Below are 72,089 nucleotides of genomic sequence, written 5' to 3'. Positions count from 1 at the left end.
TCCAAGGTTTTGATCGTTACAAGAGATCTGCACCAAAGGTTTGAATCGCCGCAAGAGGTAACGATTCTATCACTGATCATGCCCATTCGTAAGGATCACTAAATGGAGAAATTTTTAAATTCCGCTACGCCTTGGATGGCAATTCTCCTTCACCAACCCCCTTACCCAGATCTCTTATTCTCTTTTACTAGTTTTTGTTAAAACTTTTAGGTTTTTGTTCGCTTTCTAACCATTCCTTTGGATAAATAGAAGTGCGGTGGCGACTCGACTTGTATGATTTACCTTGGATTTAGTCAATATCTCTAATGGTAACGAATATCCCGCTACAGAAAAATGGCGACTCTGCTGGGGAAATTTGCCTAGTGGGTTTTGCCTACTTTTCGTATTTGTTGTATTATATTGTATTGTTTTGTGACATATTTTTGTGCAATTTGGGATTACTGTATTGTATGTAATGATTGAATTGCTTGAATATTAATTCCTTGTGTGCTTGGTGATCTTTGTGAGATGAGTTCTATACCCGGACTCGAGTGCACTTAGGATAGGAGAATGGCATAGTCTTGTTGACTTGTGTGGAGTTATTCCTTAGCAAGTTGACTTGTAAGTCCATTCACTTGGTGGAGGTTATGTTGGGATCAATAATGTCACACAAGTAGTTGTGGTTAGACATTACTCTTTCCAATATAGACCTTAGAAGCCAAGGACCTTAGTTTACCAAGCCCATCTTGGCCTATTTTTTAGGATGTAGTGCAAAAGTCATTCAAATGTAAGATTTGATACGATTGTTACGTGATACTACACTCATAAGAGTCTCTCTTGAGAATATTTTTAGAATGCGAGTAGTCGTTTATCCGATAATATCCGAAAGATGGGATGATGACTATGGGAACCTCTTGTAGAACATGTTTGGCAGGTTAAACCCTAGTACACTCCCTTTAGGTGGTTCTTAACTGAGACTCCATGCTCGTGACTCGCAACAAACCCTTGATTCGTGGTTGATCCGTTCATGTATCCTTAATATCAATGGAACTTGGGTATTGATAAGGTGTAAACCATAATCCACCAAAATGGATGATTGATATTAAGGATGATATGATCCATCCCATGACCTTTGTTTGGTGTGCTTTGCTTTATCCTTGAGTGTGTTTGTTGCATTCATGCATTCATGCATCCATTTGCATCCATATCATCAATAAATAAGAAAATTTTCAAGGAACTTAAGAGGTCTATTTGCAAATTTTCAGACATGGAAAGACAAAGAAGGAATACAAAGAAGTACAGTTTCAGACAACCAGATTTGAAAGAGTTGAGGAATCTGACATCCTATGTACTAAATCCCTTGGGTTTCATGGCTCGTTTTGGAAAGCTTCTTCCTCTTCTGACTACTCATGTGGATGAAGGATTGATGAGTGTTTTGGTGCAGTTTTATGACCCCTTGTACCGTTGCTTCACATTTCCGGACTTTCAGCTTTTGCCCACGCTTGAGGAGTATGCCTACCTTGTGGGTATACCTATTCTAGACCAGTTGATGTTCAGTGGCTTGGAGAGTATTCCTACTTCTTAAGAGATAGCTGACATGTTACACATAGACGAATCTCTGGTTGGTGCTCATATGACTACCAAAGGTGGAATTCAAGGTCTCCCTTCTGAGTTCCTCATTGCTCAAGCTACTGTGCATGGGAAGGCCATGAGTGAGGACGTCTTTTAGGCCATATTTGTACTTCTCATCTATGGGTTAGTGTTGTTCCCCAACATCGACAAGTTTGTGGATGTGAACGCTATTAGGATTTTCTCTACTCTTAATCCTGTTCCGACTCTGTTGGGTGACACTTATTTTTCTTTGCATATGAGGAATGCAACGGGTGGTGGTGCCATTGTGTGTTGTTTGCCTCTGTTGTATAAGTGGTTTATTTCTCACTTACCACAGACGGTCGCCTTCAAGGAGAACAAAAGATGTCTACGGTGGTCCACGAGACTTATGTCTCTCACTAATGATGATATTGTTGGTGTAAGCCCTAGAGGCCAATATTTTTGGTACTTGTATCGAATTATTTATTAATAATAAAAGGCATTTTCTTTATTATGGTTGATTAATAAAGTCCCTAGAATAGATAGTCCGTTTAATGTATTAAGTGTGACTTAATCATGAGAACACATTAAACATAAGGGCACTGTTCTTAAAGTATCCGTAGTCGAGCTTTAATGTGAAGTGGGATAACATTAAAGCATTAAGACTATTATGTTTGTAGACTGATGATCACATCTCATGGATCATGGATAAAGAGTTATCAAGTCTTAAACATAGGTATCAATATTAGGAGTAATATTTATACCGGATTGACCCGCTATGAGAATACTATATAGAAAGTTATGCAAAGTGTCATAAGTTATTCTCATGGTGATAATAGTGTATACCACTCTTCGACCTGAAACCACTATGGATCCTAGATGTAGAGTCGAGTGCTTTATTGCTGATCCAACGTTGTCCGTAACTGGATAACCATAAAGACAGTTGATGGGTACTCCACGAAGCATGCTGAGGGACATGAGTGTCCTAGATGGAATTTGCCAATCCTGCGTAACAGGATAAATGTCTATGGGCCCAATATTGAACTGGACAAGGGTGACACGGTCTATACCTTGTGTTCAATATAGACATAAGGGCAAAGGGGTAATTATACACATAATTATTATCACAGGAGGTTTTGTCAGATCACATGACATTTTCGTGACTTGGGTAGCAGTGATGTGTTGCTAGATACCGCTCACTGTTTATTATGTTAAATGTGTGATTTAATATAATTGCCAACGTCGCGAAAACCTATAGGGTCACACACAAAGGACAGATTGATGAGAGATAGAATAATTAAGGAACATCGTAAGGTACGGTGCACTTAAGTGGAAACGAAATATGGTAAGGTACCAAATACTTAAGTGATTTTGGCATATTATGAGATATGGGCAAAATACACTTAAGTGGGCTTTTTGGCTTGAAGCCCACACAAGTGGTTCTATAAATAGAACCCCTTGGGTAGAAGCATTGTAACTCCACTCAGACAGAAATTCAAGTAGAGACTTGGAATTTTGTTTCCCTCTTTCTCTCACTCAAAGCCTTCATTCATAACAGCTAGCACTGCGATTGAAGGAATCCGTTCGTGTGGACTGAGTAGAGACGTTGTCATCGTTCAACGTTCGTGATCGCCCCGTGGATCTGTATCAAAGGTTTTGATCATTATCAGAGATCTGCACCAAAGGTTTGAATCGCCACAAGAGGTAACGATTCTATCACTGATCATGCCCATTCGTAAGGATCACTAAATGGAGAAATTTTTAAATTCCGCTGCGCCTTGGATGGCAATTCTCCAACAGTGGTATCAGAGCCACTTACGAAACCATGAATCTGATATCTGTTTTTTATGTAATAATATGATTAAAACAGAATGAATCAAAGGTTAAATTGAGATCGATCAAGTTACATATATGTGATATATGTAACCCTGATGCAAAATACATTATATATGATATAATGTTCTTGTTTCGTTCATTCAAAAACCTCGATGATTATTTTCCTTTGAGCGATCAATGATCGTTTGCTTCTTGATCCGACATTAGTATGGTGAAGCAATGACGTGTTGATCAATCATACTGAATTAACAATCGAGACGTGTTTGACGGTCTGAAATTGGTGCATTAGGGTTAGTGACGGCACAAGGGTTGTGTTGTCAGAGAGTTATGCGATTGGGGTTTGAACGCACAAGAGTTGTGCTTCCTAAACACTTTTTGGAACAGTGTTAACCGGTTAACGCGTATGGTTAACCGGTTAACGCAATGCGAAATTAAAATTTTTAAGTTTTCAAACAGTGTTAACCGGTTAACGCATTTGGTTAACCGGTTAACGCAAGGCGGAAAACAGTTTTCTAAGACATTTTCAAACAGTGTTAACCGGTTAACGCATTTGGTTAACCGGTTAACGCAAGGCAGAAAACAATTTTTCAGATTTCAAAACAGTGTTAACCGGTTAACGCATATGGTTAACCGGTTAACGCAAGGAAATTTTCGTCCATTCGGCTAACTCAGTGCTTTCAAAGTGTCAAGTGTTGATACGAAAAGCGACATCGATTTTAAATGAATTATTCATTAAAATGTGATGATCGGTCGTCGAAATTTAATTTGATTTTAATTAATTAAAGGAATTAATTATAATAATAATAAAGTGTTTATTATTGTCTTGTGGTGATCGGTTATGGCCTTAGTTTTCCTTTGTTTTGTTTTGGGTTTTTAAAATACGACCTGCGTGTCGTGCCTCTCTCTTAATCTCCCAAATGTAACTTCTTTTCTCATCTCACTCCCTCGTATGTAAAACGAGTTTCTTTCATGTAATGTAATGATATGAAGAAAGCAAAGAAGTCAGTGCCAAAGGAGGACAACCTTGAAGATCTTGCTTGGAGAAGCTTAGATCGTTGTAGGTTAGCTTAGGTTCTCTCATTGGCTTGGGAGAACAATTGCGCTAGGGGCCATAACTGTTTCATTTTGTTTGTATGTATGTTGATGCATGTGAATGTATGTTGATGCATGTGAGAGACGGTTTATATGATAAACAAGCCGGTGAGATCAGAAAATTGCAATTCCCTCAAAACTAAATATTAAGTTTTAAGCTTTCCAAGTTTTAACACTCATCAAGACTAGTATCGAATAATGTAGGTTTCTCCTACGCGAGGTGCATGTTCTATATTAGTAAGGTGCGATGGGATAATTGTAATATCCAACTGTTAAAACAATGGGTCAAACTTAACTAAACAAATTATAATAAGATTATATATATGTTTAGAAGCAAGAGTTGGGAATGATCCATATGATGGATTAGAATAAGGAGTTATTCACCCAACTGAAATTTTCGAGAGTTGTATGAGATACAATTGGAAGGAGTTCCTACCTAAATAACCTAGTTTTGTGTAATCCGCCTACGCGGACTTAGAACGAAGTGAAATATGGATCTCGACCCACTAGAAAATCTTCCAACGGGATTTTCCGAATCAAATGATGAGGGTCATTTGTTTTGAATAAAATAGTGGGAGCATGTTTAATTAAAGGACTAATTAAATATGTCAATGATACTTATATTTTCATTAATCCTTGTGTAGATTACCATGACAACAAACACCTCTAACAACATATTGCGATCAAACCCTGAGAAAGAAAAATTGTCTGGGACAAATTTTCTAGATTGGTACCGAGACATGAGGACTGTCCTCAAACATGATAAATGGAAAGGCAAGGAAGTTGCCAAACCCAAACCCACTAGTGCTGCCTTGAAGCCTAGTGGAAGCATAGAAAAGAAAGGCACCTGCTTCCATTGCGGTAAGACCGCACACTGGAAGAGGAACTGCCCAAAGTACCTGGAAGATAGGAAGAAAGGAGTAGAGACTCCAACTTCAAGTATTTTTGTTATTGAAATTAATTTATCTACTTCTGCATCATGGGTATTAGATACTGGATGCGGTTCTCACATTTGTACAAATGTGCATGGACTGAAAAGGAGTAGAGTTTTGGCAAAAGGTGAAGTCGACCTACGAGTTGGCAATGGAGCAAAGGTTGCTGCCTTAGCCGTAGGAACTTATGAATTGACTTTACCTAGTGGTTTAATAATTCAGTTAGAGAACTGTTATTATGTACCAGCAATTAGCAGGAATATTATTTCCGTTTCTTGTTTGGACAAGTTCGGTTTTTCATTCATAATAAAGAACAATTGTTGTTCAATTTATTTGAATGATATATTCTATGCTACTGCTCAAATGAACAATGGATTATATGTCCTTGATCTTGAAGTGCCAATTTATAACATTAATACTAAAAGGATGAAACCTAATAAGTTAAATCCAACTTACCTTTGGCATTGTCGATTAGGCCACATAAATGAGAAACGCATTTCCAAACTCCATAAAGATGGATTGTTGGACTCTTTTGATTATGAATCATATGAGACATGCAGATCTTGTTTAATTGGAAAGATGACAAAATCTCCATTCACAGGAAAAGGTGAAAGAGCTAATGATCTTTTGGCCCTCATACATACTGATGTATGTGGACCACTGAACATACCAGCCAGAGGAGGTTTACAGTACTTCATCACATTCACTGATGATTTCAGTAGATATGGTTATGTGTATTTAATGAAACACAAATCAGAGTCCTTTGAAAAGTTCAAGGAATTCAAGAATGAAGTACAAAACCAACTGGGTAAGAATATTAAAACTCTTCGATCAGATCGAGGTGGTGAGTATTTAAGCCTAGAGTTTGATGATCATCTGAAAGAGTGTGGGATCCTATCCCAACTCACTCCTCCTGGAACACCCCAATGGAATGGTGTGTTTGAGAGAAGAAATCGAACCCTGTTGGACATGGTCCGATCCATGATGAGTCAAGCCGATCTTCCAAACTCCTTTTGGGGACATGCGTTGTTGACCGCAGCTTACACACTTAACCGTGTTCCATCCAAAAAGGTTGATAAGACACCATATGAGATATGGAGTGGTGAGAAACCACATATGTCTTACATGAAGATTTGGGGTTGCGAAGTTTATGTGAAACGACAAATTTCAACTAAGCTTGAGCCCAAATCTGACAAATGCTTATTTGTGGGATATCCTAAAGAAACAAGAGGATATTACTTCTACAATCCTTCTGAGGGCAAAGTGTTTGTCGCTCGAACTGGAGTTTTCCTAGAAAAGGATTTTATTTCTAAAGGAACCAGTGGGAGGAAAGTAGAGCTTGAAGAAATTCAAGAATCACAAAGCATCGATACACCTATGGAGGAATTAGAGCAGGAAACACAAATGGTTGTGGAAGAGCAACCTGCTCAAGTAGAACAAGACCAGCGTAGGTCAGGCAGGATACGTCACCTACCTGAGAGATATGGATATCTCATAACAGATCAAGGTGATGTATTACTCATGGATCAAGATGAGCCTGTGACCTACCAAGAGGCCATAACTGGTCCCGAGTCTGAGAAGTGGCTAGAGGCCATGAAATCCGAAATAGATTCCATGTACACGAACCAAGTTTGGAACTTGGTAGAGCCTCCTGTAGGAGTTAATCCTATAGGATGCAAGTGGGTCTTTAAAAAGAAGACTGACATGGATGGTAAGGTACATACCTATAAGGCAAGACTGGTTGCAAAAGGATATAAACAAATTCATGGTGTTGACTATGATGAAACCTTTTCACCAGTTGCAATGCTTAAATCTGTTCGGATTTTACTTGCTATCGCTGCATATCATGATTATGAAATATGGCAGATGGATGTCAAAACTGCTTTCCTTAATGGGAATCTTCTTGAGGATGTGTACATGACACAGCCTGAAGGATTTGACATACCAGAAGAAGCCCATAAGATATGTAAGCTACAAAGATCAATCTATGGATTGAAGCAAGCTTCCAGAAGCTGGAATCTTCGTTTTGATGAAATGGTAAAACAATATGGATTCATCAAGAACGAAGATGAGCCTTGTGTCTACAAGAAGGTTAGTGGGAGCATGATCGTGTTCCTGGTGTTATATGTAGATGACATATTACTCATTGGAAACGATGTCCCTACCCTGCAACAAGTAAAGACTTGGTTGGGGAAATGCTTTTCTATGAAGGACCTAGGTGAAGCAGCCTATATATTAGGAATCAGAATCTATAGAGATAGATCACAAAAACTGCTTGGCCTAAGTCAGAGTACATACATAGACAAAGTGCTGAGACGCTTTAATATGCATGATTCCAAGAAAGGATTCATACCTATGCAACATGGCCTGTGTCTATCAAAAACACAATCCCCTTCAACTAAAGAAGAAAGGGAACGCATGAATAAGATTCCATATGCATCTGCAATAGGATCTATCATGTATGCCATGTTATGTACTCGACCAGATGTCTCGTATGCTTTAAGTGCAACGAGTAGGTACCAATCTGATCCTGGTGATGCCCATTGGGTAGCTGTTAAGAATATCCTTAAGTACTTGAGAAGGACTAAGGAATCATTCTTGATATATGGAGGTCAGGAAGAGTTGGCTGTAATTGGTTACACTGATGCTAGCTTCCAGACAGATAAGGATGACTTTAGATCGCAATCTGGTTATGTGTTTTGCTTGAACGGTGGCACTGTGAGCTAGAAAAGTTCGAAGCAAGATACAGTTGCTGACTCTACAACCGAGGCCGAGTATATTGCTGCCTCAAGTGCAGCAAAGGAAGCTGTTTGGATCAGGAAGTTCATTAGTGAACTTGGCATAGTCCCTAGCATTGTGGATCCCATTGGTCTCTACTGTGATAACAATGGTGCTATCGCACAAGCTAAGGAGCCTAGATCTCACCAACGATCCAAACACATACTTAGGCGTTATCATCTCATTCGAGAGATAATAGATAGAGGAGATGTGAAAATATGTAAAGTACCTACACTAGACAATATAGCTGACCCACTAACAAAGCCTCTTGCGCAGCAGAAGCATGATGGCCATACTAGATCAATGGGCATACGGGGTATGTCTGATTGGCTCTAGTGCTAGTGGGAGATTGTTGGTGTAAGCCCTAGAGGCCAATATTTTTGGTACTTGTATCGAATTATTTATTAATAATAAAAGGCATTTTCTTTATTATGGTTGATTAATAAAGTCCCTAGAATAGATAGTCCGTTTAATGTATTAAGTGTGACTTAATCATGAGAACACATTAAACATAAGGGCACTGTTCTTAAAGTATCCGTAGTCGAGCTTTAATGTGAAGTGGGATAACATTAAAGCATTAATGTGAAGTGGGATAACATTAAAGCATTCCGGACTTTCAGCTTTTGCCCACGCTTGAGGAGTATGCCTACCTTGTGGGTATACCTATTCTAGACCAGTTGATGTTCAGTGGCTTGGAGAGTATTCCTACTTCTTAAGAGATAGCTGACATGTTACACATAGACGAATCTCTGGTTGGTGCTCATATGACTACCAAAGGTGGAATTCAAGGTCTCCCTTCTGAGTTCCTCATTGCTCAAGCTACTGTGCATGGGAAGGCCATGAGTGAGGACGTCTTTTAGGCCATATTTGTACTTCTCATCTATGGGTTAGTGTTGTTCCCCAACATCGACAAGTTTGTGGATGTGAACGCTATTAGGATTTTCTCTACTCTTAATCCTGTTCCGACTCTGTTGGGTGACACTTATTTTTCTTTGCATATGAGGAATGCAACGGGTGGTGGTGCCATTGTGTGTTGTTTGCCTCTGTTGTATAAGTGGTTTATTTCTCACTTACCACAGACGGTCGCCTTCAAGGAGAACAAAAGATGTCTACGGTGGTCCACGAGACTTATGTCTCTCACTAATGATGATATTGTTGGTGTAAGCCCTAGAGGCCAATATTTTTGGTACTTGTATCGAATTATTTATTAATAATAAAAGGCATTTTCTTTATTATGGTTGATTAATAAAGTCCCTAGAATAGATAGTCCGTTTAATGTATTAAGTGTGACTTAATCATGAGAACACATTAAACATAAGGGCACTGTTCTTAAAGTATCCGTAGTCGAGCTTTAATGTGAAGTGGGATAACATTAAAGCATTAAGACTATTATGTTTGTAGACTGATGATCACATCTCATGGATCATGGATAAAGAGTTATCAAGTCTTAAACATAGGTATCAATATTAGGAGTAATATTTATACCGGATTGACCCGCTATGAGAATACTATATAGAAAGTTATGCAAAGTGTCATAAGTTATTCTCATGGTGATAATAGTGTATACCACTCTTCGACCTGAAACCACTATGGATCCTAGATGTAGAGTCGAGTGCTTTATTGCTGATCCAACGTTGTCCGTAACTGGATAACCATAAAGACAGTTGATGGGTACTCCACGAAGCATGCTGAGGGACATGAGTGTCCTAGATGGAATTTGCCAATCCTGCGTAACAGGATAAATGTCTATGGGCCCAATATTGAACTGGACAAGGGTGACACGGTCTATACCTTGTGTTCAATATAGACATAAGGGCAAAGGGGTAATTATACACATAATTATTATCACAGGAGGTTTTGTCAGATCACATGACATTTTCGTGACTTGGGTAGCAGTGATGTGTTGCTAGATACCGCTCACTGTTTATTATGTTAAATGTGTGATTTAATATAATTGCCAACGTCGCGAAAACCTATAGGGTCACACACAAAGGACAGATTGATGAGAGATAGAATAATTAAGGAACATCGTAAGGTACGGTGCACTTAAGTGGAAACGAAATATGGTAAGGTACCAAATACTTAAGTGATTTTGGCATATTATGAGATATGGGCAAAATACACTTAAGTGGGCTTTTTGGCTTGAAGCCCACACAAGTGGTTCTATAAATAGAACCCCTTGGGTAGAAGCATTGTAACTCCACTCAGACAGAAATTCAAGTAGAGACTTGGAATTTTGTTTCCCTCTTTCTCTCACTCAAAGCCTTCATTCATAACAGCTAGCACTGCGATTGAAGGAATCCGTTCGTGTGGACTGAGTAGAGACGTTGTCATCGTTCAACGTTCGTGATCGCCCCGTGGATCTGTATCAAAGGTTTTGATCATTATCAGAGATCTGCACCAAAGGTTTGAATCGCCACAAGAGGTAACGATTCTATCACTGATCATGCCCATTCGTAAGGATCACTAAATGGAGAAATTTTTAAATTCCGCTGCGCCTTGGATGGCAATTCTCCAACAGCTCTTGGTACAATCGTGTGTATGATGGTGTGCAGATTATCGACTCTTGTGGCGAATTCTCCAATGTACCTCTTCTTGGTACATGTGGTGGGATTAACTACAACCTTGTTTTGGCACGTCGTCAGCTTGGGTTCCCCCTAAAGGATAACCCTAATAACATTCTGTTAGAGGGTGTGTTCTTTCAGGAGCAGAATGGTCCGCACTTGGCGCAAGATTCATAGGAAAGGAAGGAAAGAGTTGGGTCCTAAGAACTATGTTGCTATGGAGCCTTACACTGCTTGGGTTAGGAAGAGAGCGTCTGAGTATCTCATGCCTTACGAATATGCAAGACCTACACCTTTGGTTATGGCTGGGCCTTCAACCCTCCCTGACCAAGGAGAAGAGGAGTTGAGAGAAGAAGACCGATCACGTGCTTGGATCCGTGAACGAGAAGAGTTGCTTCAGCAGATTAAGGAGAAGGATGCTTTGATAGAGTTCCTCGAACATCAGGTTATTGATGATCCTGATGATGCATGGACTTCTCTATTTCCTCAGTCTTCCAAGTTTTGGAAAAGAAAGTACGATCGACTCGCCAAGGAGAAGGCAGATATGGAGGCAGCCTACGAGAGGAAGGTGAAGAGGCTTCGTGCATCTTATCTTCCTGTGTCCAGAGCTTTGGATGATTGCTTCTAGGGATCCATAAGATGTTTATTTCCCTTCTCTCTTGTATTATATATGGTTACCAAAAATGTACCTCTTTAGTGAAAAAATGTTTCCAGATGTTATTTAATGAGATATTTCCATATGTGATAAATGTTTAATACTTCCAAATTTTGCAAATAGAACCCTAAAGTTCCTTTGAAATAAAAGAAAAATCATATGCACGAGCATTGCATGCATCATGTGCATAAGCAGGTTTTGTTCCCGGCTTCTTGTCATGTGGTCTAACTATGTATTCTTCATTTATTTTGAAGACAAACTGACTCACCGGTACTACACCAGAGCCAACATTTCAAGACTGATGGATCATTTGGAACAAGAGAACCGCGAACTGAAAGAGGAAGTGGCCAGATTAAGTGCCTTGATGGAGTCATTCATGGCTGCCCAAAGCCAGTCTTCTCCGACACCTTTAACTCCTCCCTAGAGGGCAGTCATCTCTGAGATTGTCTCTTCGACTGTGCCCGCAGCCAGTGCACACTTCGCTCCAACAGCCATGCCAGCCAAATTCCCGTGGGGGATGCCTCCCAATTTCATGCCTGAGGGTCCCGCTCCCACCTTTGCTTCTATGCCGGCATCTAACCCTTGTTGTTCCTCCTCCTATCATGCATGCTCTGCCCAGAGTAGACGATACCATCTATCATTCTGAGCCGTCTGAGGGGCCAGATGTCTATGAGAAGATGGATGCTATGAACGATCAATTTCTCGAGCTTTGTAAGGAATTGAAAACTCTCAGAGGAAAGGATCTTTTAGGCAAGTCTGCTGCCGAACTCTGCTTGGTTCCTAATGTGAAGATCCCTGTAAAATTCAAGGTCCCTGATTTTGAAAAATACAAGGGAAATACCTTCCCTCTCAGCCACCTGGTCATGTATGCCAGGAAAATGTCGACTCAGACCGACAATGACCAACTGCTCATCCACTACTTTCAGGACAGTCTGTCCGGTGCCACCCTGCGTTGGTACATGGGTTTAGACAGTGCGAACATCCGATCCTTCAACGATCTCGGCGAGGCCTTCGTCAAGCAATACAAGTACAATATGGATATGGCTCCCGATAGGGATCAATTGAGGGCCATGTCCCAGAAGGACAAGGAAACATTCAAAGAATACGCCCAGAGGTGGCGAGAGGTAGCAGCACAGATCGTGCCCCCTCTAGAAGAGAAATAGATGACCAAGATCTTTTTGAAGACCTTGAGTTCTTTTTATTATGAGCGGATGATTGCTAGCGCTCCTTCTGACTTCACCGAGATGGTGAATATGGGGATGCGTCTAGAAGAAGGGGTTAGAGAAGGACGTTTGACAAGAGAAGAAGGCTCTTCTGCCAAACATTATGGGCGTTTGTGAAAAAGAAAGATGGAGAGGCACATGTTGTGACCTCCCATGTGAAACCAAGAAGACCCTCTATGAGGAGGAAGACCGTGCGTCCCGCAGGTAACCAGCACCAGGTGGCTCATATAGCACCTATCTTCAGAGATAATCAGCAGTACCAGCAACATAACAACAATCAGCAACCACATCCGCAATATCAACAACAACAGCATCGTCCGCAACAGCAGGCCTACCAGCCTCGGAACAGTAATCAACCCAGCACGAGTTACGGGAGGAAAAGGGTCACCTTCGATTCTATTCCAATGACGTATGCAGAGTTATATCCCTCTTTGATAGAGAGGAAGCTGATTACTCCGCGAGACCCACCGGCTATACCTACTAGTTGCTGCCATCTTGGAAGAGCACGAAGAGGCTTCTGGCAACTTCGTCATCCCTGGGGGAATCTGCAATAATTGGGTCGTTGTGGATATTCCTACAGTTATCCATAAGTCAAAGTAATGTTCATTGTGTTTAAAAACCCTTCTCTCATGTCAAAAGGAGAAGTGATGACATTGTTGGCACATAAATACAATGATATTTTCATTCAATAAATTCATGTTAAATGTTTGTTTTTCCAAATTATTTTCCCTTTTCGCTTTTTGCATGAAAATGGTGATCACATAAAACCCTAAAAATAAAAGTAAAATCAATCTTTTCATCTGCATAATGATTTGCTTGGTTTGAATTCTAAGATCTCTTTTATATCCAAAATCATTATGCAGGATAATCAAACCCATTGAACATAATGATCCAACACCATCTCCCAACTTTGAATTCCCTGTATTTGAAGCGGAAGAAGATGATGTTGAAGAGATTCCTGACGAGATTACCCGTCTACTTGAGCACGAAGAAAAGATCATTCAGCCGCATCTCGAGAATTTGAAAACAGTCAACTTGGGGTCTGAAGATTGTGTGCGAGAAGTGAAGATTGGGGCACTCTTGAAAGAGTTTGTTAAGAAGGGGTTGATTGAATTGCTACAAGAATACGTTGATGTCTTTGCCTGGTCTAGATACAGATATTGTGCAACATTTCCTACCTTTGAAACCTAAGTGCGTGCCTGTGAAGCAGAAGCTCAGAAGAACTCATCCTGATATGGCAGTGAAGATCAAAGAGGAAGTTCAGAAGCAAATTGATGTGGGGTTTCTGGTGACTTCTACATATCCTCAGTGGGTGGCCAATATTGTGCCCGTGCCTAAGAAAGATGGAAAAGTCCGGATGTGTGTGGATTATAGAGACTTGAATAAAGCTAGTCCGAAGGATGATTTCCCTCTACCACACATTGATATGTTGGTAGATAATACAGCTAAATTCAATGTCTTCTCATTTATGGACGGATTTTCCGGATATAATTAGATTAAGATGGCACCCGAGGATATAGAAAAGACAACATTCATCACACCTTGGGGAACATTCTATTATCGAGTGATGCCTTTCGGTTTGAAGAACGCCGGAGCCACGTATCAACGAGCTATGACTACTTTGTTTCATGATATGATGCATAAAGAGATTGAGGTATATGTCGATGATATGATCGCTAAGTCAAGAACGGAAGTTGAACATGTAGAACATTTGTTGAAGCTTTTTCAGTGTTTGAGGAAGTATAAGCTCCGTTTGAATCCCAACAAGTGTACATTTGGAGTCTGTTCCGGCAAGTTATTAGGCTTTATTGTTAGTGAAAGAGGTATTGAGGTTGATCCTGCAAAGGTCAAAGCAATACAAGAGATGCATGCGCCAAAAACTGAGAAGCAAGTCCGAGGTTTTCTTGGTCGCTTGAATTATATTTCCAGATTCATATCCCACATGTGCGCTGATATTCAAGCTCCTCCAGAAAGATCAGTCCCATGATTAGACCGAGGATTGCCAGAAAGCTTTCGACAGTATTAAAGAGTATCTGTCTGAGCCTCCGATCTTGTCTCCGCCCGTGGAAGGAAGACCATTGATTATGTATCTGACTGTTCTTGAAGATTCAATGGGTTGTGTCCTTGGTCAACAAGACGAATCCGGAAAGAAAGAATATGCTATTTACTACTTAAGCAAGAAGTTCACCGACTGTGAGTCTCGATACTCAATGCTTGAGAAGACATGTTGTGCTTTGGCTTGGGCTGCTAAGCGCTTACGCCGGTATATGTTGAACCATACGACTTGGTTGATATCCAGAATGGATCCAATCAAGTATATCTTCGAGAAGCCTGCTTTAACTGGGAGGATTGCTCGTTGGCAGATGTTGTTATCCGAGTATGATATTGAGTATCGAGCTCAGAAAGCTATTAAAGGTAGTATCTTGGCTGACCACTTGGCACATCAGCCGAATGAGGATTATCAGTCAATTCAGTATGACTTCCCGGATGAGGAGATTTTGTATTTGAAGACGAAAGATTGTGATGAGCCTACACTCGATGAAGGGCCAGAGCCTGGTTCCAGATAGAGTATGGTGTTTGATGGCGCTGTAAATCAATATGGAAATGGTATTAGGGCAATGATTATTACTCCTCAGGACACACACATTCCTTTTACAGCAAGGCTAACTTTCAAATGCACGAATAATATGGCTGAATATGAAACCTGCATTATGGGATTGGAGGAGTGCATTGATCTAAGGATCAAGCATCTTGATGTTTACGGTGATTCGGCCCTCGTTGTTAATCAGATTAAAGGTGAATGGGAAACGAATCAGCCTGGCCTCTATCCATATAGGGATTATGCGAGGAGGATTTCAACATTCTTTACTGAGGTTGACTTCCATCATATTCCTCGAGATGAGAATCGGATGGCAGATGCTCTTGCTACACTCGCTTCGATGATTATGGTAAAACTTTGGAATGAAGTCCCCAATATCACTGTGATGCGCTTGGACAGACCAGCTCATGTATTTGCAATAGAAGAGGTGAAAGATGATAAGCCATGGTATTATGACATCAGATGTTTCCTTCAGAGCCAGATTTACCCGCCTGGGGCATCTGTGAAAGATAGGAAGACTCTGAGGAGATTATCAGGAAGTTTTTACCTCAATGGTGATGTACTCTACAAAAGGAACTTTGACATGGTTCTGCTCAGATGCGTGGATAGACACGAAGCAGACCTGTCAATGACTAAGGTCCATGAGGGTTCATTTGGTACTCATTCCAATGGACACGCCATGGCTAGAAAGATGTTGAGAGCAGGCTACTATTGGCTGACAATGGAGTCTGACTGCTGCAAATATGTGAAGAAATGCCATAAGTGTCAGATTTATGCGGATAAGATTCATATCCCCCTGACACTTTTGAATGTGATTTCATCACCATGGCCTTTCTCCATGTGGGGAATTGACATGATTGGCATGATAGAGCCAAAGGCGTCCAATGGACACAAATTCATTCTCATAGCAATTGATTACTTCACCAAATGGGTTGAAGCGGTATCATATGCAAATGTGACCAGGCAGGTGTGTAATACCCCAAAATTTACCCTTCATTTTTCCTTAAAAAAAAAAAAAATAATAATAATAATAATAATAAAAAAAAACGAAAAATAAAAATAAAAATAAAAACAAAAAAAAAAACAAAAAACAAAAAAAAATTAATTAATTAATTAATTAATTAAATAAATAAATAAAATAAATAAATAAAATATAACAAATTATTTTGGACTTGGGTCTCCCTCATTTAAGCCCACTACCCACGAAAATCAGTCTATAAATACTGAAGTTTCAGTAGAGGAGTGACACTTGGAGTTACACTGGGAGATTCACTTGAGAAAAAGGGAGAGAAGCAAAATACTCTGAGGTTTCCTTGGAACAAAACCCCGAGGAAAAAGATAGTGAGAGAAGAACTAACAGAGTTCAGAGCAGCCTCCAAACCCTGAAGGGAAATCAACTTGTAAACCTCACGGGTGCAACTCAATTTCAATCAAGCTCTCCAATCAGGTTTGCCCTATATCCATCATCTTTATGCCTTTTATTTGAATGCTCTAAATGTATGAGGTATTATGGGTGAATTTGATACCTTTTTTTGTGAGCCTTTTGTGAATTTTGATGGAATTATTCATGTGGTTACATTTTGATTTAGGGGCAACTCTGGGTTACCCTATTTTGTTTATTCTAACCTGTCTTGTGTTTCCATGGCATTGTTTTCTCTTGATTTCATCCTGCTACTCTAACCCTTTGTCGAGTTTTGTGAGGGCTCACATGGCTTTCGCAGAGACACTCGCGTGGTTTCCCACTTTATTTGTGGGATACCCCCTGGAGTTTTATTCTGATTATTCGTGTTGACTGATTTCCTTTGGCGGTCCAGCTGGAGACATTTCAGGGTTTCTTGCCCCTTTAATTGCTATAGCTTCGGATCTTTATCCGTGTGGTAATTTTTTCCCTTTCTCATACTTTATCGCTTTCTTAGCTGGAAGACCTCGATAGGAGGCAATGTTTGAGCCCCTTGGTGGTATTTTACTTTGAGATACATGTTTTGTGTTTTGTATTCGTATCCCCACATGTAGCGCGGTTCCTTCGTCAAGGACTGCCTTTTTTCCCTCGAGCATCCCAAACCCAAAAACCCATAACACACGTTTACTCCTTCTACTACAGGCGAGTAAGTCTCCAAAGGTCGAGCATCCGATAGATTGCATAGTGACGTCGTTCATCCAAAACCCATTCCATGACCCCGTAGTTAGCCGAACTACGGCTTGCTCTGATTCTCATTCCAGATGAGATACGTAGGCATAAGACGCGATGTCTTAGCGAGCACACATCCCCCAACCCATAGGTCAGCCGAGCTACGAAGACTCTGATTCTCATATTCAGATGAGATACGTATGCAGTGAATGCGACATCCACGCGAGTCATTTCTCTTAACCTTTTAGTAAATAGTACATTAGGCAAACCCACACCCTTTAGACAAAAAGCCACAAAAGTGGATCCCGTAGAGTACTACGGATGCGTAGGGGTGCTAATACCTTCCCTTCGCATAACCGACTCCCGAACCCAAGATTTGGTTGCGAGACCGTCTTGTCCTTTCCTTTTTTCAGGTTTACTTCGAGCGTTTCCTTTCCCTCCTTTGGGATGAATAACGCACGGTGGCGACTCTCCTGTCATTCTCTTTCGCCGGTTGTTTTTTCGCACACTGTATTTTTCAGGTTGCGACAGCTGGCGACTCTGCTGGGGAATCTAAGAAGTTGACCTCTTGCTGGTCCATCTTCCCTAAGCGAGTCCCTCCTAGCTTTTGTAGTTTGTTTGTTTATTGGGTGTTCATGCTTTTGTACAGTTATTTATTTACCTGCTTTACCTTATTGCATTGTGTACATATCATTGTTGTATCTGTTGGCTGGCTATGGCTGCTTGGTGATCTTTGTGAGATGAGTTCTATACCCGAACTCGAGTGCACTTAAGATAGGAGAATGGCATAGTCCTGTCAACTTGTGTGGAGTATTCCTTAGCGAGTTGACTTGCAAGCCCATTCACTTGGTGGAGGTCATGTTGAGATCAATAATGTCACATAAGTAAGTTGTGGTTAGACATTACTTGTTCCAATATAGACCTAAGAAGCCAAGGACCTTAGTTTACCAAACCCATCTTAGCCTATTCGTAGGACGTAGTGCGAAAGTCGTTCAAGTGTAAGATTTGATACGATTGTTACGCGATACTACACTCATAAGAGTCTCTCTTGAGAATATTGTTGGAATACGAGTAGTCGTTCCTCTGATAATATCCGAAAGATGGGATTATGACTATGGGAACCTTTTGTAGAACATGTTTGGCAGGTTTAAACCTTAGTACACTCCTTTTGGGTGGTTCTTAACCTAAACTCCATGCTCGTGACTTGCGACAAACCCTTGATTCATGGTTGATCCGATCAGGTATCCTTAATATCAATGAAACTCGGGTATTGATAAGGTGTAAACCATAATCCGCCAAAATGGGTGGTTGGTATTAAGGATAACATGATCCATCCCATGACCTTTGTTTGATGTACTCTTGATTTCTCTCCAGATAGTGCAACCTGACAGATGTTCAAGCAGATACAGCAATCCTGATTGACATGCCACTGCATTACATTCACATCGTTGCATCACATCATTTGCATTCATATCATTTAACACATGTTTATCCATTTTTGTGGGGTTTATATCTTCTACTTGATTCTAGTCGGAATTTTCTTGGTTCTCATCAACGGCTTAGTCTTTTTTTTACACTGTTTATCAAATGTGAGACTGGAATCAAGGGGGTAGAATACTTTTGGAATTGATAAACATGTCATTGCATTTGTATAGTCATCCGCGTGTCTTGCATAATAGGTACCGCCACATTGTTCTCAGTTTGTTTGGTGCCCCACTAGCAGGATAGCTGACTCAGGCATTCACCGATACGGTACCCGGAGGAACCAACAGAGAGTAATGGAGAGCCTACAGGCAGAGCTCGCCGAGATGAAGATTCGCATGAATCAATTCATGGATTTGGTTCAAGGGGTGGCTCAAGGACAGCAGGAGCTTAGATTGTTGGTACAGAGGGATCCCCCTATTACTCAACCGGAGACGTTGGCTGATCCTCCAGCTGGAGAGGCTAATGGACCCAATGGACCGGGGCCTATCCCAATCCTACATGTCACCTCCGGTCTACAACCCATTCAGGATGGTCAGGATGATCAGTTCCCCTTGCTTCAGGAAGACTTTGGCATGGACCCCATGTTTAGGAGATTGGAAGAAAGGTTGAAGGCCGTGGAAGGACAGAATCCTCTGGGAGTAGATGTTGCTGACTTGGGGCTGGTCCCATGTGTGAGGGTGCCACCGAAATTCAAGGTCCCGATATTTGACAAATACAATGGCAGCTCTTGCCCCAAAACTCACGTGCAAGCCTATTTCCGTAAAATGGTTGCATACTCTGATGACGAGAAGCTACTTATGTACTTCTTCCAGGATAGCCTAGCTGGGGCATCCTTGGAATGGTATATGAGGCTGGACAGAGCCCACATCCGTTGCTGGAGGGATTTGGCAGAGGCTTTCGTGAAGCAGTATCAGTATAATGCAGACATGGCTCCGGACAGAACTCAACTTCAGAATCTGTCTCTTAAAAGCAATGAGTGCTTCAGGGAATACGCTCAACGCTGGAGGGATACAGCTTCCCGTGTTCAGCCTCCTATGTTGGAAAAGGAAATGGCCAACATGTTCATGAATACGCTGCCTGAACCTTACTTGGAGCGTCTGGTAGGTTGCAATGCTTCCAACTTTGCTGATGTGGTCTCTACTGGAGAAAGGGTGGAGAATTACCTAAAGACATACAAGATCCAGAGTGGAGGTGGATCCTCATCAGGGGTGAAGAAGCCGTTCATTCAGGGACAGAAGAGGAGAGAAGGGGATGCAAATGCCATATCTTCTTATCAGAACAGGGATAACCGGAGGAATAATTTTCAGAATTATCATCAGCAACCGTATGTTGCGGCTGTGACCATTCCAGCTGCAGCACCACTACAACAACAACAATCACAACGTCAACCAGCTCAGTATCAACAGCAGCAACAACCGGGTAACAGACCCGCTTATCAACAGAGGCAAAGGATGATGGACCGGCGTTTCGACACCCTTCCAATGTCGTACGCTCAGTTGCTTTCTAGTCTTCAACAACTACAACTTGTGCAATTACGCACTCTGGCTCCTCCTGTTGGTAGACTTCCGGTGGGTTACGACGCCAACGCTAGGTGTAGCTTCCACTCTGGGGCACCTGGCCACAATATTGAGAACTGCAAAGCTTTTAAGCACGTAGTTCAAGACCTCATAGATTCAAAGGCCATCGACCTTGCACCAGCTCCGAATGTCGTCAACAATCCCATGCCCCAGCATGGTGGTGCGAACGTTAATTTGGTAGAGGGAGAAGCCAAGTCCATTAAGGATGTGTTGAAGTTGAAGACTCCATTGTTGGATATCAAAGGATGCTTGCTGAAGGCCGATGTCTTCCCCGGTTGTGGGAAGGGTTGTTTGGATTGTGCCACTCAGAGTGGAGGTTGTTTGAAACTACAGCAGGGTATTCAGGCCTTGCTCGACAAAGGTATCCTCCAGGTTGAGGGTATGTCTGTCCAAGAGTCTGTGGAAGGGGTTGAGGGAGAAGTGTTTGAAGACGCTACTGATGAATTCGCAGATGTTGTTCCTACTGATTCTGTAATCCGTGATGATGTAGTTATTTTTTCCAATGTGGATGATTCTGATGTAATTGAACTTGATTCCGATGTTTCGGATGCTTGCATTTCAATGAATGAAATTTCTGAGTATCACTGTGATATTGCTACTATCACTATTTTTTACCCAACTAATCAGATCCGTGTGCCAGAAGCGCAACCCGTGCCACCAGTGCGACGATCTACTATAACCATCACAACCCCTGGTCCTTTACCCTTCACCAGTGAAAGGGCCATTCCGTGGCATTATGGGGGGAGCGTGTATACGCACGATCGTAAGGTGGAACGACCACTGAAAGTAGAAGAGGGTCAGAAGCCTGAACTTGAAGGTCCCGCAGTGGATAATGTCGGTGGAATCGGGCGATTCACCAGGAGTGGTAGACTGTTCTCACCACCGGTTACCCAAGTTGATAATGCTGATGCTGTGGCGAAAGCCAAGGGCAAGCAAGCCGTGAATGGGGGTACCTCTGCACCCCAGGGAGGTTCTGAGCCCACTTTTGCAAAGGATGTGGACGAGCTTCTGAGAATCATAAAGAAAAGCGATTACAAGGTAGTAGATCAGTTGATTCAGACTCCGTTCAAGATATCCATTCTCTCACTCCTATTGTGTTCGGAGGCACACAGGGAGGCACTTCTGAAGGTTCTTAATGCTGCTTATGTACCTCAAGAGATCTCGGTAAACCAACTAGAAGGGATCGTTGCCAATGTGCATACAAGCAACGGGTTAGGTTTTACTGATTCTGACTTAACATCAGCCGGACGCAATCATAACAAGGCTCTGCACATCTCGATGGAATGCAGAGACACCGTGCTATCGCATGTTCTGGTGGATACAGGCTCCTCTCTCAATGTGCTACCCAAGAGAGCTCTGTCGAAGTTAGAAGTAGAGGGTTTGGTCTTGAAACCTTCAGATCTTATTGTGAGAGCCTTCGATGGTTCTAAGAGATCGGTGTTTGGAGAGGTAGAATTGCCAATTCTGATTGGATCACAAACCTTCAACACTGTCTTCTACGTGATGGATATCAGTCCTTCCTATAGTTGCCTGCTGGGTCGTCCTTGGATCCATAATGCTGGGGCAGTCTCTTCAACTCTACACCAGAAGATTAAGTTTCCGGTCAACGGACGAATTATCACCGTCTGTGGTGAGGAAGACATCCTGGTCAGTAACCTGTCTACGTTCAAGTATGTAGAAGTAGAAGGTGAAATTCATGAGACTCTGTGTCAGGCTTTTGAATCAGTTCAAATCAAGGATGCAGCTCCGGTGGAAGAGGTTAAAGCGGGTGCCTCTATCTCATCCTTTAAGCAGGCACGGGCCGTGGTGGATTCAGGTGTTGCTCCCGGTTGGGGGCGTCTGTTGGAATTACCAGTGAAGGAAGATAAGTTCGGGATTGGGTATCAGCCAGCTTTGACTTCTACAACACTTCAGGGGCCGATCACTTTCTCCAGTGCTGGCATCATTCAGTATGGTCAAGTCTCTGCAGTCGACGAAGAAGATGGGGATAGGGATTGTGACATTGACAACTGGGTGCGTCCGAGGATCCCGGGTGAAGTTCTCAACAATTGGTCTTCTGAGGAGATTATCCAAGTCACTCTTCTTGAAGAGTAATTTTCTTTGTTTATTCATGCATATCCAAGTCTTACGTTCCGCCCAGGGCGTAATGACTCATTGTAGGGCCCATCTATGTGACACTTGCATTTTTTATCATAAATAAAGGACGTATTTTTGCATTCAAATATTTCGTTCCCTGTCTTTCTATTTTTGCAGTTTTTCAAAATAAAAAAATGGCAATGTTTTGTTTAGTTTTCACTTCTTATTCACACTCATAAGCACATACCATCACTCATGCAGATGCACATCACCGGATCCTATTGATAACGTTTCTGCTACGGCTCGCTTCGACTTTGAAAATCCAATCTTTCAAGCTGAAGAAGAGGGTGATGAAGACTGTGAACTCCCTGAAGAGCTTACCAGGTTATTAAAACAAGAGGAAAGGGTTATTCAACCGCATCAAGAGTCTATTGAAGTGATTAATCTCGGCATCAAAGACGCCAAGAGAGAAATCAAAATAGGGGCTGCTTTGGAAGATAATGTGAAGAAAGGGTTGATTGAATTCCTGCAAGAATACGTTGACATCTTCGCCTGGTCTTATCAGGACATGCCTGGGCTAGACACAGACATCGTGGTACACCGCTTGCCTCTCAAAGAAGGTTGTCCTCCGGTCAAGCAGAAGCTCAGAAGAACAAGACCAGAGATGGCTGTCAAGATAAAGGAAGAAGTGCAAAAGCAGTTGGATGCAGGGTTTCTAGCAGTCACCAATTATCCGCCATGGGTTGCAAACATCGTCCCAGTACCTAAGAAGGATGGAAAGGTACGGATGTGTGTCGACTACCGGGATCTGAACAGAGCTAGCCCTAAAGATGATTTCCCATTACCTCACATCGACGTTTTGGTGGATAATACAACTCAGTTCTCGGTATTCTCCTTCATGGATGGCTTTTCTGGCTATAACCAAATCAAGATGGAACCAGAAGACATGGAAAAGACAACTTTCATAACCCCATGGGGCACCTTCTGCTACAAGGTGATGCCGTTTGGTCTGAAAAATGCCGGAGCAACATATCAGCGAGCAATGGTGACTCTGTTCCATGATATGATTCATCATGAAATCGAGGTTTATGTGGACGATATGATTGCCAAATCTCAGACAGAAGAAGAACATTTGTTGAATTTGCAGAAACTGTTTGAGCGTTTGAGGAAATTCAAACTGAGACTTAACCCGAACAAGTGCACTTTCGGGGTGAGATCGGGAAAATTGCTGGGTTTTATCGTTAGCGGGAAAGGGATTGAGGTGGATCCCGACAAAGTAAAAGCGATACAGGAAATGCCAGAGCCAAGAACAGAGAAGCAAGTCCGTAGTTTCTTAGGGAGGTTGAACTACATTGCAAGGTTCATCTCTCACCTAACAACCACGTGTGAGCCAATTTTCAAATTGCTGAGGAAAGATCAGGCTATCAGGTGGAATGAAGATTGTCAAAGGGCTTTCGAGAAGATAAAAGAGTATCTACAGAAACCTCCAATCCTTATACCTCCAGTTCCTGGGAGACCTCTGATAATGTACCTATCAGTGACTGAGAACTCGATGGGGTGTGTATTGGGACAGCATGACGAGTCTGGTCGAAAAGAGCATGCCATATACTACCTTAGCAAAAAGTTTACCGACTGTGAAATCAAATATTCGCAGCTTGAGAAAACTTGCTGTGCTTTGGCCTGGGCTGCTCGCCGACTGAGGCAGTATATGTTGAACCATACTACCTTGTTGATTTCTAAGATGGATCCAGTGAAGTACATCTTTGAGAAGCCGGCTCTCACCGGACGTGTTGCCCGTTGGCAGATGATTTTAACAGAGTATGATATCCAGTATACATCCCAGAAAGCCATCAAAGGTAGTATTCTGTCAGACTACCTTGCCGAGCAACCGATTGATGATTATGAGTCGATGAAGTTTGAATTCCCTGATGAAGACATCATGTTCCTCAAGATAAAAGACTGTGAAGAGCCAGTTGTTGAGGAGGGACCTGATCCAAACGAAAAGTGGACTTTGTTGTTTGATGGGGCTGTCAATGCTAGAGGAAGTGGAATTGGCGCTGTTATTACTACTCCGAAAGGTGCCCACATACCTTTCACCGCTCGTTTGACTTTTGAGTGCACAAATAATGAAGCTGAGTACGAGGCCTGTATCTTGGGTATTGAGCAAGCCATCGATCTAAGAATCAAAACTCTGGACATCTTCGGAGATTCAGCTCTGGTGATCAATCAAGTAAATGGTGATTGGAATACTCTCCAGCCCACTCTGGTCCCCTACAGAGATTACACGAGAAGACTTTTGACTTTCTTCACAACGGTAAAATTGTATCATATACCTCGTGATGAGAACCAGATGGCAGACGCACTTGCTACTCTATCCTCCATGATCAAGGTAATTCGTTGGAACCATGCTCCCAGGATCGATGTGATGCGCCTTGACAGGGCCGCGTATGTGTTTGTTGCTGAACTGGTAGTCGATGACAAGCCCTAGTATCACGATATCAAGTGCTTTCTGAAGAATCAAGAGTACCCTGCAGGGGCATCCAACAATGACAGAAAGACTTTGAGAAGATTGGCAGGCAGTTTCTTCTTGAACAAAGACGATGTGCTGTATAAGAGGAACTTCGACATGGTTTTGCTCAGATGCGTGGACAGACACGAGGCAGACATGTTAATGCAGGAAGTTCATGAAGGTTCCTTCGGTACTCATGCCGGTGGACATGCAATGGCTAAGAAATTGTTGAGAGCGGGTTATTATTGGATGACCATGGAATCAGATTGTTTCAAGTATGCTCGGAAGTGTCATAAATGCCAGATTTATGCTGATAAGGTGCATGTACCGCCGAATCCTCTGAATGTGATGTCTTCGCCGTGGCCGTTTGCCATGTGGGGCATTGACATGATTGGAAAGATTGAGCCGACTGCTTCCAATGGGCATCGCTTCATCCTTGTTGCCATCGACTATTTCACCAAGTGGGTCGAGGCAGCATCGTTCGCGAATGTCACCAGACATGTGGTTGCCCGTTTCATCAAGAAAGAAATCATTTGTCGCTATGGGATTCCCGAAAGAATCATTACTGATAATGGTTCTAATCTCAACAACAAAATGATGAAGGAGTTGTGTCAGAACTTCAACATTCAGCATCACAATTCTTCCCCTTACCGCCCTAAGATGAACGGCGCTGTTGAGGCGGCAAATAAGAACATAAAGAAGATTGTGCAGAAGATGGTCGTCACGTACAGAGATTGGCATGAGATGCTACCTTTCGCCTTGCATGGGTACCGCACTTCAGTACGTACATCGACCGGGGCAACCCCTTACTCCCTTGTGTATGGTATGGAAGCAGTCCTACCTGTTGAAGTGGAGATTCCTTCCCTAAGAGTCTTGTTGGATGTCAAGCTAGACGAAGCTGAATGGATTCAGACAAGGTTCAATGAGTTGAGTCTTATCGAAGAGAAGCGAATGGTAGCCATTTGTCGTGGGCAGTTGTATCAGAGTCGGATGAAGAGAGTCTTTGATCAGAAAGTGCGTCCTCGTTGTTTCCAAGTTAGAGATCTAGTTTTGAAAAGGATCCTTCCTCCTCAGACAGATCACAGGGGCAAGTGGACTCCTAACTATGATGGACCGTATATTGTCACCAAGGTTTTTGATGGTGGGGCCTTAATGCTTGCAACTATGGATGGTGAAAACTTCACTTCCCCTGTGAACGCAGACGCAGTTAAAAAATACTTCGCATAAAATAGACCCGCTGGACAGTAAAAAAGAGTAGTCCAGGCAAAAATGGGCGTCCCGGCGAACCAAGAAAATGAAAAGGTTCGGGCAAAAATTAGGGACAAAAATAAAAAAAGATTGTACACCCGGTAAGTTGAAAACCTGAAAAGGCAACTTAGGCAAAAATGGGTATCCCGGTGGATCGAAAACCCGAAAAGGGCGATCCAGGCAAAAGTTAGGGATTAAGCGAATGACTGTGTTCTGAGTAGTTCTGAATCTCATCTCCTGCCAATGACTGGAAATTTTTGAAGGATAGGAAACAGTTCAATCACTCTTTCAGAAAGCTGATCATCTGGAGGATCTTGAAGACGGGCAAGTCATAGCAGAATTGGAGCCCAATAGAAATCCATTTCACATTGCCATTAGATTAATTTCTGTTTTTATCTATTGTGCGATTACCTCTTTCCAGGGATTGCTTCTTAATGTAAATGCCTATTCAGAGGCCATTCAATCAATAAAATCATGTTATTCAGTATATCTCTGTTTTCATTTTCATTTTACTGTTTTGTTTGCAAAAATGACGTCCGAATTTTTGATAAACATTGCATCATGACACATAAGGGCTTTACAGGTACATGCTTAATAAACATTTAAAATTGCTGTAAATTTTAAGTGCTTTGGATCGTCTATTCAGAACAGATACCCTCGGGGCATTCCATTAAAATCCCCTGCGGACGATCGTGAATATCTTCCCCAGTGAAGTCGCCAACAGACGAATCTGGTGTCTTATCCCTGCAAAGCTGATCAGAGCGTTGGATTCTTCAATCCCCAGCAGTTTCTCACCACCGAACTTCCCCAAGCGGTTGTTTCAGGACATACACTCCCCAGTAGAGTTGACAGTACCAGACTACATATCCCCAACGGGGTTGACAGTGCCAGACTGTATCTTCCCAGCAGAAGTGGCTGCTCCTTAGAGTTCGATACCAGATCGATAATCCCAATGCAAGATCCATGGTTTCTTTCCTTAAAGCAGAACCTCGGTACCGTATCAGTGTTTGCTCCCCCTGCTGAGTCATCTCTCGCAAATCGTGGTTGCCAGAACCATTGTAGCTTTCTTCAGCAGCAGGCTTCCAATGCCATTCTTTCCCCGATCAGAGTCTCGGTATGGCCAGAACACCGCATGGCTAGTCATCTCCCCACAGAGTTCATTGTGGTGTGTATCTCCAGCAGCCTGGCCAGAGCCCAGAGGATGGTAATCATTTCCCCAGCAGATCCCCTTGCCTCGGCTTGGCATTCTACCCAGCATTTCGCATCCCTGCATGTAGAATCATATTGCATTGCATCCTTCCAAATCGCGTAGCATTTCCATTTTCATGGAGCATTACGCCATTGAAAAATTCAAACATACGCATGTAAGCATAAAACATTCTCGGTATCCCAAGTGATAAGCTAGAAGTTGTTTCCAGTACTCAGACTGAAGATTGTTCATGACTTACCTTTGTTATCCCTAGCAAGTGTCATTGGCCCATGCGCCGCCTCTATTATCATTCCCTATTTCTGCCAATGCTGACAGGCCAGTTTTCCGGTATCCAGACCGAAGTGGCATTCAGGCCAGTTTTCCGGTATCCAGACCGAAGTGGCATTCAGGTCAATTTTCCGGTATCCAGACCGAAGTGGCATTTAGGCCAGTGTTCTGATGTTCAGATCGAAGAAGTTTCCGACGTTCAGGTCGATGCAGCTTGTGGCATTCAGGCCAATTTTCCGATATTCAGATCGAAGTGGCATTCAGGCCAAGTCTTTCCGATGTTCAGATCGAAGAAGTTTTCGACGTTCAGGTCGATGCAGCTTGTGGCATTCAGGCCAATTTTCCGATATTCAGATCGAAGTGCCATTCAGGCCAAATCTTTCCGATGTTCAGATCGAAGAAGTTTCCGACGCTCAGGTCGATGCGACTTGTGGCATTCAGGCCCATTTTTCGATGTTCAGATTGAAATCCTTTCCAGTATTCAGACTTATGATCGGCATTCAGGCCATGGTTATTTCTGTGTTACCATTTATTTTGGTATCCAGTTTAACATTCTTTTTCGATATTCAGACTGACTCTCACCGTACCAGACGGATTCTTCTTTCAAGACCACCTCTTTGCCGATTCTGACAGACATTGTTACTTCACTTCACTTCAGTGCAAATTTTTGGGCTTTTATTGTATTCAATCCCTTGATACCTCGAAAGCACGAAAGCAACTGCCATCTTCTTTCCGGGTCTCCAGTTGATTGAATAGGGGCAGCTGTAATACCCCAAAATTTACCCTTCATTTTTCATTAAAAAAAAAAAAGAAAAAGAGAAAACAAAAAAATTTTAATTAATTAATTAAATAAATAAATAAAATAAATAAATAAAATATAACAAATTATTTTGGACTTGGGTCTCCCTCATTTGAGCCCACTACCCACGAAAATCAGTCTATAAATACTGAAGTTTCAGTAGAGGAGTGACACTTGGAGTTACACTGGGAGATTCACTTGAGAAAAAGGGAGAGAAGCAAAATACTCTGAGGTTTCCTTGGAACAAAACCCCGAGGAAAAAGATAGTGAGAGAAGAACTAACAGAGTTCAGAGCAGCCTCCAAACCCTAAAGGGAAATCAACTTGTAAACCTCACGGGTGCAACTCAATTTCAATCAAGCTCTCCAATCAGGTTTGCCCTATATCCATCATCTTTATGCCTTTTATTTGAATGCTCTTAATGTATGAGGTATTATGGGTGAATTTGATACCTTTTTTTGTGAGCCTTTTGTGAATTTTGATGGAATTATTCATGTGGTTACATTTTGATTTAGGGGCAACTCTGGGTTACCCTATTTTGTTTATTCTAACATGTCTTGTGTTTCCATGGCATTGTTTTCTCTTGATTTCATCCTGCTGCTCTAACCCTTTGTCGAGTTTTGTGAGGGCTCACATGGCTTTCGCAGAGACACTCGCGTGGTTTCCCACTTTATTTGTGGGATACCCCCTGGAGTTTTATTCTGATTATTCGTGTTGACTGATTTCCTTTGGCGGTCCAGCTGGAGACATTTCAGGGTTTCTTGCCCCTTTAACTGCTATAGCTTCGGATCTTTATCCGTGTGGTAATTTTTTCCCTTTCTCATACTTTATCGCTTTCTTAGCTGGAAGACCTCGATAGGAGGCAATGTTTGAGCCCCTTGGTGGTATTTTACTTTGAGATACATGTTTTGTGTTTTGTATTCGTATCCCCACATGTAGCGCGGTTCCTTCGTCAAGGACTGCCTTTTTTCCCTCGAGCATCCCAAACCCAAAAACCCATAACACACGTTTACTCCTTCTACTACAGGCGAGTAAGTCTCCAAAGGTCGAGCATCCGGTAGATTTCGTAGTGACGTCGTTCATCCAAAACCCATTCCATGACCCCGTAGTTAGCCGAACTACGACTTGCTCTGATTCTCATTCCAGATGAGATACGTAGGCATAAGACGCGATGTCTTAGCGAGCACACATCCCCCAACCCATAGGTCAGCCGAGCTACGAAGACTCTGATTCTCATATTCAGATGAGATACGTATGCAGTGGATGCGACATCCACGCGAGTCATTTCTCTTAACCTTTTAGTAAATAGTACATTAGGCAAACCCACACCCTTTAGACAAAAAGCCACAAAAGTGGATCCCGTAGAGTACTACGGATGCGTAGGGGTGCTAATACCTTCCCTTCGCATAACCGACTCCCGAACCCAAGATTTGGTTGCGAGACCGTCTTGTCCTTTCCTTTTTTCAGGTTTACTTCGAGCGTTTCCTTTCCCTCCTTTGGGATGAATAACGCACGGTGGCGACTCTCCTGTCATTCTCTTTCGCCGGTTGTTTTTTCGCACACTGTATTTTTCAGGTTGCAACAAGGTGGTCGTGAAGTTTATCAAGAATCAAATCATATGCCGATATGGTGTGCCAGATAAGATCATTACTGGTAATGGATCTAACTTGAACAACAAAATGATGAAAGAACTATGTAGTGAGTTCAAGATTGTGCATCACAACTCTTCTCCCTATAGACCCAAGATGAACGGGGCTGTTGAAGTTGCTAATAAGAATATCAAGAAGATTGTCCAAAAGATGGTTGTCACGTACAAAGATTAGCATGAGATGCTGCCATTTGCTTTACATGGATATCGTACATCTGTCCGCACTTCAATAGGGGCAACCCCTTTCTCTCTTGTTTATGGCATGGAGGTTGTACTCCTAGTAGAGGTGGAGATCCCATCAATGAGAGTCTTGATGGAAGCCAAGTTGATTGATGCTGAATGGGTTCAGAGTCGTTATGACCACCTGAATTTGATAGAAGAAAAGAGATTGACTGCCATGTGCCATGGTCAATTATACCAGCAAAGGATGAAGAAAACTTTTGATAAGAAGGTCAAGCCTCGTATGTTCCGAGAAGGTGACCTTATGCTCAAGAAAGTCTTGTCTTTCGCGCCCGATTCCAGGGGCAAGTGGACTCAAAACTACGAAGGTCCATATGTCGTTAAGAAAGCCTTTTCAGGCGGTGCTTTGATACTTACAACTATGGATGGGAGGATTTCACTCGTCCTGTGAATTCAGATGCAGTCAAGAAATACTTCGCCTAAAAATAAAAACAGAATAGCTCGCTAAGTTGAAAACCCGAAAGGGCAGCTTAGGCAAAAATGAGCGTCTCGGTGGACTGAAAACCCGAAAGGGCGGTCCAAGCAAAAGTTAGAGACATAAAAATGAATATATGTATCCCGCTAGATTGAGTACCTCATCCTGGGGCAATCTAGGCAAAAATTAGGGATTTGGCAAGTAACTGCATCCTGACAAGACTTTGTTCTACAACTGTCATCCGTCAGAGATTCTTGCTCATTCGTCATCAGCCGAAGCTTCAAATACATCGGATTCAGAATTGGTGGAGAAATGGTCATTATGTTCAATGTAGCCCTTTTCCAATATATATCACCAATTTCAAATTTGTAAAGATCTATGGAGTCTTGCCATTTGCAGACTACCATTCCATCAAATAAATTTGAGCCTTTATCCAACTATTTGCACTCTTATTTGTTTCTATTCAACAAATGTTTTGCATGTTTTAATTGAAAAAATATCATTGTTTTAAATAATCATTTCTTTCATAATTTGTTTTTAAACAAAGCGAACATTCACAATGACGAAAGGATACTTAGGAGATCTCTAGTGCTCTCCCAAGGATGGTATGATCCCTAACAGGGTAAGACATTTGTTCATATTCCTGGCAGGCTTGTATCTTCCTCCAGAGCCTTTTGTGGTTTTTCTACTGGGTGGAATGTTTGGTAAGATATTCACCACTCTTCTCTTCAGCAGAGTAGCGACCTTTCCTCCTCAGCAGATGTGATCTCTTTGGTAGTACGGTATTTGGCGGTGACCTGGGAAGCTTCCTGTTTGGTGGTTGATCCCCAAAATCCTTTCACCTCCTCGGATAGATTCCCTAGTGGAGTTGCTTATGTGGCGGATTTTATCTGTGCAATAACTCCTGTCCCCAGCTGGAATGACTGATGATCATCCCCCTGCAGAGATCTTTGCTTCTTGGTATCTCTTGCCCTCATCAGATTGGATACTCTCCAGTGAACCTGATTTTCTCTCTTGAGATGTAGTACCGGATGTTCGTGTACTTTTTCTTTGGAGTTGTTTGTGTTAGAAACGTCTGTTTGTCAGCATTTATCATACATAAAACATGCATGCGTGCATATAGTTTTCAAACATTCAGATATTCATGATTGCATTCTTTGCCATATATCTTTGTTTGTTATCCCCTGCTAGTGGGTAATGCATTTCCCAAGCAGATGTCGGTGTCTGATCTCCCCATGTAGAGTCAGCTCCTTAAGTAGAAAGTGTTTATCTTTCTTTCCATATTCCCCACCGAGTTATATCCTCGTGGATGATGGTTGTTTCTGTTCCTTCCCAACATATATTGGGATGGGTTTCCCTATTGAGTTATATCCTCACTAGGATGAGTTTTGATTCAGCTGACCTCTTTAGTTTGATCCTAGATTGGCTTCTTGTGACTGTTTCCTACACTCCCCTATGGTATAGATGAATAGTTGCTCAGTAACCAGTAATTATCCATCTTTGCCCCGACAGAGTCTGTGGTTTTCTACCTTTATACCGGTAGTTGTAAACCCTATTTCATCCCCTTGCAGAGTTAACCTGATTGATGATGGTTACTCCTCCGTGGTTTTCTATCCAGTATCCGTTAGATGTAATCCCCTTCTTGACGGTTATCTTCATCCAATATTCGGTGTTGATATCCCCTCATTTTCTCGGATAATTGCTCTGATTAAGCAGTTTATCCCCAACAGTCATCTTTCATATACCGGTTGACGGTAATGCTTGTTGCTCCCCTTGAATGGTCATCATTATATACCTAGTTTCGGTATCCCAATGCCTTTCTCTGTCGGTAGATTTATCCTTTATTAACCCAGTAACCGGTTGTGGATAATCTTCCATGCAAGTATATTATCTACGTTCTGACGGTAATAGATAATATATCTCATGCACTCTTTGGTCGAAGCCTTTTGTTCTTCCCCAGTTGAGTAAGATTCGTATCCCTTTTTGGAATCGAATGTCCATCCCATAATCGAGTTCGCTTTTAGCCCTCTTTTGGATGATGAGTGTTTTGGGAATTTTCCCCAATTCACGCTTTGGTTGGTCACCTATTATATGCCCAGTATCTGACATCCCTGGTGTTCCCTCCTTCTGCTCCCTATTATGACTTTTTGTCCCTTGTGGAGTCAGATTTTCCTGAGTTGAAATATACCTTTTAGGTCTTCCTCAGATGATTTGGTTGATTGATATCTCTCACCCTTATACCGGTCTTAGATATTCATTCTCCCGGAGCATGTTTTCCCCTCACCCTTATGCCGGTGGGATTACGTGATCTCTTTTTGAGCTTATTACCCAGTAACCAGTAATACCTCATTTGTTTTTTTTCTCAGCTGAGTCCTTAGTGGACATCCCCACCTGAGTCCGGATTTTTATCCGAAGTATCCGTTGCGGATAATTTTGCTGTATTGGCATATTCCCCAATACATGCATCTTCGAGTCAGCTCGAGTCCTTCCATTGATTCATTTCATGGATTCTCTCAGTGTCTCTCAGCAAGTTTCAAGTCATGACCTGCTCACGCGTTTTCATTCCTTTACTCCCCGTTAGAGTCTCTGCCCCATAAAATGAATTATTCATAGGGATTGTCGATTTCCTCCTGATCTTTGCCTCTGTGGACCTATCCCCACAGCGTTGTACCATTTGCATACATACATCTGCATCATGAGGTCTCTTAGGGACCAAAATTCATCTCTTTGTTATTATTTAAGCCCATTCTACCCCGTCGAGACGAAGATTTCAACCTTCACTTCTCCGGCTAGAATGACCTTAAATAGGGGCATCTGTAAGACCCGAATTTTGTCCCTAAGATCCCTCATGGCAATATTTCATTTGCATGGCCTCAAGGATCATAAGCATCTTGGTTCCCCTTACCTTTGGGTGGGATCCCTTGTGAGTGGTTTGAGATCACCAAGCATGCTTGAATTGTATATTATTGCTTTTCTTATTTTTACTAACCAAAAGCACAAAAATATGTCACTAACATCTTTTGTTTGTAGCTTGAGCAATCACAAGGTCCAAAGCTTTAAGGAGATCATTGATACAAAGATATGGCCAAGAGGAGATGAAAGCAAGCATGGTAATGGTTACCAAAGCTCTCATCCATCAAATATGCCTCCCTAGCTTCTCAGTTCATCATTTTGATCAAAGCAAGTCGAAGGGTTTGAGGTTTGTTCCCCAAAGAAACCCTAATTCATTTGTGCACCACAATGCCTTGCTCTTGAAGTAACCTCAACCCATGGTCAAAAACAATCAAGGTAAGTTCTTTAATTCATAATTTCATGCATATTTGAACTTATTTGAGTGTCCTCAATCATCAATTCATCAAGATATGAGTCATGGACTTGAGAAGTTGATCAGTCAATTCATCTGACTATTTTGAAATGCACTAAGACCTAACTTGTTATGTGTTAGTCAAATGGAGATGATCCCAAAATAAAAAATATTCTTAAGGACAATATGAACAACTTTCATGTTCATCAAAAATTGATTTGAAGCTTGGAAGGTCATCTCCCATTCCAAGACATTATAGGTCATTTTGATTGAAACCCTAATTTTAGGTCAACTTCCCAAGGACATAACTCATTCATTTTTTATGATTTTGAGGTGGGATTAAATGAATTAGAAAGTGTAAGATGTCTACTTCAAATGTTATGTTTAATAAAATTTCAAAATCTCAAAGGAAATACATGTGATAATGCAAGACATTAGGTCCTTTTGGACCAAATGCATTAAAAGGCAAAAAAAAGTCCAACTTCAAGTGCCCATAACTCTTTCATCAAAAATCCAAATGATGCAAAATTTAAGTCCATTTTGATTGTCTTGAAAAGATATACAACTTTGATGTTGAGGGTGTTTCCATTTGAGGCATGCATCATCAAAATAGAGGGGCTTGAACATTGGCCAAATTTAGAAACTTTGCCTTTACATGTTTTGCACCTTGCACTTTAAACTCCAATTTCACCAATTTCCACACTTCAAATGGATTTTTTCCCAACATAGAAATTGTTCCTTACATCAAAACCTTTCCAACCATTATTCACATGCTCATGTTTGGATTTGGCAAATGGTATTTTCGAAGAGGAGAAGCTTTTGGTTCAATTATGCATAACACCTCAAAATTCCATGCACAAGCAATTACCATTCAGATTACACGTCCGTTTCACTTTGGTATGATTTCAAATTGCATTTGGCATTGAATTTGGGCCTTTTGAGTGATCATGCAAGCCCATGCGATGAATATCCAATTCCATGCACACGACTTTGATCACACTTACCTTTCCATTCCATCTATAAATAGGAGCTCTATTCCATTCAAAATTGATCCATGAATCAACCTATAATGCTGCAGAACTGAAAACCTAACCTTTCACCAAAGAAGCTATTTCACTTTTCTTCAAATTTTTCAGATCTAAAATTCAACTACATCTGGTTGAATCTTTGGATCTAAAGCTTCTAGACCTTCATCCTTTACTCCATTGATCTTCTGTTTTGCCAAAGGAAGCAAGGAAGCAAGCTCAAATTTCCAGAATCCAATGTTGATTATCAACTGGTTTTCTCTTCGAAACTCATTACTCTTTGATCTATTTGCCTGGCCATTGTGTTTTCTGAAGTCCTCACTTGAGAGGCAAGCTAGTGGTAACTTCAATTTTGTGTTTTATCGAACTGCATTTTTCATACCTGAATCTTCCATCTCGGATTTATTACTCTATAGGAATCTTGAGTGTGATTCAAGGTTACAGGGGTGATGTACATCACCCCAGCTTTATTTTGATATAAGGATCGTGCAAAATGATGAAGGTTTGAAAACCTGCAAATGTCACCGGATTCTGGCTTCTCACCGGAGAAGAAGGTGGCTCCGGTGGTCGTCCATTTGCCAGACGCGTTGTGGACCATTGGATCTGATTTCCAGATCTAATCTCCACCCTTGTTTCTTATGACTTTCATTAATTCATGGTGTTACGCGTGGACTTTGGTCTATGGTGGAAGCGCGCTCTGGAGCGTATGATCTGCCAGCTCAATTAATGAGCTCAGATCTAGCGCTCCTTGTTTTTTTGATTTTTTGATTTTTTTGATTTTATTTCTTTTATTTCCATTATTTTCAAAAATTCATATCTTCTTCATTTTAAATCCAAAAAATATGGGACCAATTGCATTCTTCTCCAAATAAATTCTAGTTTGTGATTTTGATTTTTAATATTTTTTATTTTATCATTTGATATTTTTTGTGAATTTTCTCTTTTCTGGTTATTTTTAATTCATTTTAAATAGTTTTGGATATTCAAAAAATACAAAAATATTTTCCTAACCTATTTGAATGATGATGGATCTATGAAAAATATTTTCATCAATTTTTTAATTAATTTGAGATTTATTTGAGATTTTAGTTCAATTAGGTTATTTTTATTCATTTTTAATTGATTAAAAATAGTTTCTGACTTTTAAAAATGATGAAATTTTTTGTCAAACTTTGTTTGACCTTGTTGAACTTGGGATAAATCACTTGGACCTTTCAAGGTTGATTTGAAGTGATTTTGAAGTTTGACCTTTCTTTTATTTTTAATTCAAGTTTATTTTAATATTAAAAAATGCCAAAAATATTTTGCTTGTTGTTTGACCTCCAATCTTCATCCCATTTCTGATTTCTCATTATTTGACTTTGACTTTCAATGTCATTTGGTCAACACACATGGATTGGTACATTTTATTTCACCTTATGCACTTTATTCTTTTACATTTCCTTTTCATCTCTTTCTCCTTTTTCTTCTTCTTTCTTCTTTTTGATCAATGAGTTAAAGGTTGATAAGTTAACATTGATTAGGGAGACTTAACCTTCCTTGATTCAAATCTATTTCATCTTGATCAATTGATCAAGTGAATGGCTTTGCATTAAGGATAGGTTGTCTCCTAAATCATGCAAAAGACTTAAACCAATACAAGATCAATTCTCTTTTTCTTTTTGGCATGGCAAGTTGTTGGAACTTGGTTCACTAATCAAGACTTCTAACTTGTGTTGTTGCCTACATTATTATTGACCGGCCTCAGATAGTTGTGACTTCTACATAAGTCCAATTACGATTGCTTAACATAGCGCTAAATTTTCCTTATGGCCCACTAACTACTAACACTAACCATTAACAATTAACATTTACTTTTTGCCCTTTACTTTTATGCAATTTACTATTCTTGCACATATTATCCATTTGCTTTTTTCCTTTGCTCACTTGAGCACATGTTTATGTTAATGCCATTTGCCTTTTACTCACTTGAGCACATAATTGTGTATATACTATTGTGCTTGTATTTTGTTTTGATTATTGTGAACCAAATGCAAAGAAATGAACAAATGGACTTAGTTTCTAGGATATTCCCTATGCAAAAATGGAGTAAAAAGGATCTTAATGTTGAAGATGGATTAGAAGGACCAAATCTCTAAACTCACTCTTGTCCATTCTTGATTTACTTCATGGAACTTTTGATGTGTGTGCTTTTGTGCTAGGGAATCCTATGAGAGCTCAAATTGAAGAACCATTGCCATGTTCATCCAAAATGAAAGATACAAGATGCATTGAGGATCTCTTAAGAGGCTTGTTTGATTGTTGCTTGAGCTTACTATTATTGTGATTGCTTATTCCAAAGGATGGGAGCTACTTGGATCATCAATATGATCTCAAGAGAGGAACTCCATTGTGGTTTTGTTTCTTATTCCTTACCTCTTGCATGCTTAGGACTTTAGCCCTTATTCTTCTTCTCTCCACTCTAACCCAAGCCAAAACTTTTGTGCAAACATTTAACTCTTGTTTTCAATATTAGAAACCTAAGCCTTATGCTTTTGATTTTCAAACTTTCTTTTCATAATACTTATTTTGAATTGAATCTTTAAGTTCACTTTGACCACATTGTATATACTTCTAATTGGTAAATATAACTCATTCAAAAGTCTTTTTGTGGTTTCAATGGCCACTTCCTTAATCAAAACTTTTTTCATAACCTTTAGTTATTAGGTTTGAGTTATCTTTGTGGTAGATGTAATACTCACCTATATCCTTAGTGATGGACAATGAGTCTTCCATGCTTATTATATGGTTAACCCCTCACTAGCATGTTGAAGCTATCCTCACATGGTGGATTTGTGGTTTTAGGTTGAGTCTTCTCCCTTTGATAACAAAAGACCTTGAGGCTTTTGGACCAATCAATTCACCAACTCATTTTGAGATTTTTACCCCGGACTACGAGGTTTTGATCCTAATCTTTTTAAGATGGTACGTAGGCAATGGGTTTATCCATCCAAACACAAAAATGTAAATAATTTGTATATTCTCTTCTCATCTCTTCAATCATGTTTGCACAAATAAACTTTCACAAAACAACAACCTTGCAACAAGTATGAAAAGGGCTCCCTAGGAGTACCTAGGATGTTTTGGGTGCCTAACACTTTCCCATTACATAACCAACCCCCTTACCCAGATCTCTGATTCTCTTTTACTAGTTTTTGTTAAAACTTTTAGGTTTTTGTTCGCTTTCTAACCATTCCTTTGGATAAATAGAAGTGTGGTGGCAACTCGACTTGTATGATTTACCTTGGATTTAGTCAATATCTCTAATGGTAACGAATACCCCGCTACAGGTCTCTAGGAACAAACTGCATGTAGCCAAACTATCGCATGATGCACTAATACAGACGAGGATACATCAAACATGAACAACAAGTCAACCATCCATAGTAGAATGCAATGTCGTCTAAGAGTCGCGACTCATAATGATTGACGTACGTATGGAAGTGTATATCCTCTGTTACCATGCGGTCAAGATACAATATGTATGCCTTTGTTGCCTAATCCCCTCTGAGCAAGATGGATGCAGAAGCACGTGGCATATCCTTAGTGTAGGTCGGAGCACATGACTAGTCGAATATGTGTGGGAAGTGTTGGAGGATCCAAGCCTGAAAATGGTACATATGAATCATTAGTAATGGTGTGGAAAAAATGTTATGAAAATGACACACAAACACTAAAAGATGTAGAAATATTACTGTCAATAGTGTGATGATGCATGTTATCTGTTTGGTCTTCCACGTATAACCTTAAGCTAATTTAGAGTACAGGTATACCAAATAAGCGCCCCCAGTTGTGCTCATGGATCTGCTCCAAGTCAGTGAAGTATCTCAAGTAGATCAGATCCACATAAGTGGCACTATTGTCCATAAAAATGGACGTGCCAACCAAGTACAACATGTATGTTCTCAATTCGTATGCTCTATGTTATGTAACATGTTCATCATCACCAGCAACCTTCTCTACATCATGCAGTTGTTATGTATACAACCTCTCTAGGAATCGAAACTTAGCATGAGCCCCTCGGGTGGCTCTTAAATCCTTTAGGGCATCCCTTGGGTTAGATCCTAGATAGTCTATCATCATCTCCATTATGTCATCTCTGTTAATCATGTTGTGGTCTAGCAGTCTCCCCCTGATCAAAAGCAGGCATGAGACATGATCCAATGTGATAGACATCTCACCATGTGGAAAATGAAATCTTCGAGTGTAATCTCTCTACATACGCAGACAACATGTTATGGTTAACCGTAACATAAGTTATCCTACACAAGTCTCTTAGTCCAGATAGTTGTATCACATCCTAAAACCAATGCTCATTAGGTTGTTGTAGACCAGTAATCTTCCATTTATGGTTGATGCATTTTAAAACACCACGGTCCTGGAGAAAAATACTTCATCGTCAGAAACTTAGAATATTATAACAAACATGTTTTTCAAAGAATGAATAAAATTGAATTTCACCTCTATGTCCTAAACTTGTATGGAAGTATGGTTCGGGTAGAGAGGCAGTAGCGATAAGTCATACGAGTCTCCTCCAAAACCCCTCAGGTGCCTGGGTGGGTGACACCTATCTCCTACAGGAAGATGAAGGAAGAGATGCATAAGCCCTAGAGGTTGATGCGTCCACATCAACTAGGTAGAAACAATAGGTGCTTGCGAGGCTTGAGATATTTCCCTTTGAACCGATGCATGTTGCCCAATTATGTTGTGCCTCAATCTATCTTGCTTATCATCTGAAATGCTTATAAGTAAACCACACAAACATTACAGAGATGAAACACAATGAGTTTAAGCCAAACAATGCAGATTGATAAATTTCAGGGATGCATCTCCAGATTCTAGAAATCAAAACGTTGTAAAATTTTGGGGATGCATCTTCGTAAGGTTCTGCAACTCAGATGAAAAACAATGGCGAAAATGTAGTCTATTCCAGCATCCAAAAGTGATAATTTAAATTACCTATCAAACATATTTCACATTTAAATAACATATACAAACTACCTATTACATAACCTAATGTTTATATATATATATATATATATATATATATATATATATATATATATATATATATATATATATATATATATATATATATATATATATATATATATATATATATATATATATATATATATATATATATATATATATATATATATATATATATATATATATATATATATATATATATTAAAAACTTATAAAATGTGAATTTAGTTTGATATTGAGTTAGCTCTTTGATCGATTGGATGTTAATGGCAGAAGCTTTGAAGTGAGTTGAATGAGTTTGGGAGAATGTGAGTTGAGAGAGTTTGAGACTTGAGAGGTTTTGAAATTTTTGAGAGTTTTGTTTGAGAGTGTATTTTGAGAAGTGGGGAAGGAGAAAGATTTGATGTGTTTTTTTATTAAAACAACGTCCGAAGATGCATTTTTGTAATTTACACTAAAATGCATTTTTTCGTTTTTTTTTTACAGAGTCTTAAGGTCTTATTCAAAAATGAATGTGTTTGGAGTGTGTCTGAAATATGATAGTTTTGACTTTTTACGAAAATAAGAAAACAATCTTTAGAGTGGAAAGCAATTCTCAAAATTGTGTTGCATATAAAGACGTCAACCAATATAGTTATTTGAGTCCGTCTTCCATAAAATGAATTATTTGATAAAAATATTAAAATTAAAATATTCATAAAATCAACCAAACCTAAAATTTTAACTTTAAAACCTACGCATCATATATTTTTCATTGTTGTTTCGTAACCCGTCTCTTAAATACATCCAAATCTTCAAATATGAAACAAAATACATAAATCAAAATCATAATTTTTTTAAAACTTTCAACCTAAATTAATCAAATCAATTATCTTAATTAATTATTCGATGCCACCATATCAATCTCAAACCTTAGAAACACATAAAAAGTAGAAATATAAAAAGACCATAAATCTCAAATTTAAAATAAAACGATTAACATTAAACTCATATAGTGAAAAAAAACAATAATTAAAAGGTTGAAATATGTTCCCAAAATTAATAAATAAAATAAATATGAAGATAAACAAAAAGTTATCTCCCTTAACCACCCATTACATAAAATACCACCCCGCCTTCCCCAACCTATGCATCGATTCCTAAATTAATCAAATCAATTATCTTAATTAATTATTCGATGCCACCATATCAATCTCAAACCTTAGAAACACATAAAAAATAGAAATATAAAAACACCACAAATCTCAAATTTAAAATAAAACGATTAACATTAAACTCATATAGTGCAAAAAAAAACAATAATTAAAAGGTTAAAATATGTTCCAAAAATTAATAAATAAAATAAATATGAAGATAAACAAAAAGTTATCTCCCTTAACCACCCATTACATAAAACACCATCCCACCTTCCCCAACCTATGCATCGATTCCAAATCTTTCCATATGCATCCATGTCTAGTCGAGAGACTTTTTTCCTAATTAATCAGATTAGGACTTTACTCTGAGCATAACAGATAGAGTCTTCAGAATCTCTTAACCAAAAGAGTTTGGCATTAACCTTGTGTTCATTTGTGTCCTTTTTGCATAAGCAGATACACAAAGGGTTACACTTTTGAGTAGAATGTGAGTTGTTTGCTCCTGAGTATGGAAGAATGAAATGGTCATTCTTCTTCTCTCCTTGCACATATTTTCTCTTGTTGTGCCTTTCTGTTCTGATGATCTTCCTTGATCATTTTCGCTTTGCTCTCACACACTTAACCCTTATGGTTATATTTTCTATTTATTGTGTGTTTCGTAGATATGTGTTTTCTGAATAAAACACAATCTCTCTCTCAACCAATACTATGAACCGGTATCACATCTTTGTGAACACGATCACATATTCTTCAACTCACATTCATCTTAGTCATAACATACTTATTGAATGTTTTTAATCTTCATCTATAAATAGATTATGAGAATAGATCTGTTGAAGATTGAAACTACCAAAGATACAAGTAGTCGTTGAAGGTCTTTAGTTGTTGTACAATATAGTGAGCCAAAACTCATCTTGCATAAAGACGTTGAAAAAAGATATTAGAGTTCATGGCAGTTGGAAAGATAAGATCCTGGCAACATACCTTTATGTTGATTAGACATAAAGTATTGTACCGTTGTCACATGATCTTCTTTAGATAACTCCAGACTTGAAATCCTCTTGTAGACGTTTGCTGAAGCTTGTTCAAAGTCGTTGCTATCCTTATACTTAACTTCTTGATTCAGAGGCTCTTTATAGAATTAGTTAAAGCTTAATCAGAAGTTGAAGTATGTCTTCAGAGCTTGGTTAGAGTGAGACTTCAGAGTTTGGAGTTCACAGGTTTTGATCTTGTATTCATCAGAGTCTTGATCAGAACTAGTATGGATAAAAACTTGCAGAGTTGATGACTTGACGTAGAGAAATAATCCTTTAAAGCAGATCCTTCATAAGTGTTGATTAAGCATGTTCAGAAGTTACAGGGTCATTCCTTATGACAGTGACTGCTTGCTTCAAACAATTCCAGTCTTCAAAGCTTTGTTGATCTTTGTATTTCATGTAAGCTTAGGTTCAACACCTAAAAGACTCGGGTAGACTCATCAGAGTCTGGAAGCTTGGTTCTGATCCTTCAGATTCAAAATAACTTTGCTTCCTTTACTGGTTCTTCTTAGTGATTAACTTGATTTGTGTCAAGGTTAATGTATTTTGATCATGCACACTAGAATAACCATTAATAAACCTTATTGTTCTTTAAATATTTTGTTATCATCAAAACCTTTTAGGAGCTTGAACAAATCTTGTTCTAACAAAACCAACTTCAGAATCTGATCTTATAGTTGTTAGCAGCAGAATGGATAATATTCAGAAGCAAGAAGTAAAGCAACACACTGACTTATCCTGGTTCCTCCCACAAACAGAAAGTAATCCATTCCCTTTGTCCAATAAGAGATTTTCATTATAATCAAACATATTACACTTTTCTCAAACAAACTAACTAGAGAATTCAATTGCTCAATCACACTAGAAAGAGACTTATGCTCAAGCACACATGCAAGAGGCTTCTGCTCAAGCACACAAGCAATAAGCTTACACTGCTCAAGCAAACTAGCAAGAGACTTTCACTGCTCAAGCAAACCAACATGAAACTTCATATACTCTAAACAAATAGTATATGAGAATAGATAACAGTTATACTTGATGTAAAATCATAAGTATAGAAGTAATACAACACACACAAAGATTCTTAAACACTTAATATTTCTAAGATATACAAAGATAAGAAATCTCAAGAACTTGTGTAGTAAACAGTTATAAAAACTTTATTAGATAAAAGTTGTGCTTAGTGTTGTTCTTGTTAGATGGTTAGTTGACTTCCTTCAAATCTTCAACTCCTTTTATAAAGGCAGAAAATGAGACATTGGAAGGTAACCTGCACAAGTGATCTTTGTAAAGAAGTGTTGGTGTAAGCCCTAGAGGCCAATACTTTTGGTACTTGTATTGAATTATTTATTAATAATAAAAGGTTTTTTTTCTTCATTATGTTTGTCTAATAAAGTCCCTAGAATAGATAGTCCGTTTAATGTATCAAGCGTGACTTAATCATGAGATCACATTAAACATAAAGACACTATTCTTAAAGTATCCATAATCAAGCTTTATTGTGAAGTGGGATAATATTAAAGCATTAAGACTATTATGTATATAGACTGATGATCACATCTCATAGATAGGGGTGTGCATGGTTCGAAATCCAAACCAAATTGAACCAAATATATGGATCGGTTTGGTTTTTAAAACCACTTTGATAAAACCGGTTTATATTTTTAAAATCGGTTTATGTTTGGATCGGTTTGGTTAATAACCAGTTTATACTAAAAAAAATTAGTTTTTGTTTGGATCAATTTTCTCTCAAATTTAGTTTTCATTCCAACAACTTCTTAACTCTATTTAATCGCTCTTGAGATCAATCACTATTCATTGACGAAGAAGAAATGAAAGAAACTGTAAAAAAGAAATAACAAATATTCAAAAAAAAGAAAAAAATATATCAAAAAAAATTGAAAATAATAAAATTATATTTTGAAAATGAAAAAAAAAACTTTAAAAAAATTATCCAAAAAATAAAAATAACTGAAAAAAAATTATTTTAAAAAAATGGAAATCAAAAATAAAAAAATTCTGAAAATAAAAATTAATTTCTATTCTGAAATTATAAAAAATTATTATTATTATTTTTAAATTATTTTTTTCTGAAAATATTTTTTTTTATTCTGAAATTTTGAAAAAATAACCTTTTTGAAAATTAAAAAAATCATATTAAAAAAATCATATTAAAAAAATCAAAAAAAATATAAAAAGAATTTTTTTACTGAAAAAAATACAAAATATTTTTGATAAAAACTATTTTTTTATTTAGAAGAAAATATTTTATTTGAAAAATAATATCAAATATAATTTTTTTGAAATAAAAATTCCGAATATAATATTTTTTCGTTAAAAGAAAAAAAATCTGAATTTTATTTTTAAAATAATTATTTTTATGAAATTTAAAAAAATTTAAAATATAAAATTGATTTATAATGTGATAAAACATGAAAACAGACAACCATAAAAATTTAACACATAATAAAATTTGGATACCCAATAACAAAACCAAATTTTTATAATGGGTAACAGTTTATATTTGGATAACAAAATGGATACCCAAAATTTTATTTTAGTATTTGGTTTGGTTTTTTAAATGTGGAACAATTTGGATACCAATTTGGTTATGAAGAACCGGTTTTTTTGCACACCCCTACTCATAGATCATGGATAAGGAGTTATCAAGTCTTAAACATAGGTATGGATATTAAGAGTAATATTTATACTGGATTGACCCGCTATGAGAATACTATATAGAATGTTATGCAAAGTGTCATAAGTTATTCTCATGGTGATAATGGTGTATACCACCCTTTGACCTGAAACCACTATGGACCCTAAATGTAGAGTCGAGTGCCTTATTGTTGATCAAACATTGTCCGTAATTGGATGACTATAAAGACAGTTTATGGGTACTCCACGAAGCATGCTAAGGGACATGAGTGACCTAGATGAAATTTGTCCATCCTGCGTAACAGGATAAATGTCTATGGGCCCAATATTGAACTGGACAAGGATGACACGGTCTATGCCTTGTGTTCAATATAAACATAAGGGCAAAAAGGATAATTGTACACATAAGTATTATCACAAAAGGATTTGTCATATCACATGACATTTTCGTGTCTTGGGTAGCAGTGATGTATTGTTAGATATCGATCACTGTTTATTATGTTAAATACGTGATTTAATATAATTGTCAATGCCGCGAAAACCTACAGGGTCACACACAAAAGGACGGATTGATGAGAGATAGAGTAACTAAGGAATAACGTAATGTACGATGCACTTAAGTGAATTATAGAACATCGTAAGGTACGATGTACTTAAGTAGAATACGAAATATGGTAAGGTATCACGCGCTTAAGTGATTTTGGCATATTATAAGATATGGGCCATATACACTTGAGTGAGCTTTTTAGCTTGCAACCCACACAAGTGGTTCTACAAATAGAACCCTTGTGTAGAAGCATTTGTGCAGTTGCAATTTCGTTTCTCTCTCTCTCTCTCTCTCACTCAAAGCATTCATTCGTAGCAGCTAGCACTGAGATTGAAGAAATTCGTTTGTGTGGACTGAGTAGAGGCGCTGTCATCGTTCAATGTCCGTGATCGCTCCGTAGATCTGCATCAAAGGTTACAATCGCCACAAGAGGTAACAATTCTATCACTGATCATGCTCATTCGTAAGGATCATTAAAGAAGAAATTTTAAATTCCGCTGCGTTTTGGATCGCAATTCTCCTTCAGTGGTATCAGAGCCACTTACAAAACCATACATCTGATAGCTGTTTATTTTCTGTATTTTCTGTATTAATATGATTAAAAGACAGAATGAATCAAAGAATAAATGAGTAATTAAATTTGGCATCATGTGTGTGCGATTTGGATGATTGATGTTGACTATGCTTTGGAATCCGACATTAGTATGGTGAAGCAGCGATACATCGATCGTCCATGGGTTATGCAATTGAGATCGATCAAGTTATATATATGATATAAGTAATCCTGATGCAAATATATGATATATTGTTTCTATTTTGTTCATTCAAACACTTAATGGTTGTTTTCCTTTGAGCGATCAATGGTCGTTTGCTTCTTGATCCGACATTAGTATGGTGAAGCAATGACGTGTTGATCAATCATACTGAATTAACAATCGAGGTGTGTTTGACGGTTTGAAATTGGTGCATTAGGGTTAATGACGGCACAAGGGTTGTGTTGTCAAAGAGTTATGCGATTAGGATTGTGACTGTGCAAGAGTTGTGCTTTAAAGTATCAAGTATTGATGTGAAAAACGGCGTCGATTTCAAATGATTGTTCATTAAAAATTTCGGCCAGGGGCGCTGCCCCGTTGACCCCCGTCCCGCTGATCGGGCAGCGGACCCTCGGCTAACTTCGCGTAGTGTGATCGGTCGCCAAAATTTAATTTGGTTTTAATTAATTAAAAGAATTAAAATTAATAATAATAATGTGTTTATTATTATTGTCTTGTGGTGATCGGTTATGACCTTAGTTTTCCTTTATTTTGTTTTGGGTTTTTAAAATACGACCTGCGTGTCGTGCCTCTCTTTTAGTATCATAATGTAACTTCTTTTCTCATCTCACTCCCTCGTATGTAAAACGAGTTTCTTTTATGTAATGTAATGTTATGAAGAAAGAGAAGAATTTAATATCAAAGGAGGACAACCTTGAAGATCTTGCTTGGAGAAGCTTAGATCGTTATTAGGTTAGCTTAGGTTCTCTCATTGGCTTGGGAGAACAATTGCACTAGGGGTCATAACTGTTTCATTATGTATGTTGATGCATGTGAGAGACGATTTATATGATAAATAAGTCGGTGAGATCAGAATAATTGCAAATTCCCTCAAATTAAATATTAAGTTTATGCTTTCCAAGTTTTAACACTCATCAAGACTAGTATCAGATAATGTAGGTTTCGCCTACGTGAGGTGCATGTTCTATATTAGTAAGGTGCGATTGGATAATTGTAATATCTAATTGCTAAACCAATGGGTCAAACTTAACTAAACAAATTATAATAAGATTATATATATTTAGAAGCAAGAGTTGGAAATGATCCATGTGATAGATTGGAATAAGGAGTTATTCACCCAACTAAAATATTTGAGAGTTGTATTAGATACAATTGGAAGGAGTTCCTACCTAAATAACCTAGTTTTATGTAATCCGCCTACGCGGACTTAAAACAAAGTGAAATATGGATCTCGACCCACTAGAAAATCTTCCAACGGGATTTTCCGAATCAAATGGTGAGGGTCATTTGTTTTGAGTAAAATAGCGGGAGCATATTTAATTAAAGGCCTAATTAAATATGTTATTGATACTTATATTTTCATTATTTTCATGTAGATTACCATGACAACAAACACCTCTAACAACATTTTGCGATCAATCCTTGACAAGGAAAAATTGTCTGGGACAAATTTTCTGGATTGACACCGAAATCTGAGGATTATCCTCAAACATGATAGAAAGTTGTATGTCTTGGAGAAACCTGTTCCTGAAGAGGAACCTCCTAGTTTGCTGCACCTATGGCAGAAAGAGATGCTTATAAGAAGCATGTCGATGATGCCAATGAAACTGCTTGTCTCATGCTAGCTACCATGAACTTAGAGTTGCAAAAGCAACATGAGAACATGGCAACGTTCAATATGATCGAACACCTGAAGATGCTCTATCAAGAGCAAGCAAGGCATGAAAGGTTTGAAGTTTCAAAAGCCCTTTTTCAAGGCAAGTTAGTTGAGGGAGCCCCTGTAGGTCCTCGTGTGCTCAAGATGATTGGGTATGTGGAAAACCTTGAAAGGTTGGGTTTTCCCCTCGGAAGGGAACTTGCGACTGATTTGATCTTGCAATCGTTGCCAGATAGATTCAGTCAATTTGTCCTAAATTTCAATATGAATGATATGGACAAATCTCTTCCTGAACTGCTAGCCATGTTAAGAACTTCTGAGCAGAATCTGAAGTCAAAAGGGAAGTCCATTCTGATGATCGGAAATGGAAAGAGACATAAGAAAAGACCCACCAAGCAGGGTGATAAAGGGAAAGGCAAGGAAGTTGCCAAACCCAAACCCACTGTTGCTGCTTTGAAGCCTAGTGGAGGCATAGAAAAGGAAGGCACCTGCTTCCATTGCGGTAAGACCGAACACTGGAAGAGAAACTGCCCAAAATACCTGGAAGATAAGAAGAATGGAGTAGAGACTTCAACTTCAGATATTTTTGTTATTGAAATTAATTTATCTACTTCTGCATCATGGGTATTAGATAGTGGATGTGGTTCCCACATTTGTACCAATGTGCAGGGGCTAAAAAGGAGTAGAGATCTGGCAAAAGGTGAAGTTGACCTACGAGTTGGCAATGGAGCAAAGGTTGTTGCTTTAGCCTTAGGAACTTATGTATTGACTTTACCTAGTGGTTTAATAATTCAGTTAGAGAACTGTTATTATGTACCTGCAATTAGCAGGAATATTATTTTTGTTTCTTGTTTGGACAAGTTTGGTTTTTTCATTTATAATAAAGAATAATTATTGCTCAATTTATTTGAATGATATATTCTATGCTACTGCACAAATGAACAATGGACTACATGTCCTTGATCTTGAAATGCCTATTTATAACATTAATACTAAAAGGATGAAACCTAATGAGTTAAATCTAACTTACCTTTGGCATTGTCGATTAGGCCACATAAATGAGAAACACATTTCCAAACTCCATAAAGATGGACTCTTGGACTCTTTTGATTATGAATCATATGAGACATGCATGTCTTGTTTAATTGGAAAGATGACAAAGTCCCCATTCACAGGAAAAAGTGAAAGAGCTAATGATCTTTTGGCCCTCATACATACTGATGTATGTGGACCACTGAACATACCAGCCATAGGAGGTTTTCAGTACTTCATCACATTTACTGATGATTTCAATAGATATGGTTATGTGTATTTAATGAAACACAAATCAGAGTCCTTTGAAAAGTTCAAGGAGTTCAAGAATGAAGTACAAAACCAACTAGGTAAGAATATTAAAACTCTTCGATCAGATCGAGGTGGTGAGTATTTAAGCCTAGAGTTTGATGATCATCTGAAAGAGCGTGGGATCCTATCCCAACTTACTCCTCCTGGAACACCCTAATGGAATGGTGTATTTGAGAGAAGAAATTGAACCATGTTAGACATGGTCCGATCCATGATGAGTCACGCCGATCTTCCAAACTCCTTTTGGGGACATGCACTATTGACAACAGCTTACACATTTAACCGTGTTCCATCCAAAAAGGTTGAGAAGACACCATATGAGATATGGAGTGGTAAGAAACCACATATGTCTTACATGAAGATTTAGGGTTGCGAAATTTATGTGAAACGACAAATTTCAACTAAGCTTGAGCCCAAATCTGACAAATGTTTATTTGTGGGGTATCCTAAAGAAACAAGAGGGTATTACTTCTATAATCCTTCTGATGGCAAAGTGTTTGTCGCTCGAACTGGAGTTTTCCTATAAAAGGATTTTATTTCCAAAGGAATCAGTGGGAGGAAAGTAGAGCTTGAAGAAATTCAAGAATCACAAAGCATTGATGCACCTATGGAGGAATTAGAGCAGGAAACACAAGTAGTTGTGGAAGAGCAACCTGCTTAAGTAGAACAAGACAAACGTAGGTCAAGCAGGATACGTCACCTACCTGAGAGATATGGATATCTCATAACTGATCAAGGTGATGTATTACTCATGGATCAAGATGAGTCTGTGACCTACCAAGAGGCCATAACTGGTCCTAAGTCTGAGAAGTAGCTAGAAGCCATGAAATCTGAAATGGATTCCATGTACACAAACCAAGTTTGGACCTTGGTAGAGCCTCCTGTAGGAGTTAACCCTATAGGATGCAAGTGGGTCTTCAAAAAGCAGACTAACATGAATGGTAAGGTACATACCTATAAGGCAAGACTGGTTGCAAAAGGATATAAACAAATTCATGGGGTTGACTATGATGAAACCTTTTCACCAGTTGCAATGCTTAAATCTGTTCGAATTTTACTTGCTATCGTTGTATATCATGATTATGAAATATGGTAGATAGATGTCAAAAATGTTTTCCTTAATGGGAATCTTCTTGAGGATGTGTACATGACACAGCCTGAAGGATTTGACATACCAGAAGAAGCCCAAAAGATATATAAGTTACAAAGATCAATCTATGGATTGAAGCAAGCTTCCAAAAGCTAGAATCTTCATTTTGAAGAAATAGTAAAACAATATGGATTTATCAAGAACGAAGATGAGCCTTGTGTCTATAAGAAGGTTAGTGGGAGCATGATCACTTTCCTAGTATTATATGTAGATGACATATTACTCATTGGAAACGATGTCCCTACCCTGCAACAAGTAAAGTCTTGGTTGGGGAAATGCTTTTCTATGAAGGACCTAGGTGAAGCAGCCTATATATTAGGAATCAGAATCTATAGAGATATATCACAAAAACTGTTTGGCCTAAGTCAGAGTACATACAGAGACAAAGTGCTGAGACACTTTAATATGCATGATTCCAAGAAAAGATTCATACCTATGCAACATGGCCCGTGTCTATCAAAAACACAATCCCCTTCAACTAAGGAAGAAAGGGATCACATGAATAAGATTCCATATGCATCTGCAATAGGATCTATCATGTATGCCATGTTATGTACTCGACCAGATGTCTCTTATGCTTTAAGTGCAACGAGTAGGTACCAATATGATCCTGGTGATGCTCATTGGGTAGCTGTCAAGAATATCCTTAAGTATTTAAGAAGGACTAAGGACTCATTCTTGATATATGGAGGTCAGAAAGAGCTGGCTATAATTGGATACACCGATGCTAGCTTCCAAACAGATAAGGATGACTTTAGATCGCAATCTGGTTATGTGTTTTGCTTAAACGGTGGCGCTGTGGGCTGGAAAAGTTCAAAGCAAGATACAGTTGTTGATTCTACAACCGAGGCCGAGTATATTGCTACCTCAAGTGCAACAAAGGAAGTTGTTTGGATCAAAAAGTTCATTAGTGAACTTGGCATAGTTCCTAGCATTGTGGGTCCCATTGGTCTCTATTGTGATAACAATGGTGCTATCGCACAAGCTAAGGAACCTAGATCTCACCAACGATCCAAACACATACTTAGACGTTATCACCTCATTCGAGAGATAATAGATAGAGGAGATGTGAAAATATGCAGAGTACCTACACTTGACAATATTGCTGACCCACTGACAAAGCCTCTTGCGCAACAGAAGCATGATGGCCATACTAGATCTATGACCATTAGGGGTATGCCTGATTGGCTCTAGTGCTAGTGGGAGATTGTTGGTGTAAGCCCAAGAGGCCAATACTTTTGGTACTTATATCGAATTATTTATTAATAATAAAAGGCTTTTTTCTTTATTATGTTTGTCTAATAAAGTCCCTAGAATAGATAGTCCGTTTAATGTATCAAGTGTGATTTAATTATGAGATCATATTAAACATAAGGACATTATTCTTAAAGTATCCATAGTCGAGCTTTATTGTGAAGTGGGATAACATTAAAACATTAAGAGTATTATGTATATAGACTGATGATCACATCTCATGGATCATGGATAAGGAGTTATCAAGTCTTAAACATAGGTATGAATATCAAGAGTAATATTTATACTGGATTGACCCGCTGTGAGAATACTATATAGAATGTTATGCAAAGTGTCATAAGTAATTCTCATGGTGATAATGGTGTATACCACCATTTGACCTGAAACCACTATGGACCATAGATGTATAGTCGAGTGCCTTATTGCTGATCAAACATTTTCCGTAACTGGATGACCATAAATACAGTTGATGGATACTCCACGAAGCATGCTAAGGGACATGAGTGACCTATATGGAATTTGCCCATCCTGCGTAACAGGATAAATGTCTATGGACCTAATATTGAACTGGACAAGGATGACACGGTCTATGCCTTGGGTTCAATATAGACATAAGGGCAAAAAGGATAATTGTACACATAAGTATTATCACAAAAGGATTTGTCAGATCACATGACATTTTCGTATCTTGGGTAGCAGTGATGTGTTGCTAGATACCGCTCACTGTTTATTATGTTAAATACGTGATTTAATATAATTGTCAATGCCGTGAAAACCTACAGAGTCACACACAAAAGGACGGATTGATGAGAGATAGAGTAACTAAGGAATACCGTAATGTACGGTGCACTTACGTGAATTGTAAAACATCGTAAGGTACGGTGTACTTAGGTAGAATATGAAATATGGTAAGGTACCACGCGCTTAAGTGATTTTGGCATATTATTAGATATGGGCCACATACACTTGAGTGAGCTTTTTAGCTTGCAACCCACACAAGTGGTTCTATAAATAGAACCCTTGTGTAGAAGCATTTGTGCAGTTGCAATTTCGTTTCTCTCTCTATCTCTCTCACTCTCTCTCACTCAAAGCCTTCATTCGTAACAGCTAGCACTGAGATTGAAGGAATCTGTTCGTGTGGATTGAGTAGAGGCGTTGTCATCGTTCAATGTTCGTGATCGCTCCGTAGATCTACATCAAAGGTTACAATCTCCACAAGAGGTAACAATTTTATCACTGATCATGCCCATTCGTAAGGATCATTAAAGGAGAAATTTTAAATTCTGTTGCGTTTTGGATCGCAATTCTCTTTCAAGAAGTAGTTCCAAGAGAGACATTGGAAGTTAATCCTATTAAGATCTTTATCCTTTATGTAATAACTTTATCCAATGTGTATTTCTCATACTAGGTATCTACCAAGATGTTGGGGCAGACTTAAGAGGTCATGTCAACTTTCCTTGAGCCTTGCACTAAGAAACTCTAGTTGACTTTTTCCATAACCTGGTTTTGATAAGACCGATCTACTTTAGAAATATAGTACAAATCAAAATCAGGATACCTTTAGCTCATGTCTTTAGAATCTGAGTTGTCACCAGAAGCTGAAATACCAAGTTCTGAGTCATCAGATTCTGATCCGTCAGAATATTAGTCCTTTAGCTTATCTTCATATGCTTTTATCATGGTCAGTTCTAAGTTGATTTTTAAACTTATGATCCTGCACACTTGAACATATGCTTGTATGTCCAATTGTTCTTTAAGTACTTTGTTATCATCAAAATCCAAGGGATATGAACAATTTTGTTTCAACACTCCTCTCTTATGCCATTCATCATGATATTGTTTTATATCAAATGGATGTCAAAAGTGCTTTCTTAAGTGGAGTCATTTCTGAAGAAGTGTATGTCAAAACAATCTCCTGGGTTTAAGGATTCAGTCCATCCATATTTTGTTCTTAAAATCAAGAAATCACTTTATGAACTCAAACAAGCTCCAAGATCTTAGTATACGAGACTTAGTAATTTTCTGTCAGATAACGACTTTCAAAAGGGTCAAGTTGACACTACAATATTCATAAAGACTTTTAATAAGGAAATCTTGGTTCAAATTTATGTTGATGACATAACTTTTGGTTCTACTAATGTATTTCTTTGCAAAGAATCTTCTGAGTCCATGCAAGTTGAATTTGAAATGAGCATAAGGGGGAGTTAAAGTTCTTCCTTCAAATTTAGATAAACCAAAACAAAGACGAAGTCTATGTTCATCAGTCTAAATATTCTAAAGAACTTCTGAAAAAGTTCAGGCTTGAAGACTGAAAAGTTATGAACAATTCTATGCATTCAACATGCAATATGAACAAGGAAGAAGAAAGCCCCAAGGTCTGTCAGAAGTTGTATAGAGATATGATTGGTTCCTTACTATACTTAACAACTTATAGGAATATTTTGTTCAATGTGTGTAGGTGTGCAAGATTCCAATCAGAGCTTAGAGAGACTCATTTAACTATTGCCAAAAGGATCTTTAGGCATCTAAAGAGAACTGTTGCACACAACTACTTTGAATGAAATATCAGCTAGAGGATTATCAGATTTATGGGAAAGATGAAATATCAACTAGAACCATCACATTGAAATCAAACATAATTTTATCAAGATATTTTGTTTAGAAAGATGTAATAGATATACAGTTCATTGATACTGATCATCAACTAGCTGATATGTTTACCGGGTCTCGTACTATTAAAAGACTTTATTAAAAATAATCTGAACATGTATTTTATTACATAATAATGTTGGGTTCTAAATTGAGGGTCAAAGTCTGATGATGATCATAAGCTAATATGATCAGAAGTTATAAAACAACTTCTGATGAACAGTAGACTCTAAAGCATCTCATCATATGAAACTAAGAATTTGATGCAATTGTCTCTAATAGCATATAAGTGATATTTGTTTTTATTTGAATATATTCTATTCACTTATATGTCACTTATCTGAATGATTTTTTGTGTGTTTTTGTGTTATATCTGTTGGATTATTTTTATCCTTTAGATTGTGATGTGTTTGCTCATATACTGAGCTATATTAATTGAGAATTATTATGCTTTCTGATAAAATTAAAAATAGTCTTTCTTTGCAAAATTAAAAATAGCTTTTCCGAGGCTTAAATAGTTGAGATAATTCTGAGACTTCTCTATCAATAGATCATTCAAAGGAATTAAGAGAAAATAAAAAGGAGTATATTTGCAAAAAGGAAAATTGGTTAAATTTTCATTACGTTGGAATGACTTTATAGATGCTTTTCTACAAGTTCAAAATCATCACTCCAACCTAGAGCTATGAGGAAGTTTCCCCAGTCCATATCCCACCCATCTTCCGTGTTAGAATCAAAGTAGACTATTATTTCTGGAGCCTTCTTCTTCTTCTTCTTCTCGAGCTTCTTTCTCGACATTGAAGTCCTTCTTGGCTTGAATGCCTCAATGAAGGTGCTTGATTCAGAAGGTTAAACTCTTTTATGTCTCTGAAGATTGTGTTTCTTGGAAGTGTTGGTCCCTATAACCGTAATGGTCTCTTAAGAGATGTTGATTCTGGTGTTTTCAGTAGTTGTGCTCATCTTGTATGAAAGGCAGTTGGATGAAGATCTGTGGTCTTAACCCATGTTTCGTTCTTTTATAATGGATTTTGAGTGTCATATACATTGTGTGTGAAAGTTTAATCACCAATGATCTTTAATGCATGCTACTCTAGGGTTTACCAACCCTTAATTTAAATGATCTTATGATGTTTCCAATTCCTGAAAGCTTAAAGGATTTTGTCTGACCGTCTCGAGAACTGAAGAAATATTCTCAACTAATCTTGCTATTGTTCAAATCTTTGAAAACCATTTTTTAATTTTGGGGGGATTGCAGAAGCTGTTTTTATTTATTTTTACTTAGAAATTTTTTCCACACATTTTTCTTCAGCATCTTTTCCTTCTTTTGTCTAATATTTTAGTTGATGACAAAAGAGAGAGAATGAGGTTAAGTATTTAAGCATCTGAATCTAATTAATTGATATTGTTTTATGGTTAAGTTCTGAAGAATTGATTATTGTGCTTTAAGGGTAAATTTAATTAACATGGGCAGAACTTAGGGGGAGCTTACAAACCTCACCATCTCGACTATCAGACTCAAAGGGAGATTTAAAACCTCTGATCCTGAAGTCAATAAGTTAATTAAATCAACAATCATTATTCTTAAATACTATTATTTGTCATTATCAAAAAAGGAGAGATTGTTGGAACAAAATTGGTTAATACCACGTCCATTGAGTTTTGATGATAACAAAGCATTTAAAGAACAATTGGGCAATCTAACATCTGTTCAAGTATGCAAGAATATATCACCAAAAACAGATGAATAAAATGCTTGAGGAATCTGAATTTAAAGATCAGACTCTGACTATAAAGATCGGTTCTGAAGACTCTATCTCTGATGGAGATCCAGACTCTGAAGAAAGTCAACCTCTGATGACCAAGACTCTGAAGTTTCAGAAGCCAAGAAGAGGACTCTGATGTGATCAGCCTCTGAAGAGTAAAGTATGAAGGAAAGTTAGCCTCTGAAGCAAAAACTCTTATACCAAGACAACTCTCACAGACTCATAACCTTTTTGATCGCACAAAGACTTAAGGAAATATCTCTCACTTGGTTGTTCGAACTTCAATTTATCATTCCTATTACAGAAAGGTGTTTGCTTGGTTGTGTACTTACATTTTTTGTTGATGTCAACTCTGATCATCCAAATAAGATTCTGATTCAGAATCTGATAAGGTTCTTTAGAGGTCAAACTTAATTACTGTGTTAGACTCTGAACCTTGTGTTCAAACTCTATAAAAAACCATCAGAAGCAAAAATTCTAAACGTTTAAAAGAAGAAAAAGTCAACCCAACTCAACCCCCGCTTCTCGTGTTTTTTCATCTTTAAAGATAGATCTATAAAATTAACACTCCAACACTCAAATTAATTGTGAAAATTTTTAAAGTGAAGTGAAATCTTAGGAAATGAATCTCATACATGCTTTAACGTAAAAGAAAAAATATTTATAAAGTGGAAAGAATTAGATCTTCTTAATCTTCTTTTTAGACTTTAATTGGTATATATATATATATATATATATATATATATATATATATATATATATATATATATATATATATATATATATATATATATATATATATATATATATATATATATATATATATATATATATATATATATATATATATATAATTGTTTGGAGAATATTAGATTCTTGTTAAACTTTGTAAAAAAAATATAATACTAAAACATCTAGATTTTTTGTATTTGTTTATCAAATTAAAGAAAAAAACTTCTTTACTATAAAATATTTATAAAAACATTTTTAAAAGAACTATTAATAATATTTTTATAAAAAATATTTTATTTATTTGTTATAATTTTTTGAACGGTAAAATTTTAAAATGTATTTAATAAAAGAATTTATTTAAAATAGTATATTATCTTAAAAATATTATTTTTGCAAAGAAAATATAATTCGGCTCATGGTAAAATATTTAAAATAAATATCTAATTATTTTAAAATTTCTAAAAATAAGCTAAAAAAAAACTAATAATACTATTTTAGAGTAAATTTCTATAAAAAAAATGTAAAACAGAAAATTACAACCATTTTCTCATTCAATGGTAATGGAGCATTGAATTTGATTAAAAAAAAGAAAAAGAAGAGAGGACAGTTTTTTTATGACCGGAGCATTGAAAGTTTGAGAAAACTCCCATATAAAGAAAGAAAAAAAATAAAATAAAGTTAGCTTTTCTTGTGGTAGTTGTCAACGCCGCGAGAGCTCGTCTGGTGCGAATAGCGCTGAAATCCGCATCGTGCTAATTTAACCTGAAAACGACGTTTATTTTATCACCAATCACAAATCTCCCCCAATTTATCTTCAGTCTCTCTCTAATTCTTCTTCTAGGTTTAGAGAGAGACGAAGAAATCGACAAATCCTTCGATTAAAACTCGTTTTCCTCAAAATTTTCAACTGATTTTGACTCTATTGACTCCATGACTTCTTCCAATTCCGATTTGGTTCGTACTATTGAATCCGTCCTCGGAATTTCTCTCGGCGATTCCGTCTCCGATTCGGTTGTTCTTATCGCCACTACCTCCGCCGCCGTCATAATTGGACTTCTGGTGTTTCTATGGAGGAAATCGTCGGATCGGAGCAGAGAGTTGAAGCCGGTTATAGTTCCGAAGTTTTCGGTGAAAGAGGAAGATGATGATGTCGATGTTGGTCCTGGAAAGACTAAAGTTACTGTGTTCTACGGTACTCAAACTGGTACTGCTGAGGGATTCGCTAAGGTATATCTATCTTTTTCGTTTTCGCGTAGATTTTCTCTCTGTTGAAATTTTGTTTATAGGTAAGGTGGAATCGAATGTGCTGGATCTTTTCCCGTTGCTTAAATTTAATCTATTATTCTAGAATAAAGGAGGTTATTCTTCATGGTGTCGTTTATATAGTTATAATGAACAATTGTTTTTTCTTTTTTGCTTTATTATTCCTGGTTATATTTAGTTTTTTGTGAAAAGATTATACTCTCGTTTTAAATGCTTCGTCCGCACACACGTAGCATGCCTTTCACTGCTTTTGGATTAGATAAGTGCATGTTTGGAATCATATGGAATTTGGTGGAATTACGGTGAGGGAAGCTGTTGTGATTTTGATTGAAGTTACACTTTGGAGCTTCAACGGAGTTAAAATTACGGTGGTACCATGATTTTGACAAACTTCTTGTGATTTTAAACTTGCACTAAGCGCTGTTGTGGCAAAATTGATTATGGTTGAAAGTGATTTACGCCAAGATACATTTATGCAAAAACAGTCAATTTCAGTGTAAAAGTCATGTTTAGATTCTAAAACTACATATCCTAACCTCAAGTAGAATCAATTCAGGAAACCAAATTAGGTCTACTTTAAAGGAATCAAACATGTCAAAACCAATTTTACACCTATAGAATCACTTTTTCCTCTTTCAAAATTGAAATCAAACATACACAATTGTTTTCTAATTGCCACCAACTCAGGTTCAGAGAATATGATTTATGAACTTGAAATTGATTTTGTAAAATTTGGACAAAATTGAGTGAAAATGGTAGACCATACAAATACAATCACAAACATCTTTATTTTTTTTTTTGGTCAAAGTCAAAATTGTAATATCCAAGTTCCAAACCCTTTTTTGAAATTCTAAGTGTTTGTCATTCGATTACTTAGCAGTTAGTCGTTTAGGGTTTGATATATTGTAACTTCTGGTTTTCTATTTGTACAGTGAATGTAATGTTTGAGTAGTTAATCAATATGAGAAACTAGTTAAATATAATCAAATACTAGTGATTTATTATTTTTTCTGATTTTAATGCTTTTTGAATTAAACAAAGAACACATGTTTTGTGCCTATTGCCTTGCCATTGAACACAACTTCGTATTTGGCTAGCTGTGAATACTCTATTTCAGATAGAAATAATTTCAATTTTCGGAAATGTACTGTGCAAAGATGAAATAATTTCCCTTTTTTCAGAGTGGTTAAATAGTCAACACAGGGTACAAACCACCCTCTCCTAGCCGGCATCAACAATTCATCTTTAAATCTATGGGATGTATAATTACTTTTTAATTCTATATATAGGCATTGGCAGAGGAGATCAAGGCAAGATATGAAAAAGCAGTTGTCAAAGTTGTTGATATGGTAAGTTGGATTAAAATAATGAAATTTTGACAATCCTTTCCCCGTGGCTGTAAATTTGTGTGCCATGTCTTTTTGAATATTTGAATTCTCACCCAGGGAGTTCTAGAAGGCATTTGATATTACTTTACAGGATATTCGGTTTTGAAATATTGCTTTGACTGAAGTGTCTGATGTATTTATTTTGAATTTGAATTTGAACTAGGATGACTATGCCATTGATGATGATCAATATGAAGAGAAGCTGAAGAAAGAAACTCTAGTATTTTTCATGCTGGCAACGTAAGATTTATGTACATAAAAAAGACTAAAATGCATTTATTAATTAGTTAAAATGTATAGTAATATGATGCATTTGGACTTGTTGTGGCAGTTATGGAGATGGAGAGCCAACTGACAATGCTGCAAGATTCTATAAATGGTTTACCGAGGTTTGTAGTTACATTACACCACTTTTAAACAAATTTTTGGGGTTTAAGGTCTCTCTGTCTCATATTTTCACAATCATATGGTTTACTTAAAGTGATACTAAGTTTTGGAGGACCTTTATTTTAGGGTAAAGAGGAGAGGGGCACCTGGCTTCAACAGCTCACATATGGAGTTTTTGCCCTAGGTAACAGGCAATATGAACATTTTAATAAGGTAAAATACACTGTTGTCATATTGTAAAGGGAACAGAGTTTCATCATCTGATTCTGATGTTGTTCTTTTGAAACAGATAGGTAAAATTGTTGATGAAGATCTCACTGAACAAGGTATAATATTTCATGATTTGTATTTTCAAAAGTATTAAATTGGTTATCTTCCCCATTATTATTGATTAGATCTGGAGCATGATACAACTTATCATCTCCACAATTTGTGCTTAAGATTTTTGTTTTAAGTTCACAAGCCTCTTCTCAAAAATGTTGACATACTTGTGTTAGTACTGTTGTAAGCAGAGGAAAGAGGCATTGTCAACACTTGTAAGAGAACTGTTTTATATTTGCAAGATTGGAACTCTACCCTTGGCAGAGCTAGCACCCTGATTATTTGATTCTATCTCCATAAAATTCTTTTTTTTTTCCTCTCAACTCTTGAGAGCATAACAAAACACCCTAGTGCTTTGAAGTTAGATGAATAGCTAGTAGAAGCCACATGTATCTAATCTAAATAGCAAAACATATATCAAAGACTTAAGAATGGTGTTAAATTAGTGACTGACTTTGGGCTTGCTGCAGGTGCAAAGCGTCTTGTTCCAGTTGGACTAGGTGATGATGATCAATCCATTGAGGATGATTTTAATGCCTGGTTAGTTCTCTTGCTCCTGCTATCCATCTATCTATTATATTGTTCCTAGAAGTGTAATATGCAACTGCTGCAGATAACAATTTTATGAAATGTGTCTGGTACATTTATTCATTTTAAATGTCATGAATTGGCTTTGGCTATGCAGGAAAGAAACTCTGTGGCCTGAGTTGGATCAGTTGCTCCGAGATGAGGATGATGTAAATACTGTGTCTACTCCCTATACAGCTGCTATTTCTGAATATCGAGTAGTGATTCATGACCCCACCGTCTCCCCGTCTTATGAGAATCATTTCAATGTGGCAAATGGGGGTGCTGTATTTGATATTCATCATCCTTGCAGGTGCTTGGAGTTATGCATACTGATTTTATATCCATTCTCACTAAACAAGGCTAAAACAAACCTGTTTTCTTTTCTTGAAGGGTGAATGTTGCTGTTCGAAGGGAGCTTCACAAACCTCAGTCTGACCGTTCTTGCATACATTTGGAGTTTGATTTATCAGGGACTGGTGTAACGTAAGTTGGGTTCTGTTTGCTGACAAAGAACCATCTCATTTTTTTGTGGTAAACAAGAAAAAAATTAAATACCAACGGTTAATTATTATTTTCCTTGACTTCAAATACATTTTTGTTAATTTTTTTCTCTGGTTATTGTAGTATTATTAAATGGATAAAAATCCTGGTAGGATATGTTGTAGAATGGAATTTTCTATAAGAGTTTTACTTGTCATGCTAAAAAAATTATTAATGTTAGTTTTATAGGTAAAAAAGAAATGAAAATGTTCATCAGTTTTCCAATTTCCCCCTCCCCGCAGTTCACAATTCTCAAGTACTGACCAGGAAAGCTGTTAACGGCTTTTGTCCTGATATTTCCCAGATACGAAACTGGAGACCACGTGGGTGTTTATGCTGAGAACTATGATGAAACTGTTGAAGAAGCTGGGAAGCTGTTGGGTCAGAATTTAGATTTGCTTTTTTCTCTTCACATCGACAATGAAGATGGCACTTCCCTAGGTGGTTCTCTTCTACCTCCTTTCCCTGGTCCTTGCACAGTGCGCACTGCATTAGCATGTTATGCAGATCTCTTGAACCCCCCACGAAAGGTTTTACATGATTTACATTGCATGTGTTTTCCATTTCTTGTTAAATACATGATTGGTTTTACTGGTTATAATTGTATGTCCCAATAGAATTTGTCCTTGTTTTATATTTAAAAATGAATGAATATTTTTGATCTTCTTCTTCAGGTTGCTTTAGTTGCATTAGCTGCTCATGCTTCTGAGCCTAGTGAAGCAGAAAGATTGAAGTTTCTCTCATCTCCTCAGGGAAAGGTAAGTGGAATTGCTACAGTAATGTTCATATCCCTTGTTTCAAGTCTGGAATACTTTTTTCCTCCTGCTTTTAATTATATTTTCAATATTGCCTTCCAGGATGAATACTCCAAATGGGTTGTTGGAAGCCAGAGAAGTCTCCTTGAAGTAATGGCTGAATTTCCATCAGCAAAACCTCCCCTTGGTGTTTTTTTTGCTGCCATAGCCCCTCGTTTGCAGCCTCGTTATTATTCTATTTCATCCTCTCCTAGGTTGGTTATCTTATCCTGTCAAAACTATCTAACTGAAGCTTTATAAGGTAAATTGAGAGGTGATGTTTTTTTTCCTATTGTCCAGGCTTGCCCCACAAAGGGTACATGTAACTTGTGCTCTGGTAGAAGGTCCAACTCCGACTGGCAGAATTCACAAAGGAGTATGTTCAACCTGGATGAAGGTGACAATTTGCAACTGTTACACTTGCAATCATATGCTCCCTGTTTCAGCATCCTAGACTCTATGTTGTCATGTTTAGGACCCCTTCCTTCCCGTTGTATGCAGTACCCAAACATGCTATTTTGTAACTAACTTAAATCACTCTCATGAATGATCAGAATGCTATTCCCTTGGAGAAAAGTGGTGACTGTAGCCGGGCTCCCATATTTATCAGACCATCAAATTTCAAGCTACCAGCCGATCATTCAATTCCTATTATTATGGTTGGACCTGGTACTGGTTTTGCACCTTTTAGGGGATTTTTACAGGTATATGAATATTTTAGGGATAAGTGTAGTTTTATGATTTTGATTAAATTGGATAGTTACATAGTGGCAATATAGAATGCCAGAGGGGATGCAGGTTTAATTGAAAACGAATGTTGGGATAGAAACATTGGAAGTTAAATAGAATCAAAACAGCAAACCAAAATGACGAGCACCTTTCATGATTAGAAAACAACTTTAGAGTCCGTTTGCACTTTGCTGTGTTTAACAAAAGCTATACAAATAAATATAATAAAAGAACTTGCCTTAACTTTTGAAGATATATGGACAAAAGGGTTGTCACATTATAGCAGCAGAAGCTGAAAATCTGCTGTAATGTTAAGCTGTAAATTGGAGCTTCTCCTACGAAGCAAAAGTGGACACATACTGTTTTAATCCAAATTAGCCCCCTTTTAACCGTTCTTTTAGGGTTTGTTTGGATGACAAATTAGCCCCCTTTTAACCGTTCGTTTGGATGACAAATTAGCATTGCAGTTCAGGATTAGTTTTTAGATTGAAATTAAATCTAATTAAGAAATTATGAATTGTTTGTTCGCGTATATTAAAAATCAAGGCTTAGCATTAGAATTTAAAATTCAATTTTAATTTCGTTGTTTAAATGTAAGATCTAGAATGTATAAATAAAAAAATATATAAATGTCACATTACGAATTTATGCAATAAATTAAACATCTTAAAATATAATAATATAATTATTATCATATAATAATAAAATTGATAATCAAATCCCTCTTCCGAATGACATAATACAGGTGAAACCAAATTATTACAAAATTCTACTTGTTCTTAATTCTTGTTTGATCTTTGATTTGCCCAGGAGAGACTTGCCCTCAAAGAGGACGGTGTTCAACTTGGTCCTGCATTACTATTCTTTGGGTGTAGGAACCGTCAAATGGTAAATAAATTATTTACTGCACCTCGGCCAAAATGGATTTCTGGAGCAATGTGTGATTTTGCATTTTTGCTATTTGTATAGGATTTTATTTACGAGGATGAGCTAAATAATTTTGTGGAACAAGGTGCTCTGTCAGAGTTGATAGTTGCATTCTCTAGAGAGGGGCCTGAAAAGGAGTATGTTCAACACAAAATGATGGATAAAGTAAGTGAGGGTAATGGCCTATGGTAGAACAAATTTCACTGAATAAATTATTTACTGCCTCAAATTTCTTATGTGCAGGCAGAATACTTGTGGAGTCTGATTTCTCAGGGTGGTTATCTTTATGTTTGTGGTGATGCCAAGGGCATGGCTAGAGATGTTCATCGAAGTCTTCATACCATCGTCCAGCAGCAGGTGATGATTGTCTTTCATCATCCTTCGATATTTGCAAAAAACTCTTTAGTCTCTCAACTTCTATTTTTCCTTAACATGCATAAAGAGTATTAATTTGCGAAGTACATAACCAACTAGTATTAGAAAATAAGAGAATTTTTGGAAAGATGCTTGATAATATGGCTAAGTGGTATGTATAATATTGCCAAGTGGTGACTAAAATATTACATTTTGTTGTGGAAGTGTGACAATGGTTTGTGAACTAGTTTTGAAAAACAAATACAGTAGTTTCTCTTTAGTCTACTACATTTTCAGTACGAAATTGTTTGTCCTTGTGCTTTCTAGTGGGCACCAATGCTCTTTTTGGCTTTTAGGTGAATCATGAATTGGTTCAATAGTTTAATGTTTAGTATTTTAAATTTGTAAAATATTTGTCCTTTAGTGTTTCTGATTGATAATTGGGGATTTTTTTAACGACTCAATTACTTTGTGTGTTTTTGTTTTTCAATGCCTCAAATACAAAATCACTGTCCTATATGATATTAGCGTATCCTTTAGCATATTCACATGCATATATGAGTATCATTACACGTCTCTACGTTATTGTTGTGTTATGCGTTTGAAGGGATTTAACAATGTCAATTTCCAACTGTAAATTGCTACTGTCTTGCAAAGCATTTAATTTAAGATGTTAAAATTTCTCTGGATCAATCCAACTTGTATTTTTGTTTGCAACGGGATATGCAATCCATACCTAATTTGATGAAACTACATCTTGATTGAATTTCAGGAAAATGCGGACTCTTCAAAGGCAGAGGCTACAGTGAAAAAACTCCAGACGGATGGACGTTACCTAAGGGATGTCTGGTGATTTTCCTGATTGTTCATCTGTCTGGGTTGTGGTGTCCTTGGTATTAGATATGTTATTTTCAAGATGGTTGAAAGATATATTTTTTAGAGTAAGTACTGCTAGGAAATTTTGGGGCAGAGGGGGGAGGCTGAACAAGTTTCCTCGAGGAAAAAACTATTTTATGGGCATTTGCCTCTTTCTTTATTATCATCTTTATATTCTCTTATTGTGATAGGCTAGATCCCTTTGGACTAGGTTTATATATAGGGGATTGTATAAATAATAATAATAATAGTGTAGAAATTGGTTACCAACTTCCCAATAATTATTTTATCAATGGAACTGGTATTTTTTTTAAAATAATATGGATCATGGATGTTCAACACTAATCTTCCTGTTTTGGATTCCGAGTTTCACAAATACAGTCTGAGCATAGTGCATAGATCTTGTTATTACAGTTATGCATCATGATGTTAAACTTAAAAGTAGTATGTTGAAGTATTGTCATCTTAAAATTTTGTCTTGGGCTATGAAGAAAGATGTTCCAATCTATAAAACTATGTTTTCGGCCACGATGGTGGATCAGTGGATGTTTGGTGATGCAAGCAAGTGCACATCCATGCGAAGTAGTAAAAGATATCGACCTACAATGAGGTATATTTGATTATTGATTTTTACTCTAAGGATGTGTATCTAAAGCGATCAAATAATTGAAGATTCAGTGCAAATGAATTAAATTTAATAGAATAAGAACATGACTTTTCAAATTTAATACTGAGAAAAATATAAAAAATAGACTAAATTTTATACAACACCCACGACTTTTGTAGCATCTACTCAGAAGAATAATTTGTCTGTTTTTGTTGACCTGAATTATTCATATAAAAATTCGTATTTTGGCACATTATAAGACTTTCTCAATGGAGAGCAAGACACGTTTGTCATGTGGGTGTCTCGAATGCGATTTTCTCAACCAAGAGTGAGACGCCTTGCCAGTGGCATCACAACTATGAATCCGCTCTTGGATACTCTAACTCTTGTTTTTCTCGTTATTCGGAAACTCTAACTCTTGTTTTTCTCGTTATTCGTATAACAAAAATTCAATTGAGTGAAAAGAAAAATACTACTCATTCATGGTGAGATTTATCGCAAATAAATAAAGTGTAAACAAATCATGCATAATCAAATAAAATAGAATAAAAATGATAAACAAGAGTAAAAAGAAAAATCCTTGAATTAGAGGAGAGTACTATGAAAATTATAAATGAAACTCAAAATAAGAGAATGTAATAATGCAAAGTAAGTTGATCTTTTAAATGCAATTAAAGTCTTTGATCATTGAGTTGGAGCAGTTTGTAATATTAATAATTGAAAAAACGTTACAAAATGTATCAAATTCGTTGCTGAAATTGGACGAAACACGGGAAGTCTCAGGGAACACGACCTGCCCGTGTTGTCCTCTGAAATTTAAAGAGGGAGGATTGTGGGCACAACATGGCCCATGTCCAGGGACACGACCAACCCATGTTGTACTCGACTCTTTTGTATGGAGGGAACTTTAGACTAGTAGAACCAGTGTCAGGGGGCATAGAGAGACTTGTATTGAAAATTTTATTTTTCACACGAATTCCGATATTTTCCACTTTAGCTTGGTCCGTCTCTTCTTATTGTCTGAAAACATCAAAAACACACCGAAATGCATAAAAAAAGTAATAAAACGATAAAAATTCACCATAAAACAGAAACAAATCTAAATAAAAATATATTGCATTCACCACTTATCAAACTACCACAAACTTAAATTGTTGCTTGTACTCAAATATGGATGGAAATAGGTTAGACTAGACCTTAGAAGGCCTAAGTCTGGCATATCAAATTTGTTTAACGCTTGAGCCTGGCATATGGCCTATTATAGGCTCTTTTGTTTGGCCTGACCTAACCTAGCATTTTTAAAAGTTTGACCTCTCCTGAAAGCCTATTTGAAAGCATGTTTCACATTAAGACTTTTAAATAATCTATTTTACCCATAAAGCCTTATAGGTCAACCTATACATATATATATATATATATATATATATATATATATATATATATATATATATATATATATATATATATATATATATATATATATATATATATATATATAGGTTGACCTATAAGGCTTTATGGGTAAATAGATTATTTAAAAGTCTTAATGTGAAACATGCTTTTGTTTCAAACTTTTAAAAATGCTAGGTTAGGTCAGGCCAAACAAAAGAGCCAATAATAGGCCATATGCCATATATAATTTGATATGACATATATATATATATATATATATATATATATATATATATATATATATATATATATATATATATATATATATATATATATATATATATATATATATATATATATATATATATATATATATATATATATATATATATATATATATATATATGAGGACCTATTTAGTCTATTTTCTAATATATATATAATGACATATTTAGCCTATTTTCTAATATATGTGCATATATATGCTGACCTATAGGGTTTCATAGGTTTTTTTTGATAGCATAAGTCTTATATATATATATATATATATATATATATATATATATATATATATATATATATGATGACATATTTAACTTATTTTCTAATATATGTGCATATATATGCTGACCTATAGAATTTCATAGGTTTTTTTGATAGTATAAGTCTGGTCTATTTAATTAAAAAGACTTTTAAAAAAGTATAAGCCCGATCTTGTTATTAAATAGGCCAGACTATAGGCCCCAGTAAGCCGACTTGACCTATTCCCACCCCTATCATCAAGCAACATAGCTTGCATAGGAAATTTTCAGGTCAAGCGATTCAGCTATGCAAAAACATAGTTTTCAAGTACTCACTTGACACCAAAGGTATTGCAAGGACATGAACTGTAGCAAAAATACAGACTAAAGTCTCATGTTTGAGATACCTCTCTAACTATGCTTTGGACTTAAGTCCCTCTTTTCGATTTTCCTTTCTTTTTGTTTGTGACAATCAAATTAAGGTATTTAAAATAATAATAATAATCATCACTTACATGCAATATTGATAAAGGATTTTTTGTTTAGATGTTTACAACACATAAGCAAACTAGTTGCCTTTTATTTGCAGATGAAGTACACACAAATGTGCGTTTATTTATTATTTCCCTTTTTGGGTCTGACGTTGGGGTTCAACCACAGTTGGGTTGAATAATCGGGTGAGAGTTACCCAACTTAATAGGTGCAGTTTCCTTTTATCGCAATTTCTCATCTTTTTGGTGTTATTTTTCCTCAATCGACCAAACATGATATATGAACCAATGGTATGCCAGACTGTCAAGAATAAAATACTTAGAAAGTACTTCTAAAATTCGAAGGCTATAGTACAAAATACACGTTAACCTCGTATCCTACTCGGGAAACATAGGGTGTTCAAGTAATACCAATTTTATCGAACTTTCCTGGGGTCCCTAAACTCAGCCTCTAATTCCTCTAATTCTATATACTTTCTCGGTTTTCTCAAAATCCAAAAGCCTTTTCAGAATTTTTTAACGGTTCTTATTCGTGAAAAAAACCAATCGGGTACATGCAACAAACACACAAATAGAAAAATAAAACACACAACATGTGAAAAAGGGAAATACCCATCCAAACTTAAACCTGACATTACCTCAATATTCCTGTAAAAGTCGGAGGAGGTAAAGAGAAACTCACAAAGCTTCACTGAGGAGGTGGGAAGCGCAACATAAGGTCTTACAGTGACCTCTGAATGTCATAAATGGTGACACATGGTCTAGCTTGTTCAGTCCATTGTCTCATCTGCTTTGCTTTCAGATATTCAATCTCTGATTGCATACAACCCCACTGGTCCTGATTCTGACTTGAAGTATCAGTTTCATTATAGGTAGGCAGGGACAGTGCATTGGTATCATTATTCATGGCATCACCAGCAATGTTAGTTTCAAATTCCGAGAAACCCCCTCCTCAAATTCCTCTTTGGTGGGGGTATCCCGGGTGTCGCGCCGCGAAAAATACCCGAGTGCATCGCACACTCGAAATATAACAGAGTCGCCACCGAACTTTATTTATTCCAAAGAAAATGTAAAATATCGATAAACCCCACGAAGAAAAGGGTAAAGGTATGGTCGTCGCAACCAAGAGCAGATTCAGGAGTCGATTATGCAAGGGTAATGTATTAGCTCTCCTTCGTTGTACTCAATGGGAATCGTTTTTGTCGTTTTACGTATATGGTGTTAGCTAAAAGTTACTTGCGATTACTAATTTTTATAAAGGTTTTAATTTGGGGAAAAATAAGTTTTTAATTAATGTACTCGCTAAGATTTCAAAATTTTGTGCCTACATATTCTCATGGTGCAGTGAAAAAATCAGAGCTTCGTAGTTTATGGTAGAAAATAAGTGTTTGTTGGTTGATTTTATTGAATGGTGTTAAAGTCGCGTTCTAACAGTTAAACTTTGTTTGCTTGCTCACACATGGGAGACTTACACGTTTGTTTGTATTGCGATAGAGCGAATATAACATGTTCGTTTGTGAAAAGTTTTTGATTGGCGTTTGCCATAAGGCAAAAAATAGAGTTTGATGTATAAAGATTGTTTTTAGTCTGAAGACGAGTATTCAGACTGGGAGCTCTACAATAGTGTCCAAATACTCGGGGAAGGAGAAAGTCTACACCCAATCAATCATTTTTATTCTAAATTATTATGAAAATGTTTGGTGAATTAAGTCAAGTTTTGTTAATGGAAGACGATTATTCACACATGAAACTCTACAATAGTGCCTGAACAATCAGAGAAGGAGAAAGTCTACACACACTCAATCCTTTTTCTTCTACTAGAGAACCAATTTAATTCAATTGATTATCATGTTTTAATATGGAAGACGAAGGTTTGAACATGGAACTCTACAACAGTGTCCAACCACTCAGGGAGAGAGAATGTCTACACCCAGTCAATCCTTTTTTGTTCCATTTTGATTGTGAAAGGATTTTGAAAAAAAAAAGGAACAACTTGACATTAGATCAAGCATTTTGTCTTTTTGAAAGTTGATTGATTTTAAGTTAGGACTAAGATGACAAAATAACCAAATGGAAAACGATAAAAATAAGCAAACAATACAATCCAATGATAGGAGATAAATTATGTCAAATGGGGAATATGGTAAAATAAGAGAGATTGGAAAATAAATGAGATTTGATGACCATTAGCCAAATAACCAAGTGAATTACCACAACTTAATTAATTAAAATCAATAAACTAAACTATTAAAAGTAGTTATCATGAATATTTGAAAAAAATGTAGTCAAATAACCGAAATAATCAAATTAATGTAGTCAAATTAATTAACTAAAACAATATTAATCAATTAATATTATTAACAAAATGATTTTAATAAAAAAGAAAAATTTTAAAACAATGAAATAAAAGAAAGAAGACATAACGTGGAACAAACTCCCATTGTCTTCCTCTTGCAGCCGCAAATTTCACCGCCGCCATCCACCATGGGTTCCGGCGAGGGGGGGGGGGGGGGGGGGGGGGGGGGTCAAAATTAAAAAACAAACATACCACCACATGGATCATACTGGTAAAAGGAAAAATGCAAAAAAGAAAGATTGGACCCATCTCACAGAAGCTAGTTCGGCGCCTCCACCTCCGACAACGCACTAGTAAGCTTCAAATTTCTTCTTCTTTGTTACTGCTCTCTTCTTATCCTTCTCTTCTTTAATTTCCTTATGAAATTGTACTGTGTGAGTTGTTGTTGGTTCAAACTCATCTGTGTGCATGTTGAGTGATGATGGATTATCTCAGGCCACTTAAAGCATCTCATTTGAAGCTCTAAGGGTCTCTAATGGAGCTTTGTAGTGGAGGTTTTAGGGTGATTTTGGCAGAGTGATTTTAGAGTTATTGTTGATGAGTGAGAATGATGGTGTTTAAATATGATTGAAATTGAGGGAAGAGAATGAGGGAAAGTTTGTTAGAGTGGTTAAAATAGTTAGGGTTGCGTGATTCATGGCCCTTGAATTATGATCCTGTGAGGGGTTTAAGAGTGGTTGGGATTGAATCTTCAAGTTAGTTAAAGATTATGTTAGTTCAAGGGAAAAATCAGTGGAAATTTGTGTTAGTTGGAATGCACTTTGAAGTGAATTTGTAGTGAATTTAGTTTGTAATTTCACTTGGTTTTTTTGTGAGTTTTGTGTTAGTTTTGAAGTTTGTTTTGACAATTAGAGGTTAGTTATGACTAGGGCAATTTGGTTAGTTAGTTTTGGGTTTAACTAATTTAATTGGAAGTTAGAGGTTAGTTAGTTGTTTAGCTTAAAGTGTTGAGTTAGTTGGTGTTGAAATGTCGAAGTAAAACTGTTTAGTATCATGATACTCTTATAGTTGTTGATAGTCTTGGATATTAGTAGGGGATTCATGTTACATTAATGCATCAACTGCTGAAGGAGCTGCAAGGTTTTCTGTCATCACTATATGATGATGATGATGATCTCCATTAATAATAGATTTGTTTCCTGCTGCATGAGTTTGACTGCATGCATACGATGGAGATTTCAAATTAGTAACCAAGTCTCCATGGTTGCTATAGAAACTATTATTGTTGATCTGGTGACAGGGACCTCAATTGCTCTAGTGTTGTATTTAATACTTGTTGCAACAAAATAGACTCCACATCAGATGGAAGTTGTGAAGATGGTTGGTCAGGTAGCCGCACTCCTGCTTTAGGAACTTCAGGTTTTTTCCTTCTAGAATTTAAAGGAACCTTTTATCTGCTGTATAAGCCTATATATTTGTAACATTCTTCATTGATTCAGGTACATTACATGATTTCAGATACACTAAAAAGTTGTTTGAGACGACATTCAACATCTTTAAGAATTGAGATTTATACCTTCTAAATAGAGCATATCCATCCACTTGCAAGAATGAAGGTGAGAAAATCATATACAAGAAAGGGGGAGAGGGGGGGGGGGGGGGGGTGAATTGTGTATATGGGAATTTACTTGTTTTTCTTACACCTTTTCAGAACCTGAGATCAA

General features: G+C 37.6%; 1 protein-coding gene and 1 long non-coding RNA gene across 3 annotated transcripts in view; both read left to right on the top strand.

The window, feature by feature from the left end:
- Positions 1-57,569: 57,569 nt before the first annotated feature.
- LOC127088274 (NADPH--cytochrome P450 reductase) lies at positions 57,570-65,403 on the top strand. Of its 2 annotated transcripts, XM_051029198.1 has the most exons (18): positions 57,570-58,136; positions 59,462-59,521; positions 59,724-59,800; positions 59,892-59,949; positions 60,074-60,160; positions 60,237-60,273; positions 60,739-60,808; positions 60,954-61,148; positions 61,229-61,321; positions 61,683-61,908; positions 62,053-62,136; positions 62,236-62,387; positions 62,473-62,569; positions 62,727-62,876; positions 63,712-63,789; positions 63,871-63,993; positions 64,072-64,185; positions 64,955-65,403. In XM_051029198.1, the coding sequence occupies exons 1-18, from the start codon at positions 57,840-57,842 to the stop codon at positions 65,033-65,035; spliced, it is 2,079 nt and encodes a 692-aa protein (XP_050885155.1). In that variant the 5' UTR covers positions 57,570-57,839; the 3' UTR covers positions 65,036-65,403. The 2 variants fall into 2 exon arrangements, with proteins under 2 accessions (XP_050885155.1, XP_050885154.1); XM_051029197.1 differs by lacking the exon at positions 64,955-65,403 and having other exon boundaries at positions 64,072-64,386.
- A 5,200-nt stretch (positions 65,404-70,603) lies between these two features.
- Positions 70,604-72,089, top strand: part of LOC127088273 (uncharacterized) — a 2,181-nt gene continuing 695 nt past the window's right edge. The window contains exons 1-3 of the long non-coding RNA XR_007790161.1: positions 70,604-71,784; positions 71,865-71,981; positions 72,077-72,089. The exon at positions 72,077-72,089 is cut by the window's right edge and continues 695 nt beyond it. This is a non-coding gene — a long non-coding RNA (uncharacterized LOC127088273). The remainder of the gene's footprint in view (positions 71,785-71,864; positions 71,982-72,076) is intronic.

This window comes from Lathyrus oleraceus, chromosome 5, assembly GCF_024323335.1.
Source record: "Lathyrus oleraceus cultivar Zhongwan6 chromosome 5, CAAS_Psat_ZW6_1.0, whole genome shotgun sequence".
Lineage (NCBI taxonomy): Eukaryota > Viridiplantae > Streptophyta > Magnoliopsida > Fabales > Fabaceae > Lathyrus > Lathyrus oleraceus.
The sequence above is the reverse complement of the archived record's forward strand: the minus strand, read 5'-3'. Positions and strand labels throughout refer to the sequence as shown.

Bases quoted from the DNA above. Each gene is read 5' to 3' on its own strand.
- LOC127088274 (XM_051029197.1), top strand. From the start codon at position 57,840: ATGACTTCTTCCAATTCCGATTTGGTTCGTACTATTGAATCCGTCCTC. The intron at 58,137-59,461 runs GTATATCTATCT...TTCTATATATAG, and splicing joins CTGCTGAGGGATTCGCTAAG to GCATTGGCAGAGGAGATCAA. The intron at 59,950-60,073 runs GTTTGTAGTTAC...CCTTTATTTTAG, and splicing joins TCTATAAATGGTTTACCGAG to GGTAAAGAGGAGAGGGGCAC.